The sequence below is a fragment of the Peromyscus californicus genome, unplaced genomic scaffold (genome assembly GCF_007827085.1).
Source record: "Peromyscus californicus insignis strain IS unplaced genomic scaffold, ASM782708v3 Scaffold_12__1_contigs__length_115047231, whole genome shotgun sequence".
Taxonomy (NCBI): Eukaryota; Metazoa; Chordata; class Mammalia; order Rodentia; family Cricetidae; genus Peromyscus; species Peromyscus californicus.
In genome coordinates this window covers 85,561,355-85,622,302 of record NW_026294413.1, presented here as the reverse complement: position 1 = coordinate 85,622,302, position 60,948 = coordinate 85,561,355, and the positions used below count along the sequence as shown (strand labels likewise).

The 60,948-nt window shown below is 45.0% G+C and overlaps 1 protein-coding gene across 9 annotated transcripts; it reads right to left on the bottom strand.

The window, feature by feature from the left end:
- Positions 1-10,263: 10,263 nt before the first annotated feature.
- Positions 10,264-21,428, bottom strand: LOC128107589 (disks large homolog 5-like). 9 transcript variants are annotated; one of them, XR_008217148.1, is made up of 4 exons: positions 21,044-21,428; positions 19,660-19,803; positions 12,667-17,405; positions 10,264-10,603 (listed from the first exon to the last, which is right to left on the bottom strand). XR_008217148.1 is itself a non-coding variant. In XM_052733642.1 (3 exons), exons 1-3 carry the CDS (start codon positions 21,109-21,111, stop codon positions 18,436-18,438), a joined length of 585 nt encoding a protein of 194 aa, XP_052589602.1. In that variant the 5' UTR covers positions 21,112-21,428; the 3' UTR covers positions 18,057-18,435. The 9 variants fall into 9 exon arrangements, 1 of the variants encoding a protein (XP_052589602.1); XR_008217151.1 differs by having other exon boundaries at positions 10,264-10,534; XR_008217150.1 differs by having other exon boundaries at positions 10,264-16,522; positions 17,343-17,405.
- Positions 21,429-60,948: the final 39,520 nt, after the last annotated feature.

Below are 60,948 nucleotides of genomic sequence, written 5' to 3'. Positions count from 1 at the left end.
ATCCCAGCTGGATCAGGAACAGAGAGGGAGAACAAGGAATAAGAGACCATGATAAATGAAGACCACATGGGAATAGGAAAAAGCAAAGTGCTAGAGAGGTCCCCAGAAATCCACAAAGATACCTCCACAGTAGACTACTGGCAATGGTCGAGAGACAGCCCGAACTGACCTACTCTGGTGATAGGATGGCCAAACACCCTAACTGTCGTGCTAGAAATCTCATCCAATGACTGAGTGGATGCAGAGATCCACGGCCAGGCCCCAGGTGGAGCTCCAGGAGTCCAATTGGCAAGAAAGAGGAGGGATTGTATGAGCGAGAATTGTTGAGACCAAGATTGGAAAAAGCACAGGGACAAATAGCCAAACTAATGGAAACACATGAACTACGAACCAATAGCTGAGGAGCCCCCAACTGAATCAGGCCCTCTGGATAAGTGAGACAGTTAATTAGCTTGAACTGTTTTGAAGGCCCCCAGGCAGTGGGACCTGGACCTGTCCTTAGTGCATGAGCTGGCTGTTTGGAACCTGGGGCTTATGCAGGGACACTTCGCTCAGCCTGGGAGGAGGGGACTGGACCTGCCCGGACTGAATCTACCAGGTTGAGCTGAATCTCCAGGGGAGTCTTTGCCCTGGAGGAGATGGGAATGGGGGTGGGCTGGGGGGAAGGAGGAGGGGGAGGGGGGAGGACAGGGGAATCCATGGCTGATAGGTAAAATTAAATTAAATTACAAAATAAAAAAAGAAAAAAATCCAAGAATCTAGGCATATAGAGGATATAATTCAACACAATAAAGTCATTGTACAACAAGCCCACAGCAACATCATGCTAAATAGAGAAAAATGCAGAGCAATTCCAGAAAAGGAGGAAGAAGAAAAGGATGTTCACTCCTTCCACTCCTATTCAATATAGAACTTGAACTCTTAGCAGGAGCAATAAGACAAGTGGAGGAGATAAAGGGGATACAAATGGAAAGGGAGAAGTCAAAATGACCTTATTTGCAGATGATATGGTTCTAAACAAATAAAACTAATAATTTATCAGAAGTCCCTTAAGCCTGACAAATAGATTCATAAAAGTGAAAGATTGTAAATTTAACACACAAAAGTCAGTGGCCTTCCTGTACACCAATCACAAACATACTGACAAAGAAATCAGGGAATCAGTTCCACTCACAAAAGGCTTAAAAATGTATGACAAGACATTTTATATAAGCACACTTTAAAAGCATGCTATTAATAAAAAGTGCTATGAGGTACTCAAGAGCAATCCTAAATACATGCAGGACCTTCAAAGCTGATGATCTGAAAGATGCTAAAGACTTAAATGAATGGAAGTTTTAAAGGTTTTGTGGCTAAGTACGTAATAGAAAAGGTCAACTTTGCTAAATTAATAATACTAATAAAATAGATATTGAATTAGAAATTTTGAAGACATCACCCATTTCTGTGGAACTTCATAATGTGACCATAAATGTTCTATTATTGAACAAAGGATAATTTTTAAAGTGGAACAGGCAGGAACATCCAGAGATAATTTTGAAAGAGTAAAGTAGGGAAGCATGCCATATTAGATAGAAACATGACATATGAGATAAAAAATAAAAAATACTTTGAGATGTGTCAGTAGTGGGTGTGATTGTTAGAGTAGATACTGCAACAGATTGCAGCGTCCAGAAGTTTGTAATTGGTGAAAAAAGAGGCTACAGTCTGGAAGGAGAAGGATGGGCTATGAGAGCATGCCCTGAGAATATGGCAAGTGTTCTAGTTAGCTTTCTATTGTTGTAATAAAAGTCCAAAGAGCCGAATTGGGAAAGTGAAGGGTTTATTCATCTCACAGGTTGCAGTCCATCATCAAGGGAAGACAAGGCAAGATCCCAAGGCAGGGGCTTGAAACCACAGAGAATGCTGTTTACTGCTCTGCTCAGCTAGCTTTCCTCTGAGGTCTAGCCTCACCTGCCTAGGAATGGCACTACCCACAGAGGGCTGAGCCATCCCCCACTGGTTAGCAACAAGAAAATGCCAAAGAAGCATGCCTGCAAGACAGTTTGATGGAGTCAAATCCTCAACTATGTATCAGGTAGACAGTCAAGATTAGCCATCACAGCAAGCCAGAAAGGGGAAAACATAAACCTCAGCTTACTGCAAAGAAAATTGACCCTCCATGAATAGGATTCTATGTCCATAGTGAAATTTCAACTGTAGGAAGGATAATTTAAAAGGATTTATGTCAGAAATGAAATAATCAGTAAAATAATGAGTGACAATAAACCCAAGGAAGAAAGGAAAAGTTGGTAAATTTGACTTCTTAAAGTCCCTTCTGGAGGCTGCAGGGTGGACATGGGGAGGGGCTATTGGCTGACAGCACCTTTGACCATCCTTCCAGTGTTTTCATGGAGGAGTTCTTATCAGAAACCCTACCCTTTACTACAGAAGCTAGGTTCCAAATACAAGCCTGAATCACCAACTGATTGCCAGAGCTTATGTTCTAGAGAAATGGAGGAGTCCATTCTGCTTGATGATTTGGGGAAGGCTGCATCCCATTTTCAGAGCCATGGATGTAGCAGTCTTCTAAAGCAGCACCAGGCACGTTGTCTATGGTCATTACTCTTGGTGGCACACACTTCTGTGTCCACACTCATCATGGTAGTGTCAGTGGTGAGCTCTGTAACATGATTTCACTCTGGAGTATGATTTGTTTCCTATTGCTGCTGTCTCCAAATCCTGCCTCTTTGACCCTCAGTAAACTTCAAATCTTTTTTTTTTTCTTTTTCTTTTGTCTTTTTCGGAGCTGAGGACCGAACCCAGGGCCTTGCGCTTGCTAGGCAGGCGCTCTACCACTGAGCTAAATCCCCAACCCCAAAACTTCAAATCTTAATAAACCGTTTTTGCTGTTAAAGCAACAGGAGGCTTCTAGCTGCTGTTTACAGTGAAGACCCCACAGAAGGCTTTCCTGGGTCTTCCAATTTTTTTTTTAAAGATTTATTTATTTATTTATTATGTATACAGTGTTCTGCCTGCAGGGACACATGCAGGCCAGAAGAGGGAGCCAGATCTCATTACAGATGGTTGTGAGCCACCATGTGGGTGCTGGGAATTGAACTCAGGACCTCTGGAAGAACAGCCAGTGTTCTTAATCTCTGAGCCATCTCTCCAGCTCCCTGGGTCTTCCAATTTAAACAGGGTTTTTCCTTTCTGAGAATGCATGGAGTGAGCAAGATGTGTTCTGGAGGAGCTCAAGTCCAAATTCATGTGGCTCTTCCTGACACCCCACTCTTTCTGACAGGTACAGTGTGTGTCCTTTCTTCTCCTTTCTTTAAAGAGAACCCATTTTCTATCTCTTGGACCCTTTTCCACCATGGTTACTACCAGCCATAACATATTTATTTGAATTTCAAATCTACAATTATAGAGAGAGACCAGATTGTTTTGTGTCTGGGTTTCTAGCTAATCCCACAAAAGCAAAGACTGGCATTTCATCCTATTAGGAGGCATCCATGACCAAACAAAGGCCACTAAAAGTCACCATGACTATTCTCACTCCTTCCTTTCACTCGCTAAGTGAGCCTTTTTCTCATGAATATTAGTGAAGAGGGAAATAAGACTGTGATGGCTATTCTTGGTTGTCAACGTGACTGTTTCTGGATTAACAAACAACAAAAAATAGAGGGCACACCTGTGGGAGAGGTCTGCTTATTTTGAAGTATGAAGATCGAATTCTAGTTTGGATCTTTGAGGGATGAGGTCACACCGGTAGCTGTGGCTGGTTCTGCTTCTCTGATCTTCCAGAGTTCACCCCAATACCTGGCTCCAGGTTTGATTTTATTAATAAGAACTTCGAAGATTCCTGCTACATCTGGCGCCCAACGTTTGTGGTACGAATTCACAAAAAAGCTACTTGCCTGTGGCCATGCGGGCCCCTGCTCAGGCCCAAGCTACACGTTGCCAGTTGTGGTGGCACACTGGTTGGATTTACTGAAGGAGGCAGAGGCAGGAGGATCCCGAGTTTGAGGCTGGCCTAGGAGGCTTGCTAAGGAGAAGCTAAGGCCAGGGCCCATACACAAAGGGTGGCAGTGGGACCATGGAGGCAGCGGCTGCTGCTCCAAGTTGCTGGCTGCTTCTCTTTGTGTTGGTGATGCTGCTACCTGGGACAAAGGGTTTACTACTGCTTGTTCAGAGAAGAATTGCCTGGACCATCATGTTACAAGAAAGCATCGGCAAAGGTCAGTTTGGAAAAGTTTAGCAAGACAAATGGTGGGGAGAAATTGCTGTGAAGATTTTCTCTTCTAGGGAAGAAAGTTCATGGTTCCAAGAGACAGACATTTATGAGACTGTGATTGCTCCAAACCACAGAGGAGGCACACAAAAAATGGCTGCAGGGAACCATGACCACGCCTAACAGCAAATTTGAAATCTTCAAAAGGATGACGGGACCCCACAAAGATGATTCCACCTGGACTATGGTAAAGCCATTAAGCTGATTAACACCACCAAAATATTGACTTTGGACTACAAACTACTCAGGACAGTTTTGAGATGGCTAGCTGAGATGATCCAGCCTGACAGACTACTTGAACAAGGACTTGAAACAAGCCCTGCACTTTCTCACTATGCAGCGACTGGACAAATGATACAGGACTTGACAATTAACCCAAAAATTTTCTTTTCAGGATCCCCTAAAAATGTCTTCACCCCCAGAAAGCAGGAAGTAATTTTAAGAAAACGACACCCACATTCCCAAGAGGTGGGATGGGAGGTAGTTTAATGAGTTTTGGATATTGTCATTGTTTACGATGGTTGGTCACAAGTTGTTAATTGTTAATGGTCAGGAAAAAAGCTGAACAAGGAGATTAGATTCAGAGTTTTTGTTTGAAAAAAAAGAAAAAGAAGAAAGAGAATATAGATATGAGGTAGATCATCGAATCTACTCTGAGAAAAAAAGATAAAGAAATAATAGAATAAATGGGTAGATCACTGAATCTATTCTAAAAAGAAAAAGGGGAAGATATAAAAATGACAAAAGGTAGATTATTGAATCTATTATGAAAAGAAAAAAGAGAGAATATGGATATAATATGATTAAAAGGGAGATTATGGAATCTACTTTTGAAAAGGAACTACTTGTTTTAAATAGGATAAGTAATGAAATTTTTTGTCTGAGTTTATCCAATGTTACTGGACTGGACATTATTAATATATTATTGGAGTTTTTTGCCTGAATCTGTCAAATGTTAATGGACTAGACATCATTAATGTAATATTGACTGTGTATATTGTATATACTTATTGGATATAATTTTTCTTGTATTAGGTATAAGCTTTTTTAAATTTTAGACAAAAGAGGGGAAATGTGGTGGTATTGTGTTCCCCAAAATATTGTGCACGCTACTAAACTTATCTGGGGTCAGAGAATGGAACAGCCACAATATTAAACATAGAGGATAGGCAGTGGTACCACACATCTTTAATCCTAGCATTCCAGAGGCAGAAATCCGTCTGGATCTCTGTGTGTTCAAGGATACAGCCAAGCATGATGACTCATGCCTTTAATCCCAGAAAATGAGCCTTTAATCCCAGGGAGTGATGGCAGAAAGCAGAAAGGTATATAAGGCGTGAAAACCAGGAAATAGTTGACTGGTTAAGCTTTTAGGATTTTGAGCAGCACTTCAGCTGAGATCCATTCAGATGAGGACACAGAGGCTTCCAGTCTGAAGGAAATAGGATCAGCTGAGGAAGTGGCAAGGTGAGGTAGCTGTGGCTTGTTCTGTCTCTCTGATCTTCCAGCGTTCACCCCAATACCTGGCTCCAGGTTTGATTTTATTAATAAGAACTTTGAAGATTCCTGCTACACACACCTTTAATTCAGATCTTTAATCCAGATGTAATTTGGACAACTCCTTTTGTTGGAAGGACTTGGAAGAATGAAGCTCTTACTCTTTCTCTGCTTGCTCTTGCCTTGTTAGCACAACCATTCCTTGACTGGCCTTGTTAGCACAACCATTCCTTCACTAGCATTAAAGCCTACTTCTTAAGATTCCAGCATATACTGCAGACCAGCTGAGACATCCAGTCTTGTGGAGTGTGCATCTACTGGATTCTTGGACTTTCCATTCATAGCCAGATATTGTTGGATCAGATAGAGCACTGCCTGTAAGCCATTCTAACAAATACCCTTTCCATAGAGAATCATTGTATTACTTCTGGAGGATGCTGGCTAAGACACCAGGTATGTAGAGAGGACATTCTAGAACAATTAGGGTCTCATAACAGTCCCAGCTCACTTACAAATTCCAAATAGTCACCTTCCCTTAACCATAGCCTTCCCCAGGTGCTTGCTCACTTCAGAGAACTCAACCCTCCTCCTCGATGATCATGACCGAATTCCTTGGCATGCTTTATTTTTCATATTATTGGGTATGGATGTGAGGAGGGTAAGTGCCAATTTTAGGCAGGGTTTGTAAAGTGAGGCTTCAATTCCACATGGGTGAATTACTGAAAAAAATTCTTTTTTTTTTTCTTTTTTTTTTGGTTTTTCGAGACAGGGTTTCTCTGTGTAGCTTTGCGCCTTTCCTGGAACTCGCTTTGGAGACCAGGCTGGCCTCAAACTCACAGAAATCCGCCTGGCTCTGCCTCCCTAGTGCTGGGATTAAAGGCGTGCGCCACCACAGCCCGGCTTGAAAAAAATTCTTATGAAGCAGAGAAATTCCCAGCTTTGGAAGGAGGAGGTGCTGAATGGCTTCCCCTGTGTCACAGGAGAGACTCCTGGAAAGGAAACCACAGCTTCTGGCCAGTTCATGGAGAACTAATTAGCAAGGAGGCAAAGGCTGTGCCTCATGACATCAGCAGACCCTTTGCTGGGCATTCTATTGTATCCTGGACAGCTCTTGGAATCCCCAGTGATGTCACTATTGTTGTAGCAACACTGACTGCCTTGAGGACATTTGTTCAGTGACCACAAGCCTGGCCTCTAGACATGTTGTCCAGACTCAGAGGTCTGTTTAGGAGAGGGAATGGATAGCATGGAGAGACCAGAGTGAGGCAGAAGGAAGCTGGTCCTAGGTCTCCCTGGAAAACATGGAAAAAATGGTCCTGGGGAAGAGGCAGTGAGTTTTGGGAAGGGGCTGGGGAGCTTTCTGGATATGGTGGCTTCAGCTTTCCAGATCAAGGGCTCAAGAACTGTGAACTTCTGGGAAGGAGGCACAGAGGGATTAATGAGATTTCTGTACCATAACTGTGTTTTACAGCCACAGGAGTCCTTCAGTTATGTGCCAGTGATAATAGGGAAAGGAGAGTACCCTGGGAAACCCTGAGGTTCTTACTCTTGACATCATTGCCACTAGCAGGGCAGGAGCCCCCAAGTGCTGCTGTCTTCCAGTGACCCCTGAGGTTTCTGAATTACCAGCTGTTGATGGTACACAGGTCTCCAGTTCAGCCTGAGAGCTGTTAGATTCAGTGGACCTGGACTGAGACTGTCCCCTTCCTGCCAGCTGTGGGTGTCCTGGAGTGTCAGTGAGGATGGCTTTGTGAATCTGACGACTATGTTCTGCCCCTGCATGACTTCTCCATTAACATGAGACTCCGAAGCACAGAGCAAGGGACTTGGGCCTCCCTACACTACCCAAGTGATTATAACAGTAGCAATTATCTTCATGCATCTGAAAGCACATGAATGAGGGCTCTGCAGCCAAGGTGCATCCTCTACAGTGTGAGTAAGCCTTAAGAGGCTGTCCACTGGGTCCCCTTGTGCAGGGAGACAGAGGAAACCAGCTGACTTCTGAGACAGCCACCTCCCTATAGAGAGATGGGAAACTGACATCCACAGAGGGTAGACTCAAGTCTGGGCTTTCAGAACCTGCCTGGGCAAAGTCTCATCTGTCAGTCACTTTCTGTGTATCCATCAGTGTGTAAGGATTAACTGAGATGAGGTAGTGTGTAGGGCAGGTGCTGTGCTTTGACTTCTAGAATTGGGTATTACTGAGATAGCTCACCTTGTCTAGCATGACTTGTCAGTGTGATATAACATCTGAAAAGACACAGTTTGCCTCACATCACTCATTTGTTCTGGGATCCACCAAGTACGCTTCTGAAGACACAGTCTAGACTTCTGGTGAATGTTCACTCCAGACCAAACAGGGTGCTAGTTCTTCATTTCAGGACTGTCAGTAAATTCCAAAGTGTGGCTCTGGGAAAGGTCTATGGTAAAGGACCCCTAATAATCTGTCCTCCTGTGCCCTTTGCCTGCCTCTCTCACGCTCCGATGGATACTGTAATTTAGGCTGGCTGTGTCACCTTTCCTAAGGGCTTGCACATTGTTACAGGAGGCTCCAGTCAAGGAATTTGGCTCTTGTGTAGCTCCAGCGGTAGCACCACCGCAGTGACACACTACATACTATCCCCATGACTATGACACATTTGATTTTCTGTAAATGCCGTTGCATATCTATCTGTGTGTGGCCTCTCACTCGCCATTCATCTTTCCTCAAACCCCAGTGCAGGAATGGAGCCTTACACTTGTGGGAGTGTTTGCTCTTGTGTCTGAGGGCTCCCTGGGTAACTCTGGTTCTTAGTGTCCCCAGCCAGACATGTCACTAGGTGATCACACTTTTGGTATTTTATTATGTCTAGAATGTATTCTGCTGATGATTCGGGGTAATTTTCCTCATTGATTATGGGACTTATCCTTGTTCTGACAGGACACCCACAATCTCCCACCACACCCACATACTGTAACAGCCTTGGAGATTCTCCACAATGTGCTTGTTTACATCTGAAGACTGATCTTTCCTCCCCACCATCCTGACCTAAGACCCTAGCAACCTTTATTTCTCATGTTATTAATTAGAGATCTGAGGAAGTGATGAGCCATTTCACCAGATGTGTTTGGAATAGAGACTTCAAATTCCCATACTTGAAGTAGTAAAAATATTCTAATGAAGCAGAGAGAGATCCTGGCTTTGTAAAGAGGAGGTACTGAAGTTCTTTCCTTATGTTTCTGGAAAGGCTCCTGAGAAGGGCAACATGGCTTTTTGTGCATTGCAGAAGAGCTAGTTAGTAGGTAGGGGAGGGCTGCTGCAGGTGACCCTAGTAGTCCCTTCTCTGAAATTCTATCTTATCCTGTAGAGCCCTTGGTATTCTCTGTGATGTTACCAGTGTTGTGGCAACATCTCATGCCTGTGGGGTATTCGTTCAGTGCCCATAGACATGTTAGCAAGACTGAGCAGGCTGCTTGGGAGAGAGAATAGAGAACATGGAGTGACCAGAGGAAGGCAGAAGGAAGCTGGCCTTTGGTCTTAGTGTAGAGCCTGGAGAAATACATGGTTTTGGAGAAGGCACAGTGAGCTTCATGGAGGAGGTGAAGTTAAGCTGGGCCTTCCAGTATGGGGCTCAGCATCTGGGAGCTTCTGGGAAACAATGGGCCTATCCTGCTTCTCCAGGCTTCTTAAGAACAGACCTAGATTCAAGAGTCTCTGATGGTGAGTTTAGGAGAGCTATGAATTATCCAGGCTGCAGCTGCCTTTCTGGGAACTCCTTCATTTCATTCAGACTGGCAAAGAGGGGCAGGAGGAACAGATGGACTAACGAGCTGTCCCTCTCTGGGTAGGGTGTTGTTGCACTTCATCCTAGTGGATTCCTACAGTTTCCATGGGAATCTGACACCAATAAGAAGGGAGGGAAACTCCCCTGGCCATCTACCACAACCTCAGACATTCAGATGCTTTGGTTCTGGGGAAGTGTGATCAGGATTTGGTGCTGCTAAGTTCTAGGCACAACAGGACTTACCTGCATCACATCACATATGAGCTGACACTGTCCTTCAAATCTACATGGCTGGGCTAGCTTATGCCTTCCAGAATCAGGGAACTGCATTAGGGAGGGGGACACATGCCTAGTCATGGTGCTTAATACTGTAGAGGGGACATTTGGAGTAGCTGGTTGCTGCTAGCAGCGTTGACCTTCTTTTAAGTGTTGTGGAAAAGTTCCCATTAGAGGTCTTGCCCCTTACTACACAGGCTAGGCCCCAATACAAGCCTGAGTCAGTCATCTGCCTGCCAGAGATTATATTCTAAAGAAATGGAGGAGTCCATTCTGCTTGATGGTTTGGGGAAGGTTCCATCCCATTTTCAGAGCCATACATGTTGCGAGTTTCTGAAGCAGCGCCAGGCACATTGTCGAATGCCAGTATTCTTGGTGACACACACTGCAGTGCCCATGATCCTCATGGCGGTGTCAATGGTGTCTATTGGTTAAAATATTAAGGCAACTCCACATAGTTAAAAGGGAGGTTTATTTTGTGGGGTAATTTACAAGTGAAGGGATAGGTTACACAGTCTGGGAAAGGTGTAGTGCAGTCCACGGTGTTCTCAGGAGAACTCTGCTTGGTCTACCTCCAGCGTTCAGCGTCCAGGATCCAAGAGAGCCAGCCCATCTGGATCTTGGGTCTTCAGGGGTCCTCTCTCAGCTCTGCCTTGCAGGTGTGACAGTTGCCGAAGCCTCAGTGAGGGTGGTACTTGCAGATCAAAGCTGGAACAGTTACCCACTACAGGTGTCATCTCATGAACAGAATTTGTATATTGGTGCTGTTGTCTGAAATCCCACTTGTATGACCCTAGAGAAATTTCAAATCTAAATGTATCCTTTTTGCTTTGAAAGCAATAGGAGGCATCTAGCTGTTGATGACAATGAAGACCACACAGTAGTCATCCCAGTCCTTCCTCTTTTAGGAAGGAGGTCCCCCCCAAACCCCCGCATCACAGGATGTATAGAGTATGCAATACATGGTCTGGAGGAGTTCAAGTCAAAATTCACATGACCCGAAACACCATCCTCTTTATTACAGGTCCAATGTGCTGTTATTTCAGGCCTTTCTTCTTTTTACTTAAAGAGCACCCAGGTTTTACCTATGGGCACTTGTTTTTAACCACAGTTACTATCAAACAAAACATAATTATTTGAATTCCAAATCTTCAGTTATAAAGAAAGACCAGATTCTTAAAGTACTGGGTTTCCAGCTTCTCCCCTCTTACTCAAGAAACCACAGACTGGTATTTCATCCTATTTCAGCCATGCATAGCCATAAAGCAGCCACTGAAAGTCACCATGACCATGACATCTACAGCTGATTCCCATGTACCTGTTGATTATTGCCACTCCTTCCTTTCAATCTCTGGTGGAGCCATTTGCTAAAGAATATTAGTAGATAGAATTAAGACTTTGATGTCTATTTTTAGATGTCAACATGATGCCATCTGGGAGTAATATAACCCAAAAATAGAGGGAACACCTGTGGTCTATTTCTGCTTAATTTAATGTAGGAAGAACTACTTTATTGTGAAACTTTGAGGAATGAAGTCACACCTTCAATTCAGATCTTTAATCCAGGTGTAATCTGAACCATTCATTCTGCTGGAAGCCTATAGGAGGACATGGAAGAAGGAAGCTTTTACTCTTTCTCTGCTTGCTCTCACCTTGTTGGCGGCATCCATTCCTTCACTGACATTAGAGCCTACTACTTTAAGGTTACAGCATAATATCAGAGACAGCTGAGACATCCAGTGTTTAGGACTGAGAAACTACTGGATTCTTGAACTTCCCATTCATTTCCAGTCATTGTTGGATTAGCTAGCTCACAGGCTGTAAGCCATTCTAACAAATCCCCTTTTAATATAAAGATTCATTTTTATAACTTATGTTACTCTAGAGGCCTGAAAATACGCCATGCACGTAGAGTGGACATTCTAGAAGAGCTTGGGCCTCATAACAGTCTCAGCTCACTTACAAATTCTCAATAGTCACCGTCCCTTAACCTTAGCATTCCTCAGGTGCTTGCTCACTTCATACAACTCAACCCTCCTCCTCCACATCATCATGATCTAATTCCTTGGCATGCTTTATTTCTCATATTATTGAGTATGGATGTTAAGAAGAGGAAGGTCCATTCTTGGGTAGTGCTTATAAAGTGAGTGTTCAACTCTCCATGGGTAAAATAGTGAAAAAATTCTAAGGAAGCAGAGACAAATTCCCAGCTTTAGAAGGAAGAGTTACTGAATGGCTTCACCTGTGTCACAGGAGAGACTCCTGGAAAAGAAATCTCAGCTTCTTTTCAGTTCAGGGAGAATTTATTAGCCAGGAGGCAAAGGCTTTTCCGTGGGACGTCAGGAGTCCCTTCTCTGGCAATTCTATTGTATCCTGAAGAGCAGAGCTCTTGGAATCCCCTGTGATGTCAATAGTGTTGTAGCAACACCAAGTGCCTTTAGGATGTTCATTCAATGCCTATACAGTTTGCCTATAGACATGTTGTCAAGTACACCTTGTTTTCAAATCACCTGCTAGTCAAGTACAAAGTCTCACCACAAACTAATAGCACCCTGTATTTCCCACAAGCCAACACCTGTCAAGACATCTTGAAATGCATGATGAGCAACCACACACTATTGTTCCTATACCCAGAGTGTGATACAGGCCACAGGCTCTGCTTTTCATTGGAATGAAGCAGAACAGCCTGTGTCCCCATCTCACCCCTACCCGGGCATCAAGTTCTGCCTTTCAGATGCACTTGGGAAAATTAGTTTGGGCATGAGGACACCATGGAGTTCATCCTTTTTCTGAGGAATCCTGGGCTTGACACAGTGGTTTCAAGACAGTCAACAGAGAATTAGGCATAACAACTACCTGTTTTTCAAATCATTGTTTGTATTATGGTCCAGGATTCCAAGTAGTTCATCCCTCTAACAGGTCATCATCTGTAGCTGAATGGTCAGTTTTTCCACCTTGTTCAACCCCAGGCCCTCCTAAGTGAGGGGAGAGTTGGGATGATGCCTTTCCAGTAGTCCCTGGAGGTAGAAAAAACACAAGGGTAATTATATAGTTAAATGGCATAGGGCCAGGAGAGTTAATGCTAAGTGTAGAGTAAAAGGGTCATGGAAAGAACTTAACCATGAAAGCCTTAAGACCAGTGCAAGGAAAGAACATTTTGACTCAGACTTGTTCCCAAGGCCATGACCAGGGTCAGGAAAAACAATCCTACCAATCTCTAAGCTTGCCCCAAGATCAGTCCACAAAAGTCCCACCAACGCCAGGCCAAACTGGAAAGTTCCCCACTCTCAAGAAACTCCATATATAGCCTGCCTTCTGCTCAATTCCCTGTGGCTTCTCACCCAAGCAGAGGAGCCACCCTCTTGGGGTTTTCTCTCCCAATAAATATATTGTGTGAGGCATGTTGTGTGGTGTGACTTTGTGGTATTTCTTGTCTCCTGATTTCCAGGATACCTTTCAGAATAGAGCTGTAACACTTGCATTGGGAAAATTTCCCCTACCAGAGCAGAGCTGTTAAATTTGCACTGGGGAAACCTTGCCTGCTGGGGCAGAGCTGTAACACTTCTGTTGGGGAAGCCATTTCCCCTAAAGCTGTAATACTTACACTAACTCCCAAGTAGAGGCCTGAGGAAGAGGAAATGTTTGGAGTCTGTGGAGCCCAGAAGGAACAGGGCAGCTATCCTCAAGCTGGGTCACATAAGCCATACCTCTGTCCCCCACCACAATGTCTAGATATGTGCCTCCATACCCACTGCAATCCCATGGGCTCTGGAAGTCATAAGCTAGTCCAGCAATTCTGGTTCGGAGGACAACGCCAGCTCATATCTGATATGATGTACGTTAAGTCCTGGAGTTCGTAGTGCTTAGCAGCACCAAGCCCTGACCACCTGTGTCTAGGACCAAGAGCAACTGAATGGCTGGGACCTTGGTGAATGCCAGGGGACTTAATCTGCCTGTCAATAGCATCAGATATCCATGGAACATAAAAGAAATTGCTGAGGGTAAAGTTCAGTAACACCGTATCCTGACAGGGATCCCTCATCTATCATCCTGTGCCTCTTGATGCCCTGTTTCCCCTTGGAGTGAAATTAAGGAATTCCCCCAGCATAGTAGCTGCAGACTTGATAATTCCTGGATCTCTGCCAAACAAACCCTCAGAAATCCTTCTCTGTGTCTGCTATTTAGGAACCCAGAGAAGCAGGATAGGACCATTGTTTCCCAGAGTCTCCCAGCTGCTGAGTCCCATTCTTGAAAGGCCAAGCTCAAGGCCTACCTCCTCCAGGGAGCTCCTCATTCCCTGCACAAAACTGACTGCACCTTCCCCTGGAATATTTATTTCTTGATGTTTACCTGAGACAGATGAATAGCTTCCTTCTGCTTCTCTCTCTTCTCTAGACTGTCCATTCTCTCCCAAGTAGCTCTCTCAGTCTCACCAACATGTCTTTGTGATTCCCAGAGGCACTGTACAAATGCCCTAAATGGCAGTTGGTGTTGCGTCAACAGTGGTGGCATCAAGAGGACACTCAGGGCTCTCCAGGATACAATAGAATGTTCAGGGAAGTGACTGTTAGGGTCACTGCCACAGCCCTCACCTATGTGCTACTGAGCCCTTCCCCAATTAGCCAGGAGTTGTCCTTTCCAGGATTATTCTCAGAGACACAGGGGACGCCATTCAGTACCTCTTCCTTACAAAGCCAGAGATCTCTCTCTGCCTCATTAGAATCTTTTCATTACTTATCTGTAGGGAGTTGAAGACTTACTTTTCAAAAACAGCCCCGGGAATGGCTCTTCCCTTCCTTATGGTCTCTGATCAATAAGAAGAATGTTCAGAAAGTGACTGGCAGATGAGAGACTACCCTAGCAGGATCTGAAGGCCCAGATAAGTGGCCCTCTGTGGCTTGCTGTGGGATGTTCTCTATACTGTGAATGTATTGCTATGATTGATTGATAAATAAAATGCTGATTGGCCAGTAGCCAGGCAGGAAGTGTGATAGGCAAGACAAGCAGAGAGTAGAATTCTCGGAAGTGGAAGGCTGAGGCAGAGAGATGCTGCCAGATGCCAGGATGAGAAGCAGATGTTAAGATACCGGTAAGTCACCAGCCACGTGGCAAGGTATAGATTTATAGAAATGGGTTAATTTAAGATATAAGAACAGATAGCAAAAAACCTGCCACAACCATACAGTTTATAAGTAATATAAGTCTTTTTACGTTTACTTGGGGGACGCGAGTGGGAGAGATTTGTCCCTGGGAGAGATTTCTCCCGACTGACTGTAGGCTGGAACACAGGAAAACTTCAGCTACAGTGGCTATCAGTTCTACCAATTCTCTATAGGTAGTGGGTGTCTCAGAGGTCAGCTGATTTCCTCTGCCTCCCTGCACAAGGTGACCCACAAGACAACCTCATTGGGATTATTCACTGTTGTCCATGATGTGACTTGTCTTCGGAGTCTTCAGTCCTCTTTTGTCAGAGCCAGAGGAAAACTGGTACTATCCACAGGCACACAGGTGGTGTGGGGTTTGCCCAAGTACTTTCTGGATGCTTCAGACCCTCACATTGATGGAAAAGTCATGCAGGACAAAACTTAGTCATCAGATTCACCACCCCTTCCTCACTGACAGCTCAGGGCACTCAGAGCTGCCAGGAAGGGGACAGTCTCTCTCCTAATGCACTGCCTCTAAAAGGCAGATAACTATGGATTTCCCCATTTTTTATACTCATATAAACACAGGTATTTTTCAAAAAATTCTGATATGAATGATCATGTCATGAACATGTGTGTATCTAGTCTCCGTTTTTTTTTTTTGAATAGCTAATCATGTGAAGTCGTATGTTGAGTATGGATCTTTTTCCATCATGAAGTGGATATTCTTGTTGTAGGCCATGTGATTCACAGCCAAGACACCATCCCTTTTTCCAACCCTGCCTGGCTGGGAACCCACTAGCCTAAGCCTCCTGGAACTTGCAGAGATCCATCTCTGCCTGTTGAGTTCTAAGGTTACAGGAGTGTAATACCACATCTGACTACTAAAGCTACTATAAGACTGAAGAGTTGGAAATTGCTTTTTTATTTATGAAATTACAGAAATTCGACTCAATAGGGGCTTTAAAAGGGCATTTAGTATATCCAGTGTATAGCCTTAGCAAAATATAAAATCAAAGAAAGAACAAAAGAACCAAAAAGTATCAAACACCAAACAAAACAAAGAAAATCAAAACCTGAATGGAAACAAACACAACAGCAAACCAAATCTATTTACACTGAGAAGCATTCTCTTCTTGCAGATTTAGTGGCACTATCCTATACCCTGTGGTTGGATTTGGATACAAGTTGGAAGACAACCATAATTGGCATTATGGTCTCTTCAAGACAAGTGTAGTCGTGCCACTTTGGGGCCTTTAGGTTAAGCCCTTGCCAATGTTGATCTTAAACTATGTTCTTGTAAAGGATGCTGTGAGAGAAGAAAAGGCAATGAGATCTAAAACAGCTTTGCTTGGTCACTGGCTAGACTAATTGAGGACCTATTCACACATAGGAAAGCAGAATCAAGAAGGAACATCAACCCTACAAATGCCATGTTGCTGGAGAAGGGATGTCATGGTGGCTCACTTGCTTATGACACTTAGTGCTCCTGCTGCAGCAGCTCTGTTGGCAGGAGGCTCTCATCCTAAGCTGTGGACCGTTCCAGCTCATGTAGGAGTTTTTCTGACCTGGATGAGGAAGGCAGTTAGGGCAGAGTCCTGGTGGGGTCTGCCATGTGTCCTGCCAATCTCTGACATCACAAAACCTCAGTTGTGCTGGACAGTCAACATTGAACTTTGGCAGCAGTCATTGTTTGTATCCCTAAGAGATAAGTGTCACAGAATAGCTGGGCCTTGAATTCTTTTCTGCCCATAAGTATCAGGTGTTTATATGAGTAATGTATGTTCTGTGCTCTATGAGAAAGAACAGGGCTTTTTTCCTACAGTCTAGGGACATCATTTAAACAAAAGGAATAGCATATTAAAGTCATACATAACGACATAGAGGAGATACACAGACTGTTCATGATGAGTTTTTCATTGACCAACTCATTTTTATACATAGACTTAATACAGCTTTGCAAACTAGACAGCTGACTAAGGTCATGTGGAAAAATCAGCTCTCTCTCCTGCAAAATGGAGCCGGTCATGCTAGAGCAACATTTCTTGTTTCATGTGTCTGAGAACATTGCCACTGTATGAATTCTGGGAATAAACAAAAACAGCTGTGTTATCCTTAGGCCTACAGCCTGGAATCTACATCCTGGTACTCCTGAGAAGTCTGTTCCACAACATTCTGTGAAGGTTCTGAACAATTTTCAGCAGAGACATCTGCCTGACTTCATCCTGCCAATGACTAAACTTATTATACCCCAGTACACTTAACATGGGAAATGCTCAGACAATGAAGAGGGCCATTGTTATATCAAATAGTGACAAGGCTGTGAATCTCATCCGTACAGGTGATATTCCTGAATAAATATGTAATTTCAGATATGGTGAGACATACCTTTAAATCCCATCACTTGGGAGGCATAAGCAGTCAGAGCTCTGTGAGTTCAAGGAAAGCCTGCTGAGAACATACCAGAGAGATCAGAAGGGAGAGATGGGACACAAGTCTATAGAACCAGGGAGTATCAAACATATTGTTTGCTGGAGAGAAGTTCTTGGTGACGGGACCAGCATAATATTATGTGTTCTTTGTTGGTCTACCCCTGCTTGGAGCAAGGAATCTTGCTGATAAGCAAAAGGCCACAAAGGACAGAGAGCCCAGGTACAGGGGACCCAATTGACTCCATACCCCAAATTCAACCTGGGTTCATCATTTGACTGGGAGACAGTCAAATGATGCTGCAGCTTTATTGCCAAGTGTTTTTGCTGCGTGACCAGCTCCCTCTGCTTCAGCAAGCTCTGAAGTCTCTCTTCCATTCTTTGCTGCTCCTTTTCATTAGAAGATTGTGTCCTTAGTGGAGGCTTGAGTATAATATAGTCAATACATTCTCACACAAGTACAAGAACACACAGAGGATCCCAAGAGCTTGCTATTAAGTCAGACTCACCAAATTTCAATTTCATGGGAACATGGGGAAGCCTGTTTCAAGTTCATAAGACAAGAGACTGACAAAGAGAGAAACCCAGTGGTCTCCTCTAGCTGTCATCCACATGAAATATGCACTGCATTCCCACATGCCTCTGTTACACACACACACACACACACACACACACACACACACACACACACACACACACACCACAGAAAGAGACAGAGAGAGATAGAGAAAGGGGTGAGATGAAAACAACAAAGGGATAGAGGAGCAGTTATCTTTAGAATAAGCACACCAGCCTTTAGGAAAAGTCCCCAAACTCAGCTTTCCATTCCTGGGAACTAAAATGGCCTAAGGGAGCATACTCTGCTTGGTCAGTCTGTGTGGAGGTGGTTAGAGAATTTTTTACTCTTGAACTCAATTCTGTGTGTAGCAATCCTCCCATCACAATGACAGGTAGCTGTGTGATGAGTGATTGACCTGTTTCCTCCCTTTGACCACAGGTTCAAGAAGAGTATCAGGAATTTAATGCCAATGACAGAGATTCTCTGAGGAGACTCACTTCCCAGAAATACTAATGCACAGACACACAATGAACAATTTTATGTCATGAAGTGGGTGGATGGATGGGTGTATGGATGAGGAAAGTGATGAGATAGAGCACAGGTGTCTGGATCGGTTAGGTAGACTGGGTAAGGTTAGGTAAGTAAATGATGCTGGACCTAACTGTGACCCAGCTGCCTGTCCTACCTGCTGTTGCTGGTTTTCGAGTCCACTGGTCTCTTCTTGGTCCTTACTGAGCACTTTCAAGTCACCCAAGTGGTGCTTCAGTAGGTCCCAGTCTTCCAGTAGGTTGTCCTTCTCTTGCCTCAGCGTGTCCAACTTCTTTTTCAACTGACTCTGCTCCATCAGGAGCCGGCTCTGCAGATCACTGGAAACACCCTCTGCATAGTAAGACTTTGCCAGCCTGCACTGGTCACCCCTGACTCCATGCCTCAACAACCCAACCCTATCCCAGGTTCACAGGAAGATGTAAAGAAGCACCTTCAACAGTAATCAGAGTGGCACTCAAGACCAAAGCAGAAAACAGCTATTTCCTGAAATAATCAAACTATTTCTGAAAACCCCCTAAAATAACAGAAAGCCATGCACTTCCAAAAACAAGAGGAGTACCCCACCTGTCCTAATCAGTCCACTGTCATGAGGAAACACCAGCAGGTAATGTGCAAGTACACTTGGGGAAGTAGGAGACCCAGAGGGTGCATAGATCCCATAGCAGTCAGTCCCTGCCTGACAACCCTCTCGTGAGGCCAATTGCTCTTCTACCTAACCAGAGGCTCTCATATGTGGGTTGTGAACCCTTTGGGATCTAAGGAGCCTTTCACAAGGGACACATATTAGATGTCCTATGAAGACATTTAGATTAAAATTCATAACAGTAACAAAATTACAGTTATGAGGTTGTTACAAAATAACTTTATGGTTTGAGGTCATCAAAACAATGAAGCAATGTATTAAAGTGTCACAGCATTAGGAATGTTGATAACCACTGATCTAGAGGCTACTGAGTATGACAATATGGTGCTTGGAGGAGCTAATAGTCTCTCTAAACCTTAGCAAAACTGAGTAAAGGGGCATAAGTCCAAAGGCTGGTTGCTAATGCTGCTGGCTAAGAAGCAGAAATACTAGAAGCACATCTACAGACCCTGCAGTCCAGAGACAAAGAAAATGAGAATTGGACATTGTACAACAGTTGGGGTCCCTGCAAAGACAAGCACTTACCAAAGGAAGACTTTGTCCTTGGTCAGCTCACATAACTTCTGTGAGGCCTCCAAATTCTCATTCTCGAAATTCTGCAGGTCTGACATGACCTGCTGATGTTCCATCTTGATGTTTTCCCAGAAAGGATTTAGCCTGTGGTAGGGTCTGGACTCAGAAGCAAAGAATTCAATGAACACAGGTCACATAGCAAATGAATGTAGGGTGTGTTCTGTACTATTTCAACCCATGAGATGCCACTTCCTGGCTCCTATGTACTCAAACTCCTATGTACACTTGCACTTCTGGCCACAAGCCAGCAAAGGCAGGGTGTTAAGAAGCTGGGACTGAATGAGCTCCCTCAGGAGTCATGCCAGCTAGCTTGCTATGGAGTTCCCATGAGTCTATCACAGGTCTTGACCCACCAGAAATTGTGATGTTTCTTCTGTTTTCAAATAAGAGATTCTCATTCCAGAGTGCCTATATTGACATGGAGCCTAAAAATCACATCATGAGCATTTCTGATGATGGGATGCAATATCATGATAGCTTCATAAATTCCCCCAGGGCATTCCTCATTAGCAGCAAGATGAACAGACTGGCAAAGGGCTATGCTGCCTAAAATGGGGCTCAGTCCACAATAGAGAGCACATCTAGATACTGAGATAAGCAACTCTTCATGGTCAACCACAGACCCCTGATTGCAGGTGAAGAGGGACACATATGCAGAAACACACAAACACATACACAAGAAAGAGGGATGAGAGAGAGAGACATAGAGACAGAAAGAGAGAGAGAGTTAGAGAGATACAGACAGAGAGAGATAGAAGAGAAAGGGAAACAGAGACTGAGAGAGGGAAGGGGGATAGAATGTTCTCAGTGAGATGCCAAATTCATGCATGCAGTTTTATCATCTCAGAGAGGACCAAGAACAGCAGACATCAGTACCAGGCCTTGCTGCCACATATTAAGATGTGGGACCAGGCCTTGCTGCCACATATTAAGGTGTGGGACCAGGCCTCTGCAGCTGCTACTAGATCATCCAGCACACAATATCTTGCCAGGCAAGTAATACAAATTACAGCATTCTCACACTAGCCACCACTTGACAGGATCTCTCCAATTTCATCTTGGGAATTCACACACTACTGCCTCAATTCCTGAGTTATGTGATTCAGGCCACAGGCTCTGATTTTCATCTGGAGGAAGCAGAACAGTCTATGTCCCCATCTCACTCCTGCCCATGTGTCAGGTTTTGCTCCAGGGAAGCATTTAGAGAAATGGTGTTGGACAATGGGAAACCCTGAAGGTACACCCAGCCTCCCAGAAGCCAATATTTTAGACAAATGAACTAAGGGTGAAATTGTGAAACCAGGACAGTCACCATGGAGTTTGAAACAGTAAATACCTGTTGTCCAAGGATCCTTCGGTTACTAAGATGAGGCGATCTCTCAGATCATTGCGTTGGGTGGTCATCACCTGGAGCTGAGTGGTCAGGCTCTTCACCTTCTGCTTCACTTGTCTCTTTGTGAGGCTGGGTGGAGTGGGTGGTGGCTCCTTGGAGGCCCCTGTTGGTGGATGAACACAAGTGAACTTGCATCGTGACAAGACATAGAGAATGAACAGGTCACCTTGAGACCTGAGAAGGTGCTTGAGAAAGGATGTAAGCAAGCAATTCAGTGACACCCCAAAGAATTGTGCCCTGGATTAAGATGCCCCTGCCAGGGGTCTCAGGTCTCCCATCGCTCTGATGGGAGATAGGTGTCTCAGCCAACTGATTTCCACTGCTCCTTTAACACATGCTTCAGGTAACTAAGGAGACAGCCTCCTGAGGTTTATTAATAGCCCTGGATTCTGCATTCAACTTGGCTTCAGGGTTCACTAGTCTGTTGTTATCAAAGCCAAGATAAAATTGACACAGTCCATAAGTACTCAGGTCACTAAAGATGCATAAATAACCTGACAGGTCACTCTAAGCACATGGCAAAAATGGAGAATCCACACAGGGGCAGAATATGGTCACCATCCTCACTAAGACTCTTCAGTGACAACGGAGGATGCATAGAGCTGGAGGGTCGTAAATAAATGAAGCCACTGAAAATGAAGTACATTGATGATGTGTCTTTTTCTGGGCTCAGTTCACTTGAACCTCCTACACTAATGCTGTCCTTTTTGTCCCCTCTCAATCCCTACCCTCCTGTAGGATTGACAGGCAAGAGCTCCCAGCACAACAGCTTTGGCCTTACTCACTCCTGACTTCTGGGACAGACAAATTACTCTTCTAGAATCCTTGAATTTCAGGAGCCATGACAAGCAGGGAAGTCCAGTTGGTTCCCAGAGACTCCTATCTCCTGTGTCCTGTTACTGGAAGATTTACCACACCCATGTCCTTCAGGAAGATGCCAATTTCCTTCCCAGAACTTACTATACCATCTTCTGGACCATTTTTTTCTTGATGTTTTACATTGAGGCTGAAGGTCAGTTTGTGTCTGCCTCTTTCCGGTCTCTCTTCCCTCTCTATTCTCTCTACCCAATAGACCCCTGAGTCTTCCCAACATGTTCATGGCCGAACTGTAAGGGCACTGAACAAACTCCCCAAAGGCAGTTGGTGGCGCTACAACACAGAGGACATCAGAAAACATTCTAAAGTTTCCAGGATACAATAGAATGTCCGGGAAAGAGACCCCTGATGTCATGGGGAACTGACATTGCCTCCCTGCTAACCAGCTCTCCTCATAACTCTCTAGAAGTCAGGTTTCCCATTCCAGGAATCTCTCCTGGGACTCAAGGGAAATCCTTCAGCACCCTTGAATTCTCTGAATGTTTGGAAATGCCTCAATACTTCCATGTGGGAAAGTGAGTGTTCATCTCCTACTAAAGTATATGTCCAGAAGGTAATTATTATAGAAATGTGTGTGAGGTATGATTCTCCACAAGTACCTGCATCTCCTTATTACCAAGAAGTGATAGACTTAATGATAATGGGAAGGTCAGTTTTTATGAGCAAGGGACATCAAGGTCATGATGGGAAAATGTACAGAGATAATCAGCCAAACTCGTGGAAACGCATGAACTGTGGACCAATAGCTGAGGAGCCCCATGAGCCTTCACCCAGTGACTGATGGAAGCAATGCAAAGATGCACAGCTGGGGGCCAGGCTGAGCTCCAGGAGTCCAATCGATGAGAGAGAGGAGAGAGTCTATGAGCAAGGGACATTGAGATCATGGTGGGGAAATGTATAGAGACGGACAGCCAACCTAGAGGAAACACATGAACTGTGGACCAATAGCTGTGGAGCCCCCATGCTACTGGACTAGGCCCTCTGGATATGCGAGACAGTCGTTTAGCTTGAACTGTCTGGTGGGCGCCCAGGAAGTGCGATCAGGATCCATCCCTGGTTCAGGAGTGGGATTTTTGGAGCCCAGTGCCTATGGTGGGACACTTTTTACAGCCTTGGTGCAGGGAGGAGGGTCTTAGACCTGCCTCAATTGAATGTACCAGGCTCTGCTGACTCCCAATGGGAGACTTTGCCTTGGAGGAGTTGGGAATGGGAGGTGAGTTGTTGGGGGTAAGGCTAGGGGACGGGAGGATGGAAGATAGGAGTAATCTGTGGTTGGTATGTAAAATGAATAGAAAATTTAATAAAATAAAAAAAATAAACAACTTCCCAGTATGGAGCCTACAGAAATTACTGCCAGAAGATAATATGTAGCTTATTTAATTCAATCCCCATCTCCCACATTGGAGCACAAACTGTCTTTAATTCCAGTTCCTGGATATCTGACACCTTCACACACACACACACACACACACACACACACACACACACACACACACAATATATATATATATATATATATATGCAAGTAGAATGCCAATACACATAAAAATAAATAAATTTTTAAACAAAAAATAAATTTGGTTTGTTTTGTTTATCTGTGTAGTGGTCGTGCACACTTTTGATCCCAGTACTCAGGAGGCAGAGGCAGGAAGATCTCTGTGAATTGGAGGCCAGCCTGATCTCTAGAGCAATTTCCAGCACAGCCAGGGCAACACAGAGAAACTGTGTCTTGAAAAACTGTACAAGAGGAGGAGGAGGAGGAGGAGGAGGACGAGGAGGAGGAGGAGGAGGAGGACGAGGAGGAGGAGGAGGAGGAGGAGAGGAGAAAACAAGCCAGGCTGGGAAAACGGCTCACTGGGTAAAGTGCTTTCCACACAAGTGTGAATCATACATTTGAATCCCAGAACCCATGTAAACCTGAGTGTGGAAGCTGTTGTATCTCTAATCCTCGTGTTCCTATGGTGATCTGGGAGACAGAGACAAGAGAACCAATAGAAACACAGCCCAGTTTTCCAGGCACACACAGTGGCAAACACAATAAAGAGAACCAACTTAGATGGTTCAGCCGGTAAAAGAACTCGCCATCAATCCTGATGACCAAAGTTTGTTCCTTGGAACTGGTGTAAAGTTGGAAGGATTGGATAGACTCCCAAAGTTCTCCTCTGATCTCCACATGCAAGCAATGGCATGCACACACCTCTCCCTATACAGACTAAAAGTACAATCCAAAGAGGCGCAATCTCTTGGTAGAAGGTAAGAAGCAACACCTGAGGCCATCCACTGACGACAACACCCATGCTCACACTCACAAAAACACATATGCACACATATCACACACAAACACATACCACACACATACCACACACACACACACACACACACACACACACACACACACACACACACAAACACACACAAACCACAGTTTAAACAACAACAAAATTACCCAGATCTCCTTCACTGTCTTACAACTCATTCAGACATCTTTAAAATACTACCTGGTAGACATATGAATTTTCAAGTTTGACACTAAATCCAATGGACCATCAGAAATGTATCTAGACCAGAATATCCAAGTCTCAAGTTCTAGTCATCTAGCCTTGGAAGTCTGTATGCATGCTTTAGGAAAACACATTCTGGTCATCACTGCTCTGTATAAATTCTTGGTCAGTTCTTACCTCATCCCTTTACCTTCTTCCATTCTAAAATTGTCTTGAGCCCCATGACCATGACTATGACAATGCTGAAGTATCCCAGTACTGGTATCATTGTGGGCTGCAGCTGATCTGGGCATCTTTAGCCCTTCTGACACTGGAGCCTCCTTCTAAGCTGGGTGTGTTTCATTTTGCTTGCTGTCTGTCTCCCAGGGAGATGGAAGCAGTGTGAGGTTTGATTTGTTGTCTAGTGCTCATGCTCAATGCTGGCACAGGACCCACTGTACAGTAAGCATGCGAGTCAGAAGTAGGACATGGTGTCCCATACCTTTGATCCCAGCACTCAGAAGGCAGAAGCAGGTAGATGTCTGTGAGTTTGAGGCTTGCTTTGTCTATAGACCGAGTTCTAGGACAGCCATAGCTGCATAGTAAGACACTATCTCCAAAAACAAACAAAGAAAAAGTGAGTTTGGGAGTTGGATCAGCAGTTAAGAGAACTGTCTGCTATTGTGGAGGATGAGGGTTTAAGTCCCAGCCACCATACTGAGGTTCAAACACACTCTTCCAGCCTCCTCAGGCACCAGGAACACATGCAGTGCTCACACATACCTGCAGGAAAACACCCATATACATAAAAATGAAATAAATATTAAAAAGGGAAAAAACAAAAATTAAAATAATATTCAAATGAAAGTCATGTGCTTATGAAATGGCTCAGCAGGACTTGTTTGTTCAAGACTTGTTGCACAAACCTGGACACCTAAGTTCAATCCCCAGAATTTTCTTAAACATGGAGTGAAAAATAATGAGACTGAACAAAGTTGTCTTTATGATCTCTCCATGTGCTCATATACAGAATAAAAATTTGTAAAAATAAGAAAGAGGAAAGAAATTTTCAAAACGGAACATAAAATAACTGTCAAATCAGATTGGAGGTATGGCTCTGTGATAGAGATCATGGAAGGGCCTGTTTCCATTCTCAGCACCAAAAATAAGGCACACTAAAATGTGGAAGGAAGTGAATTCAAGCTCCAATTCCCCTTAATTTAGCATCAAGGTGAGCGTCCTGGAGCCCAGAAGTCCTGCCTAGAATCCCTGCCTAATTGTTTGAGGTCTCTATATTGTCCCTCATCTGACCTGGAGCCGGGATCAGGTGGCCACTTTGCTGCAGAATCCCCCTAATCAAGGGCTACAGAAACCTGAAGCTTCTTATCATTGAACTTTTCATAAATGCCACATTACAATTTTGCCAGAGAGGGTGCTTTATAGAGCTGGATCCAGGACAATATATAGTGACACTTCCTCTCTTCTTCCCCTCATTTCTGTCCGAAAACCTGGCCCCCAACACAAGAATCAGAGCCAAATGCTTCTAGCATAGACCACTATGATCAGCCTCTCCATTTCCTTCTTCACCTGTTTCTTGGTGTGGAGGGTTGGGTAGGATGATGGCTCCATTGCAGTCTCTGTGGGTAGATGAACACAAGTGAATTTGCATAGTGACAAGGCATAGAAGATGGACAGACCATCCTGAGGCCCAAACACAAAGATCATGTCTGGAACCAAGTGACAACCCAAACATTTTGGGCCAGGCTGAGATCCCTCCTCTGTGGACCTCAGCTCTCCAGTCACTCTGTACAGATGTGGCTATGTAAACAGTCAGGGGTTTCCTCTGTGTCCCTACACATGCTTCAGGGGAACAAAGACCACCTCTTCAGGATTATTCACAGAGGCACAGGATGTAACACAGTCCAAGCCCTGAAACCTGCCTGTGGTTTCAGCAGCCAGGAGAAAAATGGCACAGTGCACAAGCACTCAGGGGTTGTGCTCCAGCTCCTCTGCCCCATTACTGAAAGGCCCAGCTCAAGCCCACCTCCTCCAGGAAGCTCTCCATCTCCTGCCCAGCACTCATTGTGCCTTCTCCAGAACCATTTTTTTGTTCCTGTTTTACTCTGAGACTGAAGGCCAGCTTCCTTCTCCCTCTCTCTGGTCTCTGGACATTCTCTATTCTGTCTCCAAAGCAGACTCCTCAGTCTTGACAGCATGTCTAATGATGTACCCTACAGACACTGAAGGAATGCTCTAAGACAGCTGGAGTGCTACAACACTGTGAGATCACAGGGGAAGCCAAGAGCTCTCCAGGATACAATGGAATTTCCAGAGAAGGGACTGCTGATGTCATGGGGAACAGCTTTTGTCACCTTGCTAATTCATTCTCCCTGAACTGACCAGAAGCCCAGGTTCACTTTCCAGGAGCCTCTCTTGGAACAAAGCAGAATCCATTCAGCAACTCCTCCTTCCAAAACCAGAGTTCTCTTAGCTTCATTGGAATGGCCATAGTACATCCCAAGTAGGGAACTTAGCTATACTATCCAAACACTGCCCAAGAATGTCTCATTCCTTCCTCAGTATACCTCAATTCATCAACATGAGTAATTAACTACTATTGAACCACAGATGATACCCCAACTCCTTTCATTCAGAGTTCAAATTAGGATGGAGTTCAGACACTTATATTCCTGATGAGTACCTTGGTATACTGCCCAATGCCCAGATTTGTTATAAGACTGGGTGTAGAAAGGCAATGTGTCGCTGTAAGTAAGAGGTCTTACCTAAGACCTCTGACCATAAGAAACTTTAGAGGAACCACTCCTCTTCTTCCTCAAGACTGCTAATGATGGTGTACAGTCTTCAACTGGGAGCCACAGGCTACAGAGCCCTTCAAAAGGGACTCACATTACCAGGAAACTACAAGTTTCTGTTTCCTTTGCTTTTCAGGCAATTAAATTCAAATAGACAGTGCCTAGCCAGGGACTAGCCATCCCACCCTGGACCTCACATCCTAGGTGCTTTTCCAGGAATGCGTTGAAGCTGGGCTTCTTGGTTCTATAGCTTCTGGTTTCAAAGCAAAATAACAACAAACACTGTCTCTCAGACAGAACAAATAAATAACAGTAATGTGTTTACTTGAGTTCATCAGTGGCAAATCAACCCTGAGGAGTGGGAAACCAGGACTGTGACCTGGCCTCTGTGGACCTAAACAGAGGGAGGAGCAGGCTCATGTTAGCATCCTTTGCAGAGACAGAGTGAGGTGGAATGGACACTGACCAGGCTGAACCACCGTCCTGAGCCCCTGCAAGTATGGTTACAAGCAGACTCCTAGTTAACATTCCAAGGAGCTCCTGCAGAGGCCATGGTCTTTGTCTGACCCTGTGCACCATTTAAGGTCAAGCATGCATCTGTCCAAGGGATATGAAGTTCTTCCATTCAGCATTTGACAGGACAAGGAGCCATGTTCAGGAATGATGACTTCCTGCCATAAAATATGTGACAAAAATAATGTAGAATTCACCTGTGTGAAATATCAAGGGCCCTTCTGTGTGGCTTTGGGTGTATGTTAACCTTTTGCAACAGCTTGAAGAGCCCAGTTCCTATATTCATTGGATTTATGATGATGATGCACTTGGAAATGCCTGCAACCATCCTGAACAGAGGTCAGAGAGCTGGATTCACAGAGTGGAGGGAACATGACTGAACCAGGATTGCAGACTTGGGACTGAGGTCCAGCTCTACCACATAACACCTGGCTGAACCTGGCTCATTTTCCTTCCCATGTATATACCCTAGGGGGATTGCTGTGGGATGTTCTGTATGGCAAATGTGTTGTTCCGATTGGTTGGCAAATAAATCACTGATTGGCCAGTGGCCAGGCAGGAAGTATAGGCAGGACAAGGAGGAGAATAAAGCTGGGAAGTGGAAGGCTGAGTCAGAGAGACACTGCCAGCCACAACAATGACAAGCAGCATGTGAAGATGCCGGTAAGCCACGAGCCATGTGGCAAGGTATAGATTAATGGAAATGGATTAATTTAAGCTGTAAGAACAGTTAGCAAGAAGCCTGCCACGGCCATACAGTTTGTAACCAATATAAGTCTCTGTGTTTACTTGGTTGGGTCTGAGTGGCTGTGGGACTGGCAGGTGAGAGAGATTTGTCCTGACTGTGGGTCAGGCAGGAAAACTCTAGCTACAGGGGATGGCCAAGGAACACTGTCTCTGGAATGACAGTGCCTGCCTCAGACCAGCAGATCACCAGTAGCCAATTTACCTCAAGCCAGTTCTCTGCAACAGGAGTAAAGAACAGGAGATAGACAGCCTTTTAGAGAGTGCTTAGGCAGCAGGAACCCTGCACATGATCAGGAGATGGTGACTTAGCCACCTGCATTCCTTAGCTTAGTGCCCAGAAGAAAAGATGCCAATGGGGCTGGAAGTGCAGGGCCAGGGGCAGCTGTGTCCTTATCAGAACACTGAAAGGCAGGCTGCCACTGACTTCCAGAACGATGTCCTCCACTCCTGGCTGCAGTTCAAGTCTGTCTTTCTCTTTCTTTCTTTCTTTCTTTCTTTCTTTCTTTCTTTCTTTCTTTCTTTCTTTCTTTCTTCCTTCCTTCCTTCCTTCCTTTTTTCTTTCTCTCTTTCACTTTTTTCTTTCTTCCTGTCTCTCTGTCTTTCTATTTTCTTTCTTTATTTCTTTTTGTTATTTTTGGTTTATAGAGACAGGGTTTATCTATGTAGTCCTGGCTCCTGGAACTACCTCTGAAAATCAGGCTTGCGTGGAACTTAGGGATCTTTCTGCCTATGCCTCAAGAGCTCTGGGATTAAAGGTGTGGGCAACCACTACCCAGGAACAGTTCAAGCGTCTAAGGCTCTGTGCTAGGACTGTGATTCCACAGGAAAGAAGTAGGAGGTAGATGCATTCTAGTTTGATGACAAGGACAACTCCAGAACAGAGAGGCAAAGTGACAAACTAACCCAATCACACAGTGAGATCTAACCCTGGACTAGAGTGCTCCACACAGAGTCAGGGGACATTTCCAAGTAGGGTGGCAGACAGATGCTGTACCCAGGCTGCAAAGGTGTAGTTGGTGGATGCTAGGATTCAGTCCTGGTGTCTGACATGTATACTGTGGCTTGTGCATGGGCTTCTCTCATTCTAACCCTCCTCACTTTTCTTAAACTTCACTTTGGTGTAGTTTTGAAGCCAGGGTCTCACTGGGTAGACTTGTCTGACCTGGAAGTTGCTATATAGAAGAGGCTGCCCTGAGCTCACAGAAATCTGCATGCCTCTGCCTCCTGAGTCCTGGGATAAAAGGCGTCCATCACAAGGCCTGCATTTCCCATTACCTTCTCTCTCTCTCTCTCTCTCCACCTTCCCCCTTTGTCTCTCCATTTTCTGTCCTACATGGCTCTTAAAATGATGTCCAGTGCCTCACTAGGAAGCAGGACCACAGATACCCCTACTGCTATACTTGGAGGCTCTTCCACTGTCTACCTTCTGTCAATCCTGGACAACATGTAGGCTGTTAGTCTATGTGGCCAAGTACAGCTTCAAGGACTGAAATGTCTCCACTGGCTCAGGGTCCATATTTTCTTTTTGGAACTGAAGAACTGTCTGCACTGAAATGAGCTCACAGAATGGGAAGAGGGAGGGCAGGGTGCCTTAGCTGGGCTCTGAAGACAAATAATCCATTCATCCTTTAAGCCATAGGTCGTCTACACTGCAAACCTACCACATACTCAGTCTTTCTTGCCCAAAGTAAGCAGCATCAAAGAAATGGTCAGTTATCTTCTCAACGGAGGCCAGCATCAACCCACTCTCCTTCATGTTGGCCAGGCCAAACCTGGTCATACCCAGGTGTTCACCCTGTGCAAGGGAAGACGGTCAGATGAGTCTCAAGCCACTCCAGGAAGTTCAAAACCAAACCAGGAGACATTATCCCAACACTAGAACCAGTAGGAACAGCCAGGCAGCTATTCGTGGCACCACTAAAAGCAGGTGGTTCTTAGTGCAGCTTCATAGCCATTGGGGCTTGATGATCCCAAGGACAAGGAGCCTGTCTCTTGTCAGTTGTACCCAGATGCTGTGCCACCCAGAATTAAAAATCTGAGTTTTAAAAGGGGAGTTGCTTCTCCTTTCTTATGATCATTAAGCTGGTACTAGAAACAATGTAGTTAATTCAAGAAACGAGCAAACATACAACAGATCCACACAGGCCCGCCACTGTCAATATCTTCTCATGTGAGGGAGGACTTCGTGAAGTCTCCCCTGAGGATTTACAGCCAGGTAATGGCTGTTGGGGTGAGGACAGACATACTCTTCAATGTTGTAAACACTGGTGAGGTGCTCATGGTCCAGTATATTACATGTCCCTCAATCCTACTGCTGCAAGCAGCCCTAATGAAAATCATTGGGTCATTAAAATAGGCATGCATTCATTCATTCATTCATTCATTCATTCATTCATTCATTCATTCATTCATTCATTCATTCATTCGTTTGTTTATTGGCCTTAAGATAAGAAAGTATAGCATTTCACTCTGGTTTTGAGAAACCCACCAGAAAGGGGATTTTTTTTTCTTTTTTGATTAGCACGCCCTGGTGCATTCTATGCAGTTGCCAGTAGGTGGCAGTGTGGCAGGAGGTGAAGGTGGCAGTGTAGGAGGAGGTCGCAAAGCAGCATGTGCAAAGCCTCTCTAGACTCCTGCAGCGCAAGAGGAAGTGGCACGTGCAGCGCTCTACGGTGGCCGAGGGACAGCTGCTGCTCTCTGAGCTCTAAATCCAGCAGTGCCCGGGAAGCTGCAGCGACAGTGGCTTCTGTAGTTGGAGCCTGGAGAAGGACACCCGGCACCCGGCACCATGGTGAAGGAGCAGTTCCGGGAGACGGATGTAGCTAAGAAAATGTAAGAGGCCGCCTGCTGCTTAGGCTGGGGTCCCGGGTCCCAGAGGGTTCCAGGTGAGGGACAGCTGTGAAGAGAGAGAAGAGAGAAGTTCCAGGATGGGATTTCAGATCTTTCAGGGTCCCTGAACTGTGGTGGAGAAAGTGGGACGGACCGAGCAGTGTCAGAACGGGCGTCCTGAGCCAGGATGCCACCTCCCGAAGCCCCGCGCTGACTCCTCTCAGGAACTTTTCCCTGGCACAAGGAGACAGTGTGTGGTGACCCAAGGTTGTCAGTTGTGATGCCCACATCGCGTCCCCAAAGAGACCACTGAAAACCATGGATGTCCAGAATGTAAAAGTAAAGTTTATTTCTGTTACAAGCCGCGAGGCAGGGAACTCATCCCAGACACTCACTTGTAGCTGTGAGGCTGGGAGGAGCTCTCCTTTTTTGTAAGGCTAGCTCTTAAAGGCAAAGACCACCTAATTAATTCCCCCTCATCCCCCTTCCCTCTCCCTGAAAGAATTAATTAAACGTTAGAAAGAAGAACGATCACCAGTCCCAGACCCCCCAAACCCTCAGCCTCAGCAGAACGTTAGAAAGAGGAAAAAGCACCAGTCTCAGACCCCCAAACCGTTAGCCTCAGCAGAAATATTCTTATGATATTTCTTATGGCATCAGCAGAATAATTTTGTGACATTATGTGGGTCTAGCAGAATATCCTGTGGCTATTCTAGGAAGAAAGGCAGCCCCCATGGAAAGTCCCCATAGCTGTACTCACCGTCCCCGGTACTGATTTTTAAACTAGCCAATTATGTATTGCCCTGAATGCTATGCTAATTTTGTGGGTTTTGCCTTTAAAAGATGCCTGCAATTATTGTTCGGGGCTCCTCTCACTGAATAGTGGAGGGGGCCCGTTTGTGCAAACAATTAAATAAAGCCTCATGCTGGTTGCATCAACTGGTCTGGAGTCCGGGTTTCTGGGGCATCCACCGGAGAGGGTAGTGCCCTGAGTCTGGGGTCTATCATCTCCAGTTAGTATCAGTTCCTTTTTTCCCAGTCTTTGATCTTTTGTCTGTTCAGCAACTATGTCAGGAGTTTTAAGAGCTGTCTCTGGAGTTGGGATATTTTATGGCCAATTAGCCCACCAGGTGGCCAAACATCCTGACTTTGTAGTTGATATCACCATCTGGGAACCTGCAACTGGCCTGAGTTTTATCTACACTAAGATATCCTGGTTTAAGCTTCTGTTTGTCTGTAGGGAATAGAGTGTGGGGTCTTACTGAGGTTTCACATTCCCCCCTTTCTTTGTTCCTGATGGGGCTCAGTCATGGGCCCCTAACTACTTCTAACTCAAGGGGTTCTTCTTTATCTTATTCTTCAGGGTTAGCATACAACGCGAATCCAGTCGTGTCCACCGGTGCATACCCTCTCTGCGCCATGAGCTGGATTGTGTATAGTCTTTCCCCCATATATTGGAGAAGTTTATTTATGACATAAACCTGAACGTGATGGCCACAAAGAAGAGTATTAGGGCCCTTTGAGGGATGAGACCAGAGTAGTAAGCGAGGGGGACTGGAGTACCAGCACTCGAACCAGCTCTGAGTGGATTCATGTTCTCTTTTTCTTTTTGCTAACACCTCTCGTACTTTGGCCATTGATTCTTTTAGAACTCCTGAATGGTCTATGTAAAAACAACACTCTTCCCCTCATGTGGTACATAACCCGTTATCCTTTAAGAAGATAAGATCTAGCCCTCTCCTATTCTGCATAACCACCTCTGCCAGGGAGGATAGGGAGTCCTGGAGGTGCGAGATAGAATTTTCTAATTTTTCTATGTCTTCATCGATGGAGAGACGGAGGCTGGAATAATGCTGCTTAGTTATTAGGGATGCCACCCTGGTCCCCAGCACTGCCAGGCTAGCTCCCAACAGCACTGATAAGGTAAGGGCTGTAACTGGCTCTCTCTTATAGTGGCCAAGATTGACAGGCTCAATCAAATTATGTGTGATATAATTTGATATAATGTATGACAGGGGCACAAGTCTGACTAATAACAAAACCCCCAGGTTTTATTGAGGACCGCAATATGTGCACATAGAGTCAGTCCGGAAGAACATGCCCACCAAGTGTCCTCTAAGGGCAACAAGTAGCCAATCTTATTTCCAAGTGGCTGAGCATAATTGCAGTGAATTTGATATTCTAGTGCGATCCGTCCCACGCATAAACCCTGGCCCTCTACCTGTTGGAGTGTTAGGGAGGCCTTTGCTTGCCAGCGGCACTGTTGGGGGTCAGCAGTAATGCTATCTTTGCCCATTACTGCTACTCCCTCGTAAAAAGGGGGTTGTGCATTATGGCAAAGCCAACAGGAAGTTGTTGAATTGGGCCTTGAGGCATTGAGGAGCACAAAGGACTTCTGGAGTAGGGAGAACAATGGATCCCTGTCCATCTGCCTGGGAGGAGGTTGGGTCCTCCATAGGGAGTCTCTGTGGTTAGATTCCGTGGTGGTATAATCTAGAGGCTTTTCAGTAATGCTGTGTCCCTCAGGCATAGTATGACTTGGCGGAGGAGGGAGGGGGTTGGGTACCGGGTTCAGTATCGTGTTGGGTCTCACTGCTGTTTTTACGGGGGACAAAGTGTGCCTGATAGTGAAAGTGAGTTCGGGATCATGCCCAGAACGGTACAGCCGTAGTCCCCACATTTTCCAGTGGTCCAATCAGCCTTCTTTCCCTCTTCAGTGAACTTAATTATTAAGGAGTTGCAACGACCTCCAGGGGTTGCCCATGGGTGATTGGGGAAGCATTCCTTGTCATAGCAGGGGCCACAGTCCACCCATCCTATGCCTTTCCGGCATGTTCCAGTTACTGGCATATTCCTATCCCCCCAACTCATAGTAATCAAGTCAGTTTTTATCCATGCCTCCCATCAAATGTATCCAGTTCTTACACAGTCCCAAGTGGCACAGTAGGCTAGCCCTGGGCCCCCACCTTTTTTAACTTGGTCCCGGCTCTGTGAATGTCCAGGGCATACATAAAAGTGTTGGTCCCTAGTTCTCTTTCTCTGGCCAGGAGTAGCACACCTGTACCCAGGGAAAGGTTCCTGGTCCGATGGGTCCCATGCCTCTCTTACCAGATCATAGAGGTCAACATACAAGTCCAGGAACCAGGTGTCCTTGGGTTCTCTGGCTGAGGAGCTGGAGTTGGCAATGACACCGGTTTCTGTGTTAACTACCAGCCAAGTCTGGTTCCACGGCACGTGAGGGTTGCTGGAGTGACCCGCCCCCTGGAGGGCTCTCATGAGCAGGACCAGCAGGAGCAGGATGGGCTTCACTTTGGGTGGAGCTTCAGCTTCAGCAGATTGGAGGGGTGTCTTGATGCCTCCCAGGTCCCGTCCTGGTGTCCTGTTGGAGGGGCAATCGAGCCTGATGGTCGAGCATGGGAGTGGTGGATCCAGACTGCAATGCTGTCCACCTTGAGAATGGTGGGGATGGTCAGGATGACAACGTGGGGCCCCTTCCATCTTGGTTCCAAGGTCCTGGACTGGTGTCTGCAGATCAGGACCCAGTCCCCGGGCTGGTAGCTATGGGGCTTAGAAGAGGAGGAGGAATAGATGGCCCGCAATTGGGGCCATATGTCTGCTTGTTCTTGGGACAGAAATTCAGACTCTTAATGAGATCTGCATCCTCCATCTGCACCACCAGTTCTGTTTGTAGACTAGGTATAAGAGGGGGTGGCTGGCTGTACATGATCTCAAAAGTGGTTAATTCTAGCTGGTAAGTGGAATTCCTTACCCGGAACAAGGCATAGGGGAGGAGAGCCACCCAGTCACCGCCAGTCTCTAAGGCTAATTTAGAAAGGGTCTCTTTTAGGGTCCAGTTTATCCTCTCAACTTGTCCAGAACTTTAGGGCCAATATGTGCAGTGTAATTTCCACTCAGCCCCTAATGCAGTAGCTATCCCTGGCTTACTTGTGAGATGAAGACCCTGCCATTGTCTGACCCAATCAGGTGGGGGAAACCAAACCTGGGGAGGATTTCTTCCAGTATGTTTTTTACCACCATGTGAGTCACCTCATGTCTGGTTGGGTATGCTTCAGTCCATCCTTAAAAGGTGTCTACAAAAACCAGTAGGTATCTATATCCATATTTACCTGGCTTAATTTCTGTGAAGTCTACCTCCCAGTACATACCTGGGCGAGTCCCTCTCTTCCAAGCTCCTTTTTCTCCTTTTATCTTGTAGGAGTTTACCAATTGGCAAGTCTTACATTCTGTCATAATTTTGTCAATAAGTTGATTGGCTTGACGAATTTTTAAGGGGGGACCCAGAGATCAATTCTCTCAGCTTCCGGGTCCCTAAGTGAGAAGTCTGATGGATACTCTGGAGCATACATTTTCCTGAGTAGGCTCGGGAGAAGCACTTTCCCTGTGGGTAGCCACCACCATCCATCGTTTTTATATGCTCTCTCTACCTGAGAACTGTGATCTCTAATAAGGCTGCTTTCTTTGCTGTCTGGTCCGCCAGGTTGTTCCCCTTTGACTAAGAGCTGCTCCCTGAGACAAAAAGTCCATCAGCATCGACCAGACCTAGAGCCCCCACTGGATCAAGAGTATCAATCAGACCAAGAGAGGCTCCCTCAGACACAGACACCACTTCCACCAAGTGGAGAAAGAGATGGGTAGACATCAGTGCAAAAATACAGTCAACAACATAAAAACCAATATGGCTTCATATCCAGAACCTACATCAGCAAGACCTGAACATCCCAATTCAGAAGAAACAGAAGATATCTACCATAAAAATGACTTTAGGAAGATATTAGAGATCTTAAAAGAGGAGATGAAAAATTTCCTTAAAGAAATCAAGGAAAAGTCAAACCAAAAGTGGGAAGAAATCAGTAAGTCCCTTGAAAGCCAAGAGAAAGCAATTAAACAAGTGGGGGGAAACAGTTAAAGATTTCAAAAATGGAGACATTAAAGAAGACACAAACTGAGGTAATGCTGGAAGTGGAAAATCTGAGTAAACGAACAGGAACTACAGATGCAAGTATAACCAACAGAATGCAAGAGATGGAAGAGTGGATCTCTGGCATTGAAGATACGGTAGAGGAAATAGATTCATCAGTCAAAGAAAACACTAAAGCCAACAAAGTCATGACCCAAAATGTCCAGGAAATTTAGGACACCATGAAAAGACCAAACAATAAAAGGGATAGAAGAAAGAGAAGAATACCAACTCAAAGGCACAGAAAATATATTCAACAAAACCATAGAAGAAATTTTTCCCAACCTAAAGAAGGAAATGTCCATAAAAATACATGGGGTCTGCATTAGCTCCTGCCTCCAGGATCCTGTCCTGTTTGAGTTCTGGTCCTGATTTCCTTCAGTGATGAACAGTGATATGATAGTGTAAGTCAGAAAAACGATTTCTTTCTCAAATTGTTTTTAGTCATGGTTATTCACTGAAAACAACAGAACCCTAACCAGGACACTGTGCATGTCAGAGGACATCGTTCAGGAGTTGGCTCTCCCCTTCTACCATGTTGAGGCAGGTCTCTCTTGTTTCTGGGATGTACTGTGTACTCTAGTCCAGCTGGCCTTCCAGCTTCCAGGCAATTTCCAGTCTCATCCCCACATTACTCTGCCATGAGTGAAGGAATCACAGATGTGTGCCACTGTTCTGGGTTTTCGGTGATTTCTTGAGGTTGAACTCAATAGACTTGTACAGACAATGTGTGTACTAGTATCCCCCAGTATTCCCAACGCCCTTGCTTTTAAAACTTAAAACATTTTGCAAGTCCAAGGTCCCTTAGAAAAAAAGTTTCTTAATTGGGTCTGGTAAAAACAAACCAAAAACATTACATATTATCTTATACCACAAGGGAAGAATGAGCACAGAAATATTCAGATGGGAACATTACCAAAATCCAGCTTTACTTATTAAATCCCTACAGCCCAATATCCAGCATCTGAAACAAATATGTTACTGGAAGTTTCTCCAGTCCTACTCTGCCCCTTATAAAATAATCACTCAGAGGCTTGATATTAATTGTAAATTATATGGCCTATGGCTCAGGCTTCTTATTAGCTAGCTCTTATAACTTAACTCAACCCATAACTATCAATCTATGTATCACCATGTGTTCCTTGGCTTTACCTGCTTCCCATTACATGTTGCTCCTTGGGCAGTTGGCTAATGTCTCTCCTGCCTCTGCTTTCTCCATTCCCTATCTCTCTTGGATTTTCCCACCAGGCTAAATCCCATTATGCCATAGGCCAATGCAGCATTATCTATTAACCAATCAGAGAAACACAGTATACAGAAAGACATTCCACAGCACTCATGTGATTGATCTTCTGGGCTCCAAATGGATGGGGCATTCCTCCCTCTCCAGTTCCACTGCTTGCAACACATGCAGTGCAGCTTTTCTCAGGGTTAGTCTGACTCCACTCCATATCTGTGCTTCCCCTCAGTAGGTGGACTGTGGTCTTGCCATCTACAGGGAATCCTCTTCCACAGGATTCTACAGGGAATCCTCTTCCACAGGATTCCCTATGTCCTGAGGGGAGGAGTGTTGCTAGAGTTTTTCTGCCTGGCCCACAGTCAGGACAAATCTCTCTCACCCGCCAGTCCCAAGCCACTCAAACCCGATCAAGTAAACACAGAGACTTATATTGGTTTCAAACTGTATGGCCGTGGCAGGCTTCTTGCTAACTGTTCTTACAGCTTAAATTAATCCATTTCTATTAATCTATACCTTGCCATGTGGCTTGTGGCTTACCGGTACTTTACATCTTCCTTATCCTGATGGCGGCTGGCAGTGTCTCTTCCCTCAGCCTTCCACTTCCCAGCTCTATTCTCCTCCTTGTCCCGCCTATACTTCCTGCCTGGCCACGGGCCAATCAGTGATTTATTTATTGACCAATCAGCAACACATTTGACATACAGACCATCCCACAGTAGAGGAGTCTGATTGGAGAGGTCCAGTTTAGGGTTGAGTGTTCAAGTTTTCTTCCTCTCTGCATATTGTCTAGTCGAGGGTCTTTGTATTTGTTCCCATCTGCTGAAGGAGGAAGCTGCTCCTATGATGGCTGAGAAATGCATTGTCTATGAGTATAGCATGATGTTGTCAGGAATCATTTTATTGCTATGTTCCTTAAGCAGAACAGTAGTATTTGGTTTTCCCCATGGACCCTAGCCTATTGAGTCTTAGGTTCTTGGCCAGCCAAGCAGTGCTGGGTATGCTTTCCCTGTCAGGGAGTGGGCCTTTAATCAAGTCAGGTCCTGGTTGGTTACTCCCACAAGCTTTGTTCCACTACTGCCCCAGCATATCTTGGATGCAGTCACCATTCTAGATATAGGTTTGTAGCTGGGTTGGTGTTTACCTTTCTCCTTTGAAGTGAACAGAGTGCTTTTCAGTCCCATGAGATCTAGTCCATAAGTGGTGAAGACTCTAGGGAGACACTAGCTTGACTTCTCCATGTTCAATGAGTTGTGTCATCATCATCTTCAGGAACCCCACCTTCCTGTCAGTTTATGGAGAGCAACCAATAGCCTTGCAAAACCTTGGGTTGTTTGGGATCACCATTGGACACCTTTCACCTACAACTTGACTAGATGTAACCCATTGCCAGTATTGCAAGTTTCATTTGGTAACAAGAGCTATCCAGTTGGGGCTTTGTCTCCCCACACTTTGGTTTCTGTTTGTTTTGTTTTTGGTTATTTGGGTTTTTTTGTGGGGCTGTTTCATCTAGATCCCCTTCATATATGTATATATTTTAGAGTGGTTCTACTCTATTAGGTTTCCATAAGATCCCTCAAGTCGCCCTTAATTTTACCTCTCCCTCCCTATATTTATTTACCCCTTCTCTCTCTCCTTCCTCGTTTGACCATCGTGTTCCAAACTTGATTCCTCATCCATTCATAACAATTTATTCTATTCCCCCTTTATGGACATTTCCCCACCCCCCTAGGCCCTTACTGTATACCTAACCTGTGGTTATACAGATTGTAGCTTACTTATCTTTGACTCAACAGCTAACATCCATATGTAAGTGGAAACATATCATATTTGTCTTTTTGGGTCTGGGTTAGTTCACTAAAGATGACTTTTTCTACCTCCATCCATTTACCTGCAAATTTCAAGATTTTCTTTTTCTTTTCTAACTTCTTTTTTAATATCCCATTGTATAAATGTACCTCATTTTCTTTATACATTCATCTGTTGACGAATACCTAGAATGTCTCCAATTTCTGGCTATTATAAATAGAGCAACAATGAACATGGTTGAGCAAGTAAGTGTTTCTGTTGGAGATGAAGCATCCTCTGGGTATATGCCAAAAGTGGTGTACGGAGTCTTGATCAATTCCCAGCTTCCAAAGGAACAGCCACACCTATTTCCATAGTGGCCGCACAGGTTTGCATTCCCACAAGCAATGGATGAGTGTTTCCCGTGCTCCCCATCCTTGCCAACATTAGCTGTCATTTGTTTTATTAATCATATCTATTCTGACTCATGTAACATGAAATCTCAAAATAGTTTGATTTACATTGCCCTAAAGACTAAGGATACTACACCTTTTTAAGTGTTTCCTATACTCTAGAATTTCCACTAGTGAAATTTCTCTGTTTAGATCTATAGCTAGTTTTTAATTATGTTATTTATTTTCTTTATACACAGGTTTTTGGTTCTATATATAATTTGTATATATATTAGCCTTCTATTGGATATATAGTTGATGAAAACAAAACCTTTTCCCATGTTGTAGGCTGCCATTTGAAACAAAACACTACTAGTGGCAAAACATATAATGCTCTGTGGGTGAACCCACGAGTTGACAGACACATTGGGGTTATCAAAATCCATTAATGTTATGTAATAAAATATCCCTATATAATAATACATTTTTACAATAATAATTTAATGAATATACTTTAATATATTTCTACTTGTTGTTTGAGAAATGCATAGGATGCATTTTGAAAATATTCACCACCCAATTCCTCCCATTTTGTCATCCCAAGTCTGCCTCTACATCTGTGACGCCCAATTTATATCTTCTTCATTACATTATTTTTTAATAACCCCAGGGGCAGACTCTTAAAGAGAACTGACCCAATTTGCCGGAAGCCATTACTGGTCCAAAGCTCATCAGTTAGGAATAGGGGCTCAAGGACCCTTCCCACTCCATGCTTGAATGTTGACCGGCTTGATATTGGACAATGACCACAGCAGCTCTGAGTCATGGCCAGAAGACACTGTTTGCTCTAATCCTCCCTGACCTCTGGCTCCTACAGTCTTTCTAACTCATCTTCCATGATGGTCTTTGAAACTTGTGGAAAGGGTGTGATACAGATGTCCCTTTACATATGACTGAAATCAGTGAAATAAAAACAAAAATATGAAGATACAGTGAAACAAAGAGTCAGTTCTTTGAAGACAGTAACAAGATGGGCACACCTTTAGCCAAATTAACCAATAGGAAGAGGAGGATGAAAATAATGAAACAAAGGAGGAAAAAGGAGACATGCAGGGACTTTAACCCTTTAAAAATTTTCACTCCACGAAACTGAAAAATCTTTTTAAAGAACTGATGAATTTTTAGATGTCTGTAATCCGCCAAAATTATATCAAGATAACATGACTGGTTTAAATAATCTAATACTAATTAATGGCATAGAAGCCATAATTAAAAATCTCCCAACAAAAGAAGTCCAGAGAAGGACAAATTCATTGTCAAATTTGAACAGATATTTAAAGAAAAACTAACACTCCACAAACTATTCCATGAAATAGAAAAAGAAGGAACTCATTCAAATTCTTCTTTTAAACCAGGGATACCCTGGTATTGAGAGAGGAAGACAGATAGGTAGGTAGGTATGTAGATAGATAGATAGATAGATAGATAGATAGATAGATAGATAGATAGACAGAGAGTTAGAGAGATAGAGATAAAGAGTAGATGGATAGATAAGAGAATTATAGGCCTATTACCCTGATGAACATATACATACAAATTCTCAATAAAATACTTGTATATCAAGTTCAGGATCACATCAAAAAAATCATCCACCATGGTCAATTTGTCTTCACCTCAAACATGCAAGGATAGTTCAACATACACAAATTAACATACTTATTCCACCACATAAAATGAATAAAGGACAAAAACAGCATGACCATCTTTGTATATGAAAAAAAGGCCTTTGTTAAAATTCAACTTTCATCAATGATAAAAGTCCTGGAGAATCTAGGGATTCAGAGGATATAATTCAACATAATAAAGTAATTGTACAACAAGCCCACCACAACACCTTGCTAAATAGAGAAAAACTCAGAGCAATTCCAAAAAGCAGGAAGAAGAAAAGCATGTTCACTCCTTCCACTCCTATTCAATATAGAACTTGAACTCTTAGCAAGAGCAATAAGACAACTGAAGGAGATAAAGGGGATACAATGGGAAAAGGAGAAGTTAAAATGTCCTTATTTGCAGATGATATGATTATAAACACATAAAACTAAAAATTTATCAGAACTCCCTTAAGCCTGACAAATAGATTCATAAAAGAGAAAGATTGCAAAATTAACACACAAAAGTCAGTGGCCGTCCTGTATACCAATCACAAACATACTGACAAAGAAATCAGGGAAACAGTTCCACTCACAAAAGGCTTAAAAGTGTATGACAAGACATTTTACATAAGCGCACTTTAAAAACATGCTATTAATAAAAAGTGCTATGGAGTACCCAAGAGCAATCCTAAATACATGCAAGACCTTCAAAGCTGATGTTCTGAAAGACGCTAAAGACTTAAATGAATTGAAGTTTGTAAAGTTTTGTGGGTAAGTAGGTGATATAAAATGTCAACTTTGCTAAATTAATAATACTAATGCAATAGATATTGAATTAGAAAATGTGAATACAATACATCACCCATGTCTGTGGAACTTCATAATGTGTCCATAAATGTTCTATTATTGGGCAAAGGATAATTTTTAAAGTGGATCAGGCAGGAACATCCAGAGATAATTGTAAAAGAGTAAAGTAGGGAAACATGTCATATTGGAGAGAAAGATGACAAGTGAGATAAAAAATACTTTAATGGAGATACGTAAGCAGTGGGTGTGATTGGTAATGTAGATTCTGCAACAGATTGCAGTGTCCAGAAAGTTTGTAATTATTGAAAAAAGAGGCTACAAGCTGGAAGGAGAAGGATGGATATGAGAGCATGCCTTGAGAATATGGCAAGTGTTCTAGTTAGCTTTCTATTTTTGTGATAAAAGTTCAAAAAGCCAATCTGGAAAGTGAAGGGTTTATTCACCTCACAGTTGGCAGTCCATCATCAAGGGAAGCCAAGGCAAGATCCCAAGGCAGGGGCTTGAAACCACAGAGAATGCTGTTTACTTAAGCTCTGCTTAGGTAGCTTTCCTCTGAGGCCCAGGATCACTTGCACACCCACAGAGGGCTGAGCCATCCTCCATCAGTTAGCAACAAGAAAATGCCAAAAAAGCATGCTTGCAAGCCAGTTTGATGGAGTAAAATCCTAAACTTCCTTTAACCTTAACCTTCCCTTTACCATAGCCTTCCCCAGGTGCTGGCTTATTTCAGCGAACTCAACCCTCCTCCTCAATGATTATGACCAAATTCCTTGGCATGCCTTTTCGAATTATTGGGTATGGACTTGAGGAGGGTAAGAGGCAATTTTAGGCAGTGTTTATAAAGTGAGTGTTCAACTCCCCATGGGTGAATTACTGAAAAAATTCTTATGAAGCAGAGAGAAATCTCTAGCTTTGGAAGGTGGAGGTGCTGAATGACTTCCCCTGTGTCACAGGAGAGACTCCTGAAAAGGAAACCACAGCTTCTGGTCAGTTCATGGAGAACTAATTAGCAGGAGGCAAAGGCTTTGCCCCATGACATCAGCAGACCCTTTGCTGGGCATTCTATTGTATCCTGGATAGCTCTTGGAATCCCCAGTGATGTCACTAGTGTTGTAGCAACACTGACTACCTTGAGGACATTAGTTCAGTGACAACAAGCTTGGACTCTAGACATGCTGTCCAGACTCAGAGGTCTGTTTAGGAGAGGGAATGAACTGCATGGAGAGACCAGAGTGAGGCACAAGGAAGCTGCTCCTAGGTCTCCCTGGAAAACATGGAAAAAATGGTCCTGGAAAAGACACAGTGAGTTTTGGGAAGGGGCTGGGGAGCTTTCTGGATGTGGTGGGCTTCAGCTTTCCAGAGTGAGGGCTCAAGAACTGGGAACTTCTTGGAAGGAGGCACAGAGGAATTAATGAGATTTCTGTACCATAACTGTGTTTTACAGCCACGGGAGTCCTTCAGTTATGTGGCAGTGATAACAGGGAAAGGAGAGTACCCTGGGAAACCCTGAGGTTCTTACTCTTGACATCATAGCCACTAGCAGGGCAGGAGTCCCCAAGTGCTGCTGTCTTCCAGGGACCCCTGAGGGTTCTGAATTACCAGACCTTGATGGCACACAGGTCTCCAGTTCAGCCTGAGAACTGTTAGATTCAGTGGACCTGGACTGAGACTGTCCCCTTCCTGCCAGCTCTGGGTGTCCTGGAGTGTCAGTGAGGATGGCTTTGTGAATCTGGTGACTATGTTTTGTCCCTGCATGGCTTCTCCATTAACATGAGACTCTGAAGCCTAGAGCAAGGGACTTCGGCATCCCTACACTACCCAAGTTATTATAACAGTAGCAATTATCTCCATGCATTGAAAGCACATGGCTGAGGGCTCTGCAGCCAAGGTGCATCCTCTACAGTGTGAGAAAGCCTTAAGAGGCTGTCCACTGGGTCCCCTTGTGCAGGGAGACAGAGGAGACCAACTAACTTCTAAAACATCCACCTCCCTATAGAGAGATGGGAGAACTGACATCCACAGAGGGGAGACTCAAGTCTGGGCTTTCAGAACCTGCCTGGACAAAGACTCATCTGTCAGTCACTTTCTGTGTATCCTTCAGTGTGTCAGGATTAACTGAGATGAAGCACTGTGTAGGGCAAGCACTGTCCCTTGACGTCTAGAATTGGGTATTACTGAGATAGCTCACCTTGTGTAGCATGACTTGTCAGTGGGATGTAACATCTGAAAAGACACAGTTTGCCTCACATCACTCATTTGTTCTGGGATCCACCAAGTATGCTTTTGAAGACACAGTCTAGACTTCTGGTGAATTTTCACTCCAGACCAAACAGGGTGCTAGTTCTTCATTTCAGGACTGTCAGTAAATTCCAAAGTGTGGCTCTGGGAAAGGTCTATGGTAAAGGACCCCTAATAATCTGTCCTCCTGTGCCCTTTGCCTGCCTCTCTCATGCTCCCATGGATGTTGTAATTTAAGCTGACTGTGTCACTTTTCCTAAGGGCATGCGCATTGTCACAGGAGGCTCCAATCAATGCATTTGGCTTTTGTGTAGCTCCAGCAGTAGCACCACAGCAGTGACACACTACATACTATCCCCATGACTATGACACATTTGATTGTCTGTGAATGCCTTTGCACACACATCTGTGTGTAGCCTCTCCCTCGCCATTCACCTTTCCTCAAACCCCAGTGCAGGAATGGAGCCTTACACTTGTGGGAGTGTTTGCTCTTGTGTCTGAGGGCTCCCTGGGGAACTCTGGTTCTTAGTATCCCCAGGCAGACATGTCACAAGTTGATAAGGTTTTGGTATTTCATGAGGGCTAGAATGTATTCTACTGATGATTCAGGTAATTTTCCTCATTGATTATGGGACTTATCCTTGTTCTGACAGGACACCCACAATCTCCCACCACACCCACATACTGTAACAGCCTTTGGGATTTTCCACAATGTGCTTGTTTACATCTGAAGACTGATCTTTCCTCCCCACCATTCTGACCTAATACCCTAGCAACCTTAATTTCTCATGTTATTTATTAGAGATTGAAGAAGTGATGAGCCTTTTCACCACATGTGTTTAGAATAGAGACTTCAAATTCCCATACTTGAAGTAGTAAAAATATTTTAAGCAGAGAGAGATCCTGGCTTTCTAAAGACGATGTACTGAAGTTCCTTCCTTATGTTTCTGGAAAGGCTCCTGAGAAGGGCAACATGGCTTTTTGTGCATTGCAGAAGAGCTAGTTAGTAGGTAGGTGAGGGTTGTGGAGGTGACCCTAGTAGTCCCTTCTCTGGAAATTCTGTTGTATCCTGTAGAGCTCTTGATAGTCTCTGTGATGTTACCAGTGTTGTAGCAACACCTCATGCCTGTGGGGTATTCCTTCTGTGTCCATAGACATGTTGGCAAGATAGAGCTGGCTGCTTGGAAGAGAGAATAGAGAACATGGAGAGACCAGAGAGAGGCAGAAGGAAGCTGGCCTTTGGTCTTAGTGTAGAGCCTGGAGAAATACATGGTTTTGGGGAAGGCACAGTGAGTCCTGAGCAGGGGATTGGGACCTTCATGGAGGAGGTGAACTTAATCTGGGCCTTCCAGTAAGGGCCTCAGCATCTGGGAGCTTCTGGGAAACAATGGGGCTATTCTGCTTCTCCAGGCTTCTTAAGAACAGTCCTAGATTCAAGAGTCTCTGATGCTGAGTTTAGGAGAGCCATGAAGTATTCAGGCTGCAGCTGCCTTTCTGGGAACTCCTTCATTTCTTTCAGACTGGCAAAGAGGGACAGGAGGAACGGATGGACTAATGATCTGTCCCTCTCTGGGTAGGGTGTTGCTTCACTTCCATCTAGTGGATTCCTACAGTTTCCATGGGAATCTGACACCAATAAGAAGGGAGGGAAATTCCCCTCCCATCTACCACAACCTCAGACAGTCAGATGCTTTGGTCCTGGGGAAGTGTGATCAGGACTTGGTGCTGCTAAGTTCTAGGCACAACAGGACTTACCTGCATCACATCACATATGAGCTCACACTGTCCTCGAATTCTACATGGCTGGGCTAGCTTATGCCTTTCAGAGCCAGGGGACTGCATTAGGGAGAGAGACACAAGCCTAGCCATGGTTCTTGACACTGTATTGGGGACATTTGGAGTAGCTGGTGGCTGCCAGCAGCTTTGATCTTCCTTGAAGTGTTGTGGTGGAAAAGTTCCCATCAGAGGTCCTGCCCCTTATGACAGAGGCTAGGTCCCAATACAAGCCTGAGTTACTCATCTGCATGCCAGAGATTATTTTCTAAAGAAATGGAGGAGTCAATTCTGCTTGATTTGGTGGAAGTCTCCATTCCATATTCAGAATTATACATGTTGCAAGTTTTTGAAGCAGCACCAGGCACCCTGTCCAATGCCAGTATTCTTGGTGACAAACACTGCAGTGCCCATGCTATCATGGTGGTGTCAACTCTGGAGTAGGATTTGTATCCTGGTGCTGTTGCCTGAAATCCCACTTGTATAACCCTAGAGAAATTTCAAATCTAAAGGGACCCTTTTTGCTTTGAAAGCAATAGGAGGCATCTAGCTGTTGATGACAATGAAGACCACACAGTAGTCATCCCAGTCCTTCTTGTTTTAGGAAGGAGGTTTTTCCCATTACAGAATGTATGGAGTAAGCAATACATGGTCTGAAGGTGTTCAAGTCAAAATTCACAACGTCTGAGACACCCTCCTCTTTATGACAGATCCAATGTGCTGTTATTTTAGCCCTTTCTTCTTTTTCTTTAAAGAGCACCAATTATTTATCTATGGGCACTTATTTTAAAAAAAAACAGTTACTATCAAACAAAACATAATTATCTGAATTTCAAATCTTCAATTATAAAGAAAGACCAGATTCTTAAAGTACTGGGTTCCTAGCTGCTCCCCTCTTACTCAAGAAACCACAGACTGGTATTTCATCCTATTTCAGCCATGCATGGCCATAACACAGCCACTGAAAGTCATCATGACCATGACATCTACAGCTGATTCCCATGTACCTGTTGATTATTGCCACTCCTTCCTTTCAATCTCTGATGGAGCCATTTGCTCAAGAATATTAGTAGATAGAATTAAGACTTTGATGGCTATTTTTAGATGTCAACATGATGGCATCTGGGAATAATATAACCCCAAAATAGAGGGAACACCTGTGGTCTATTTCTGCTTAATTTAATGTAGGAAGAACTACTTTATTGTGGAACTTTGAGGAATGAAGTCACACCTTTAATTCAGATCTTTAATCCAGATGTAATCTGAACCATTCCTTCTGCTGGAAGCCTATAAAAGTATATGGAAGAAGGAAGCTTTTACTCTTTCTCTGCTTGCTCTCTCCTTGTTAGCACATCCATTCCTTCACTGATATTAGAGCCTACTTCTTTAAGATTGCGGTATAATATCGCAGACAGCTGAGACAGCCAGTCTAAGGACTGAGAAACTACTAGATTTTTGGACTTCCCATTCATTTCCAGCCATTGCTGGAGCAGGTAGAGCACAGGCTGTAAGACATTCTAACAAATCCCCTTTTAATATAAAGATTCGTATTTATAACTTCTGTTACTCCAGAGGCCTGATAATACACCAGGCACGTAGAGAGGACATTCTAGAAGAGTTTGGGTCTCATAACAGTCTCAGCTCACTTACAAATTCTCCATGGCCATCTTCCCTTAACCTTAGCATTCCTCAGGTTCTTGCTCACTTCAGAGAACTCAACCCTCCTCCTCCACATCATCCTGATCTAATTCCTTGGCATGCTTTATTTCTCATATTATTGAGTATGGTTGTTAAGGAGAGGAAGGGACATTCTTGGGCAGTGCTTATAAAGTGAGTGTTCAAATCTCCATGGGTAAAGTAGTGAAAAGATTCTAAGGAAACAGAAACAATTTCCCAGCATTAGAAACAGAAGGTACTGAATGGCTTCACCTGTGTCACAGGAGAGACTCCTGGAAAGAAATCTCAGTTTCTGGTCAGTTCAGGGAGAATTTATTAGCAAAGAGGCAAAGGCTGTTCCATGTGACATCAGGAGTCCCTTCTCTGGAAATTCTATTGTATCCTGGAGAGCAGAGCTCTTGGAATCCCCTGTGATGTCAATAGTGTTGTAGCAACACCAGGTGCCTTTAGGATGTCCGTTCAATGCCTATACAGTTTGCCTATAGACATGCTGTCAAGACTTAGGCATCTACTTGGGAGAGAGAATGGATTTTGTGGAGATACCAGAGCAAGGAGGAAGGAAGCTGACCCTAGGTCTCACTGGAAAGAATGGAGAAATCAATGGTCCTGGGGAAGATGCAGTGAGTTCAGGGAAGGGTCTGGGGAGCTTTCTGGATGTGAGGGGCTTGAGCCTGCCAGGGACAATCAGGAACTGGCAACTTCTGAGAAGCAATAGGCCTATCCTGCTTCTCTGGGTTCCTAAAAAGCAGACCCAGATCAAGGGTTCATGATGGTTAATATGACATAGTCAGGAACTGACAAGGCTGTAGCCTTTGTGCTGGGGACCCTCTGCTCTCACTCTGAGTGGGGAAGGAGACACAGAGGAATGTTTAGATTTCAGTACCATCATTGCACTTCACCCCCACTGGAGTCGTTAGGGTGTGTGCCAGCAATAACAGGGACAGGAGAGTGCCCTGGCAAAGCCTGAGCTTGTCTTACTTTACATCGTAGACACTAGCAGGGCTGAGGCACCAAGTGCTGCTGTCTTTCAGTGACCCCCTAAGATTATGACTTCCCAGCTGTGGGTGGCACCCAGGTCTCCAGTTCAGCCTGAGAACTGTTAGATTCAGTGGACCTGGACTGAGACTGTCCCTTTCCTACAGGATCTAGGTGTCCTGAGCTGCCAGTGAAGATGCCTTTGTGAATCGTTGATTATGTTCCACCGCTGCATGGATTCCCAATTAACATGAGACTCTGAAGCATCATGCAAGTGATTTGGGCATCCCTATACTACCTGAGTGCTTGTGAGAGTAGCAATTATCTCCAGAATTATGTCCAGGAAAGGACTAGGCTGAGGTCTCTGAAGCTTGTGCATCTTAGGTCACCCTGTGCAGGGAGACAGGGGAAGCCAGGTAAGTTCTGAGACACCCATCTCCCTATAGAAAGATGTGAGAACTGACATCCACAGAGGGAGAGACTCAAGTCGTCTTTCAGAACCAGCTAGGGCAAAGACTCATCTGTGAGTCACTTCCTGATAATCCTTTAGTGTGTCAGGATTGACTGAGGTGAGGTCATGTGTAGGGTGGTGGTGTCCATTGTCTTCTAGAATCGGTGATTACCTAACCTTGTCTAACATGGTTGTCAGTATGATATAACATCTGAATGGACATAGTTTAACCCACATCACTCATTTCTTCTGGGGTCCACCAAGTACACTTCTGAAGCCACAGTCTAGATTTCTGGTGAATTTTCAATCCAGGCTGAACATGGTGCTAGCTCTTCATTTTAGGACTATCAGTAAATTCAAAAGTGTGAAGTGTGGCTCTGGGAAAGGTCTATGGTAAAGGTCCCCTAATAATCTGTCCTTGTGTGCCCTTTGCCAGCCTCTCTCATGCTCCGATGCATATTGTAATTTAAGCTGGCCATGTCCCCTTTCCTAAAGGCTTGCACATTGTCATAGGAGGCTCCAGATCAAGGAATTTGGCTTTCATGTAGCTCTAGGTGAAGTACCACAGCAGTGACACACTACATACTAACCCGTGACTATGACACATTTGATTTTCTGTAAATGCCATTGCATATCTGTGTGTGGCCTCTCAATAGCCATTCATCTTTCTTCAAACTTTAATGCAGGAATGGCCCATCATTCTTCATGGGAGTTTTTGCTCTTGTGTCTGAGGGCTCCCCTGGGGAATTCTGGTTCTTGTATCTCCAGTCTGACATGTCACTAGTTAATCACACTTTTGGTATCTATGATGGCTGGAATGAATTCTGCTGAAGTTCAGAGGTAATTTTCATCAACTATGGGACTTATCTTTGTTCTGACAAGACACCCCCAATCTCCCACCACGCTAACAGCCTTGTGCATTCTCAGCAATGTGCTTGTTGCTTTCAGGGGACTGAACTTTCCTCCTCACTATCCTTAGTTACCTAGAAACCTTTTTTCTTGTTTTATTGACTAGAGGTTTCACGAGTTGGATAAGCCATTTCCTGGGATGTGTTTGGAAGTGAGTCTTCAACTTCCTGTCCATGATGTAGTGAATATATTATAATGAAGCAAAAAGAGATCCCTGGGTTTGTAATGAGGAGGTGATGAAGGTCTGCCCTTACGTTTTTCAGGAGGCTCCTGAGAAGGGCAATATGGCTTCCAGTAAATTGCAGAAGATGTAGTTTGTAGGTAGGTGAGGGATACTGCTGGTGAACCCAATAGTTCCTTGTCATGAATAGCTATTATACTCTGGGGAGTTCTTGGCATTCTCTTGATGTCACCAGTGCTGTGGGAACACCAGGTGACTGTGGGGTATTCTTTCACTGCCCATAGACATGTTGGCAAGACTGAGAAGGTTGCTTGGGGCAGAGAATGGAGAACATGGGGAGACCAGAGAGAGGTGGAAGGAAGCTGGCTTCAGTTTCACTGTAAAACATGGAGAAATAAATGGTTCTGGGGAGGGCACAGTGAGTCCTAGGTGGGGAGCTTTCTGGAGGAAGTGAAGCTTGAGCTGGGCCTTCCAGTAGTGGGGCTCAGTATCTGTGAATTTCTGGGAAGCAATGGACTTATCCTGCTTCTCTGGGTTTCCTAAGAGCAGACCCAGAGTAAACAATGTCTGATGGCTAGTTTGGGAGAGCCATGAATTTTCAAACCTGAAGTGGCTTTTCTGTGAGATCCTTAATCTCATTCTGAGTGGAAAGGAGGGATAGCAGGGGCAAAGTGGTAACTAATTAGGTGTCCTTCTCTGGGTAGGGTGTTGCTGCACTTCATCCTAGTGGATTCCATCAGTTTCCATGGGAATCTGATGCCAATATGAAGGGAGGGAAACTCCCATGACCATCCACCAAAGTCTGAGACATTCAGATACTTTGGTCCTGGACACATGTGATGAGGACTTAGTACTGCTGAGCTCTAGGGACAATAAGACTTGCTTGCACTACATCAGATATGAGGTGACACTGTCCTCCAAATCTACATGGCTGGGCTATCTTATGCCTTCCAGGGCTGGGCAACTGCATTAGAGAGGGAGACAAATGCCCAGCCATGGTGGTTGAGGACAGATACATAACTCATGTGTACAATTTGAGGTTAGCTGCCCTACTCTTTGGGGCCCTCAGTGGGTCCCTAGAATTTCCTCTTCCCGGGGCTTCCTCTTGGGACTAGCATGGATTCTCCTGGCCCTATGCCATTCAAGTGTACAAGTTCACTTTCCTTTATCTTCCTGCAGGGAATACTGGGAAGACACCAACCCAAACCTCCACCTCCACTGAGCAGGAACAGCAGATGACAAAGTTGGAGAAACTCACCCTTCACCTACAGAGTATAACATAGGAGCTAATTGAACTGCATGGAATCCTGGGCAGTTATACAGACAAGGATTTGCAGAACAGGTAGTCATTATGTGCACTTCTCTGCTGACCATCTTGACCCCACAGTGTGTAGCTAAGCTTTCCTGAGGAACAGGAGGCTGAACCTCCAGGGTGTCCTGGTGCCTAAACTAATTTTCCTGAGTACACTGGTGAGGCAGAATTTGGAACCTGGGTAGGTGTGAGATAGAGACACAGGCCATTCAATTAATCCAAATGAAAAGCAGAGCCTGTAGCCTGAATTACAGTCTGGGGATAGGGACATTAGTGTGTGAGCTCTCAACATGCATTTCAAGAGGCCTTGGCAGGTGTTGGCTTGTGGGAGATGCTAGGTTCTGTGAGTTTGTGGTGAGTCTTTGTACTTGACCAGCAGATGATTGTGTGCTGAAGGCTCCTGGCAGCAGCTGGAGGGGTCTGGTCCCATTCATTCATCTCAGTTTGTGGCTATAAGGTCTGATGCTTTTCACTGCTTCTCCCTTGTCCTCCTCCTTATACTCTGAGGCACTTCCACCTCTCAGCATTTCATGGGCCTCCTGACTGTATGTGGTGTGTTTGTGTGTGGGGGAAGTAATAGCCTGAGGCTTTTCTCAGCTTCTTCTTATACTCTGAGACAGTGCAAACTCCCTTCATTTCATGTGCATTCTGAGTATATGTGGTGTGCGTGTGTGTGTGTGTGTATGTGTGTGTGTGTGTGTGTGTGTGTGTGTGTGTGTTTTAAAAGGCATGAGGGTGCATGTGTGTACTGGAGGTCTAGGGTCTGTGGCAGGGCCTGAGGATTTGCCATTTTCACATTTTCCAGGGGATGCCAGTGATGACACCATGGAGCTCCACTTTGAGAAGCTTGGCCACTGTTCTCACTTTGATGGAACATTGGAATCCCCTGTGGAGGTTTTTTTTTTTTTTTTGGTTTTTCGAGACAGGGTTTCTCTGTGTAGCTTTGGAGCCTGTCCTGGAACTCACTCTGTAGCCCAGGCTGGCCTCGAACTCACAGAGATCCTCCTGCCTCTGCCTCCCGAGTGCTGGGATTAAAGGCATGCGCCACCACCACCCGGCCCTGTGGAGTTTATAAAGCCTTCCTGAAGTTGGGACTCCTCCCTGGAAATACTCAATGTATGCTCTGGTCCTCTGTGTATAAGGAGGAGTACCCAGGCATGGGAATCCCTGTGGTAAAGACAGGAAAAATGTCACCATAGGTTTTCCATGGCACCAGATATGTGGCACAGACTCCCGGGATCTTCTTAGAGAGATAATCTATAGCTGAAGTCCACTGAGGGTGCTCATGCATCCTGGATAAGTCCCTTGGACAACCTTCTTCTTCTGTCCTGAGGACATGCTAGGACATTTAGTAAGCACCAGGAGGTCCCAGTGTGTAAGTGTCAGGCTGTGGCTTCCATGGGGCTGAGGAGTCCAGAACATAGCCTGATTCCACATGATCCTTGTGGCCTGTGTTCATGGGGTCCTTTTCTCCTGGGACCATGCCCTACCACAGGCTGAATTCTTTTGAGATGCTGAAAAAGGAGCATAAGCAGGTGATGTTGGACTTGCAGAAATTGCTCATGGAGATCAGTGACGTTGTGAACAAGGTCAAACAGCTGATTGAGGAGAATGTATCTTACAGATATGTGCCGGATTTATCTTGGGGGACTGATTCTGCCATCTTTCTCTTTCACCCTAGTGAGGGCTCTGGTTCTTGCCTGTCTGCCTCTTAGCAAGCAGTCTGACATGTTGTCCTTGGCCTTGTGCCCCTTGGACTCAGTTTTGCTAAGTGTGAAAAGACACTGAGCCCCTCCAAGCAATGCCCTGCCATATTCGGGAGACGCTTGATAGAAAAATGTTTTGTGCCATGAAGAGAGTGTCAGGTATCCTAGTACCTCTGGGGCTCTGACCAGGGATTCACAGAGCTGCTTTCCATGGTAGCCATAGACAGAATTGATTCTGGTTGGGACTTCTTCCCTCCTTCCGAGAGTGTTTGCCCTCTACCTGCTGATGCTTTCCCAGTATCATGGACAGTTAAACACAGGTGTGGGCTGCACCCTCTTCTCAGGGGGACAGGATCCCTTTTGGCATCAGGGTTTTCAGAAGTACTTTGAATCTTTATGGAATTTGGTTACTCTCTGGATTTGGCCTGCATCTAAGTGATGCTGGCTTGGCTACTGAGAGCTCCATTCTTGGGCTGTCTGGGAGTCTGGGACTTTTCAGCCCTGGTGGTACTTGGGCAAAGGAGACTGGCTGGGGCTCACCATGTTTTGGCGGTTGTTCAGTTACCTCCACAGCCAGGTCCTTCGAGATTGAACTCAGCGGAAGGAGAGTGTGCATGTGTTGAGACTGAAGAACAGACTGCTGTGGAAGGAGCAGATTGAACTGCAAGAGTCCTGTGAGGAGCTGAAGAGGCTCTTGAAGGAGGCCCATGAGATGATCTGTGACCCTTCTGCTGAGCAGCAGCAGGTAGGCTGTGGCAGTGGGGGCAGGTGCCCTCTTTCCAACCATAAACATATAGACACCCAAATAACCATCCACCCATCTATCCAGACTCCCACCTACATACCATCTAATTGTTGATTTCTGTGATCACTCCCAAGTCTTTCTGGAGAGTTAGCCTCTTGCAAGAAACTGGATAATTGTCAAGCAAACCCTCTTGTTCTGCTAGAAGCTGCAGTACATTCAGAGAGATGGGTCAGTCACATATCACACACCTACATGTCATTATGATCTATGCAGGGAGGTACTTTGGGAACAACACAAAGCTTTCATTGATGACGTCAGTGGCTTGTGGCTCATTTGCTTTGCAAGGGTCATGTGAGATCACAGGGAGGAAGCAGCCTTCAAGGACTAGAGCCCAGTGCCAGTGCCAAGTGAGTGGTTCTCATTGTCAACGTTTTGGGTGGCATGTGGTCTTCTCCTTTCTTCCTGAATCCCAATGTGTTCTCTTCCTCATGACAAGTGCTGAATGGTCAGTTTCTCCACCTTGTTCATGTCCAGATCCTGCTCAGTGAGTGGAGAGTAGAAATGATGCCTTCCCAGTCATTCATGGAGGTAGATTAAAAAACTATATTTACATAATTGAATATCATAGGGCCAGGAGAGGTAATGCTAAGTTTAGGGTAAAAAGGCCAAGGAAAGAACTTGACCATGAAGCCTCTGAGACCAGGGCCAAGGAAAGAACATTTTGACCCTGACCTGGGCCAGGAAAAAGAATTCTATCAATTTCTGAGCTTGCCCCCAAATCAGTTCACAAAAGTCTCATCAATCCCAGGTCAAACTGGAAAGCTCCACACCCCCAAGAAACCCCTTGTATAGACTGCCTTCTGCTCAGTTCCTTGTGGCTTTTCACCAAAGCAGAGGAGCCACCTTCTTGGGGTTTCCATCTCAATAAGTATCTTGTGTGAGTTATGTTGTTTGGTGTGACTTTGTGGAATTTCTTGTCTCCTGATTTCCAGGATACCTTTCAGAGTAGAGCTGTAACACTTGCATTGGGAAACCTCCCCCTACCAGAGCAGAGCTGTTAAATTTGCACTGGGGAAACCTTGCCTGCTGGGGCAGAGCTGTAACACTTCTGTTGGGGAAGCCATTCCCCCTAAAGCTGTAATACTTACAATAAGTCCCAAGTAGAGGTCTGGGGAAGAAGTGCTTGGAACCTTAGTAGCTCTGTATTGGTGAAATTATTAAGGCCACTCTACGTAGTTAAAGGGAGGTTTATTTTGTGGGGTAACTTACAAGTGAAGGGACAGGTAACAGGGACTGGGAAAGGTGTAGCGCAGTCCGGCGGTGTTCTCTGGAGAACTCTGCACCGTCTACCTCCAACGTCCAAGGTCCAGGAAACAAGAGAGCTGCCCATCTGGATCTCAGGTTTTCAGGGTCCTCTCTCCGCCCCATCTTGTAGGCGTGACAGTCACTGAAGCCTCAATGCGGGTTAGAACTTCCAGGTCAAAGCTGGAACGGCTACCCACTACAGCTCTGAAAGAACAGGGCAGCTATCTTCAAGTTGGGGCACATAAGCCACATCTGGGTTCCCCACCACAATGGCTAGATATGTGCCTCAACACCCACTGCAGTCTCATGGCCCTGGAAGCCATGCTGGTTTGAAGTACAACCTCAACTCATATCTGATGTGGTGCAGGAAAGTCCTGGAGTCCATAGTGCTTAGCAGCACCAAGCCTTGGCCATCTGTGTCTAGTACCAAGAGGAACTGAATGGCTGGAACCTTGGTGAATGCCCAAGGGAGTTAATATACCTGTTATTATAATTAGATATCCATGGAACATAAAGGAATCTGCTGAGGGTGAAGTTCAGTAACACTCTATCCTGACAGAGATTCCTCATCTATCATCCTGTGCCTCTTGCTGCCCTGTTTACACTCTAAATGAAATTAAGGAGGTCCCCCATCACAGTAGCTGCAGACTTGATAATTTCTAGATCTCTGCCAAACTAACCCCAGAAATCCTTCTCTGTGTTTGCTATTTAGGAACCGAGAGAAGCAGCAAAGTCTCCCAGCTGCTGAGCTCCATTCCTGGAAGGCCCAGCTCAAGGCCTTCCTCCTCCAGGAAGCTCCCCATTCCCTGCACAAGACTCATTGAACCTTCCCCTGGAACATTTATTTCTTGATGTTTTACCCTGAGACAGTTGGCCAGCTTCCTTCTGCCTCTCTCTCTTCTCTATTCTGTCCATTCTCTCTCCCAAGTAGCTTTCTCAGTCTCACCAACATGTCTTTGTGAATCCCAGAGGCACTGTACAAATGCCCTAAATGGCAGTTGGTGTTGCCTCAACAGTGGTGACATCAAAGAGGATGCTCAGGGCTCTCCAGGGTAGAATAGAATGTTCAGGGAAGGTACTGTTATGGTCACTGCCAACAGACTTCACCTACATGCCACTGAGCTCTTCCCTAATTAACCAATAGTTGCCCTTTCCAGGAGCATTCCCATGGACACAGGGGATGCCATTCTGCACCTCCTCCTTACAAAACCAGAGATCTCTCTCTGCCTTATTAGAAACTTTTCATTACATATTTGTAAAGAGTTCAAGACTCACTTTTCAAAAACAGCCCAGGGAATGGCTCTTCCCTTCCTAAGATCTCTAATCAATTAGATGAGAAGTAAAAGTTTCTAGGAAATGAGGTTAGAAAGTGTACTTGTTTGACCCCAGAACAAATGAGTGACATGAGGTGTACTGTGTCCTTTTTGATGGTGTATTACACTGACAAGCCATGATAGTAGCCAAGGTTAGCTATCTCAGGAATACCTGATTCCAGAAGCCAAGGGACAGGACCTGCCCTAACACTGCTTCATCTCAGGCAAACCTGACACACAGAAGCATACACATTCAGAAAGTGACTGGCAGATGAGACTCTGCCCTAGCAGGATCTGAAAGCCCAGTGGAGTCTCATGCCACTCCGTGGCTATCAATTCACCCACCCCTTTATAGGTAGGGGCTGTCTCAGCGGTCAGCTGGTTTATTCTGCCTCCCTGCACAAGACAATCTCCTTGAGCTGATTCACAGTTGCACAGAATGCAACTTGGCTTCAGAGTCTTCAGTCCTCTTTTGTCAGAGCCAGAAGAAAACTGGTACTATCCACAAGTACTTAGGGAATGGGGGGGGGTGTCCAAGTCACTGCCTGGATGCTTCAGACCTACATATTGATGGAAATGTCATGCAGGACAAAACTTAGTCATCAGATTCACCAACACTTCCTCACCCTGTGCTGTCAGGAAAGGGACTGTCTCTGTCCTAATACACTGCCTCTAAAAGCTCTCAGGCTACACTGGAGATCTGGGTGCCACCCATGCAGCTGGGATCTCAGACACCTTAGGACTCCCTGGCAGACAGCAATGCTTGGTGACTCCTGCCCTGGTAGTGGTTGTGATATAAAGTATGAGAACCTCAGGCTTTGCCAGGGCAGTTTCCTCTCCCTGTTTTTAGTGCAACAATTCCTAAAGGAATGGAGTGGGGATGAAGAGCAGTCATGGTACTAAAATAGCTCCCCTGACTCCTTCCTCACTCAGAGGGAAAGCAGAAGACCTCCAGCAGAGCCGTCTGTAAGCTCCTGGCTCTGACAAACTAAACATCAGAAATCCTTGACTCTGGGTCTACTCTTTAGGAACCCAAAGAAGGATAGGCCCATTGCTTCCCAGAGGAGCTGCTGAGCCCTCCTCCTGGGAGGTCCATGTCAAGTCCAACTCCTCCAGGAAGCTCCCAACCCCCTGTCGAGGAATCACAGTGCCTTCCCCTGGAACATTGATTTCTTGCTGTTTTACACTGAGACCAAAGCCCACCTTCCTTTGGTGTCTCTCTGGTATCTCTGTGCTTTCCATTCTCTCTCTCTAGTATCCTGCTCAGTCTTTTCAACATGTCTTTGGTTGAAACACATAGGCACTGGACAAATGCCCCAAGGGTCATTGATATCTCCACAACACTGGAAATATCAGAGATGATCCCAGAGCTCTCCAAGATACAAGAGACTTTCTGGGGAAGTAATTGCTAATGTCACACCTTACAGTCCTCACCTCCCTGCTAACTATCTCACACCAAACTGACCTGCAGCCAAGGTGCCCTTTCCAGGAGCCTCTCCATTATCATAGCAGAAGGATAAGAGAGAAAGAGTCACCAGCTGGACACAGATGGAGCACTGGGTTCAACAAGATCCTGCCCCCTCAGTGAGCTGAAATGAGATGGAAGGCAGGAACGCTACAGGGGCTGCTGGGACTGCTGCTCACCTGTGCCCTCTGAGGACTCCTGAGGCCCATGATGCCTTTCAGGTAGAGAATGGGCATCAGGCAAGACTGTGTCTTCTCCAGCACAGCATCCAGGTACTAGAAGTGGTCCTAATGACTCCAGCTATAATCTTCTTTATTTTCCCAATCCCCTGGCACATCCACAAAAGTAACTTGTCAATGAAGAGGGAACTACTTCTGCAGTTTTATAAAGCAGCCAGAGGGAGCTTTACAAACTCTCTCTGATGCCCCTGAAAGTGGTGGCAAGGCGGAGCTTGCCATAGCACCAATAATTATGCTGGACTCAGGTCTGCCAGCACTGGTGTGCAAGATAGCAGCTGCACTCCCCTTCCCTACAAACCCAAGCACAGAAATATGGCTAGAAGATTCTGCTAAAGGTCTAAGTCCCTGTCCTCTTGCTGTGAAGAGACATCATGACCAAGTCAACTCTGATAAAAGATTTAATTGTGGGCTTGCTTACAGATTCAGAGATTTACTCCATTACCATCATGGTGGCACCAGTGCTGATGCAGCAGTAGCTGAGAGCTACGTCCTGATCTGCCAAGAGAGAACTGGGCCACCCCTGGCTTCTGAAACCTCAAAGCCCAACCCCCAGTGACACACTTCCTCCAAAAATGCCACACATCCTAATCCTTCTCAAATGATGCCACTCCCTGATGACTAAGCATTCAGATATGGGAGCCTATGGGGACCATTCTTATTTAAACCATCACAATATCCCTGTTCCCAATGTGAGATAGATCTCATCCTCAGCATAAGTCACTAGGCATCCCTGGATGGCTCAGATGTCTTATGTATAAAATAGAATGATAATCCTGAACGCAAATCCTGTAGGAGAAAGATGCCTTGGATTTTTTGGGAGCCACCCGGTACTTCCCCACTCCCTGGTACCCTCTAACCTCAGTTCACCTGCCATATAACACACTTCCTCTTACTTTGAGCATTCCAGAGATCTGGTTACTTTCCTTTTTATTACTTCAAGGAACCTGGCCTCTAGGCAGGTAATATGCTTACTATTGAAGGTGGTGCAATTTTTACAGCTCTGGAGGGAAAGGTATCCTGACTTGTAGGGTAGTCAGACTGTGCCTGCAAGTGTTATAGCTCTGGAAGGAGTGGTATCCTGACTTGTCAGGAAGTCAGGCCATACCAGCAATTGTTACAGCTCTGGAGGAAATGGTATCCTGACTTGTAGTCAGGCTATACTTACAGCTGTGAAGGGAGGAATCCTGGATACCTACAGCTGTGAGGAGAAAGTACACTGACTTGTTGGAAAGTCAAGGTATAATTGAAGCTGGGATGCAGTGGGAGATGGTCTCTAGATCAGATGTAGCAGTGTTACTTCCCTCTGAGAGAGAGTCATTACAGATGAGTTCTGCTCTGCCCCTTCCCCCTCAAGAGAGCTTCCCAGCAGAGGTATCCTTTTCTTCTGCTGCTCTGCTCCCGTATATGGTGATATTTTATTTGTACTGAAATGTGATTTTATTTGTATGTTAATAAATAAAGTTGCCTGGGGGTCAGAACTAATAGCAAGCCATCGCAGAAGCTGGGCGGTTGTGGTGCATGCCTTTAATCCCAGGACTTGGTAGGCAGAGCTAAGTAGATCTCTGTGTGTTCAAGGATACAGCCAGCATTGGAGACACACACCTTTAATCTCAATACCAACCATAGAAGACCTGGAGGTCTGTACAGACAGGCAGTGACTAGGAGCTCATGTGGTTGGGTTTACAACCAATGAGGAGGCAGAAGAGAAACTCTATTAAAAAGGACAGACACAGGAAGTGGGTCTCTTTCGGAGAGGTAGGACCACCGCGATAGTGAAGGGTAAGGTGTTTAGCTCTTAGCTATTGCTCTGACCTCTTGGCTTTTATCTCTGTATTGGCTCTGTGTTTCTTATTTAATAAGACGGTTGGTTACTTCTACACCCCTATGGAAATGTCCCAGCAGAGATACCCTTTTGTTTTCATCTCTAGCCCAAGGTGTTACTTCTTCTGGTTTGCTCTGCAAAAGAAGAACCCCTCCCAGAAATGTAGCAATATGCTCAGGCTCTGACATAAAGTTGTTAATTCTGCCCACTACCAAGGGAGCTTCCCAGCAGAAGTATCTGTTTCTTCTTCTGCACTGCTGTGCTTCAAAAGGAGCTTCCCAGCAAGTGAAAGATCTACCTTCACCTAAAAATCTTTTAAGAAAGAGATTTATTTTTGAAGGAGGAATCCAAGAGAAGAGCTGCCTCTGCAAGGTTGGAGAAGAACAGCTGATAAATGAACAGACATAGGTGCTTAGGGATGGAGTTTTTTTCAGGGAGAAGGTATTTCTGCTCAGGGATTGGTTGGTTTTCCTGCTCAGCAATTGGTTGCTTTAGTTGGTCAAGAACAGAGTTGGCTCTGGTTTCAGGGCCAAAGTGTGTTTCTTTCACTGACCCTTTTTAGAATTTTGGCTCTAATTTCAGGGCCAGGGTGTATTCCTTTGACTGGCTCTGGTTCCAGGGACAA

Bases quoted from the DNA above. Each gene is read 5' to 3' on its own strand.
- LOC128107589 (XM_052733642.1), bottom strand. From the start codon at position 21,111: ATGACCACCCAACGCAATGATCTGAGAGATCGCCTCATCTTAGTAACC. The intron at 19,804-21,043 runs GTATTTACTGTT...TTCTGAGTCCAG, and splicing joins GAAGGATCCTTGGACAACAG to ACCCTACCACAGGCTAAATC. The intron at 18,809-19,659 runs GTAAGTGCTTGT...GGGTGTTTCCAG, and splicing joins AAGGACAAAGTCTTCCTTTG to TGATCTGCAGAGCCGGCTCC.